The sequence below is a fragment of the Apium graveolens genome, chromosome 7 (assembly GCF_009905375.1).
Source record: "Apium graveolens cultivar Ventura chromosome 7, ASM990537v1, whole genome shotgun sequence".
Classification (NCBI taxonomy): Eukaryota; Viridiplantae; Streptophyta; class Magnoliopsida; order Apiales; family Apiaceae; genus Apium; species Apium graveolens.
The window spans coordinates 140,288,256-140,360,344 of record NC_133653.1 but is presented as its reverse complement, the minus strand read 5'-3'; the positions used below and the strand labels follow the sequence as shown (position 1 = coordinate 140,360,344).

The 72,089-nt window shown below is 36.0% G+C and overlaps 2 protein-coding genes and 2 non-coding genes across 4 annotated transcripts; 3 read left to right on the top strand and 1 right to left on the bottom strand.

Annotated features, from left to right (window-relative positions):
• The first annotated feature begins 1,573 nt into the window (after positions 1 to 1,573).
• LOC141672061 (large ribosomal subunit protein P3-like) lies at positions 1,574 to 3,251 on the top strand. Its single transcript, XM_074478554.1, has 2 exons — positions 1,574 to 1,833; positions 2,906 to 3,251. Exons 1-2 carry the CDS (start codon positions 1,633 to 1,635, stop codon positions 3,068 to 3,070), a joined length of 366 nt encoding a protein of 121 aa, XP_074334655.1. The 5' UTR covers positions 1,574 to 1,632; the 3' UTR covers positions 3,071 to 3,251.
• LOC141675965 (small nucleolar RNA Z159/U59) lies at positions 2,096 to 2,179 on the top strand. Its single transcript, XR_012556586.1, has one exon. It is a non-coding gene; the product is annotated as a small nucleolar RNA Z159/U59 (small nucleolar RNA).
• On the top strand, positions 2,222 to 2,298 carry LOC141675966 (small nucleolar RNA Z159/U59). Its single transcript, XR_012556587.1, has one exon. It is a non-coding gene; the product is annotated as a small nucleolar RNA Z159/U59 (small nucleolar RNA).
• Positions 3,252 to 44,407: 41,156 nt separating the features above from the next.
• On the bottom strand, positions 44,408 to 69,394 carry LOC141674067 (uncharacterized). Its single transcript, XM_074480794.1, has 6 exons — positions 68,126 to 69,394; positions 59,012 to 59,062; positions 57,716 to 58,625; positions 57,064 to 57,304; positions 56,310 to 56,745; positions 44,408 to 44,629 (listed from the first exon to the last, which is right to left on the bottom strand). Exons 1-6 carry the CDS (start codon positions 69,392 to 69,394, stop codon positions 44,408 to 44,410), a joined length of 3,129 nt encoding a protein of 1,042 aa, XP_074336895.1.
• Positions 69,395 to 72,089: the final 2,695 nt, after the last annotated feature.

Genomic DNA, 72,089 nt, shown 5'->3' with positions numbered 1-72,089 from the left:
AGGGCTTTCCACCGGGGCTTCAAACCTCGATTGAGTACGAACTAGATCCCGTAATTGGGCCATATCTTTCTGCATTTTTAAGAACTCCTCCTGTGAAATCGAGTCTTTCGACACCGACCCTTGCGGAATTCTTGACCTGTCATCTCAGGAGTTTCAACAGATCCACTTCTGGATCTCTTTCGCGAGGGGTTCCCACTGCTCTCACAAGCAATGCGCTCGAAACCACCAACAACCTTGTTTCCACGATCGTCTAAAAGCTCAATGGAAAGTGTCTGCGATGAAGGATTTTCATCAACCCTCGACATATCGACAGCTCCAGCCTTCGATTTCTTGACCAACATCATCATGGCTTTGTCCATCTCAACCAAAACCCCGCTCTCCAACAACTTCTTCAGCGATTTACCTGTAACTGAAACAAGAAATTATTTCTTAGGAAAACATGGTGTTATTAAGAATAAAGGTAGAAGTGAGAAAAGAAATAAGCAATACAATAATTCTCCTCCAAGTTATAGATAATAAATCCTAACGATGATGATCCTCTAAAAATTTACAGTCTTTCAAATCATTGTGCGTATAAACAGGCCTCGACCCCTGAAACCAATCAAGGTATGTAACATCGTACTTATCAAGGTTGTGCAGATACTCGAGGGTCGATTGTGTTACTTTACGACAAGGTCTAACAAACTCTAAATCTCTCCCGCCTATATACACCCATTTAGGATGATAACCCGAGTTAGAGGACTTAACACTAAATATCTTGGGACGCTTAGTTTGAGTATCAAAATAGACTTGCCCGTTGTAATACCTAATACAGTATATCGAAAAGAATAACTTTATAGAAGGGATCTGATCTCGCTCGTTGCATAAGGCTATAAAGCCGCTTACCTGAGCAACAGAGTTGGGCGACAACTGTGTTATACCACAACCTATAGCCTTGTACATTGCTATATGGAAGGGATGCATCGGAAGCCGAAGCCCATACTCAAACATAATCAATGGCACATCGTACACCCCAAACTCCGCACCCACATTCAATCGTCGGCGGCCGGAATCCGCAACCTATACCCATTTTTTAAGCCAACCCAAGAACCTAACATAGTCATATTAGCTTGTGATTAGAGAAATGGCTAATGTAATCAAGACTACAGTCACGGGGAAATTCAAGAAGCCCGGACCATTTTCGGGTCGATTGTCGTCCCCAGTTCCAATTTACCTATTATATTTAATTTTTTGTGGTCAAATTGAACATAATTAAATATCAATCTTTCATTATTTAAAAAACTGAAAAATAAGTATTAAAGTAGATTCTTCATACTTTCTAATAATATAATTTTTATAATTTTTCTAACTATATACTCAATATAATTTTCGGTCAAAATTAGATAAATTTAATTACAAAAAGTCAAATAGAAAAAATAAATTAGGCCGAGGGAGTAATAAAAATCAGATCAACCAAAATTGATGTTGGACCGGAGAGGAAAAGGGCCGAAGAAAATTGTAAGCCAACCCGGGCCGTGTAGAAAATAAACTAGGGTTCCCAAACCCTGCTCCCCTCGTATATAAACACAAATTACATACAAAACCCCCCATCACACATAACCTTCCAAAGTTACAAAGCCGCCTCAAAAAAAGATGGGAGTTTATACATTTGTGTGCAGAAGTTCCGGCGGAGAATGGACTGGAAAGCAACACAAAGAAGGAGATCTAGAAGCTTCTGCTGCTTCCACTTATGAGCTTCAGAGGAAACTCGTTCAGACCGTTTTGTCCACTGACTCTTCTGGCGGCGTTCAGTCCTCTTTCTCCTTTGTTTGCCCTAATTCCGCTGTTTTTCAGGTTCCATTTCGTCGTCTTTATTTGTTAATTTCTACAGTTATTATAATTCAGTCGTGTTTAATCGTCATATTGTTCAAACGAGTTATTACGTCTAATTTGTTTTTTTTGTTTGTGGTTTATTGTGCTTTTAATCATGTAGTCTTCGGGAAAATTGCGTAATATGTGGTCATATCATATCCTGTAGTGTGGCTGCTGTTGATTTATTTTATACGATTTTATTTGTGATCGTTTTTAGATGTTAATAGATTTGGGAATAGTGTTTGCTTCTGATGATGATTTCAAATACTTTCGTTCTTCCGAGAGATGTTCAATGAGGAAGAATATTGGAGACCTGAACTGAAGAGGCTTATTTATTACTAATACTTTGTTTTTGTTTGTGTTTGTTTAAGTCTCTAATGATGATTACCGTGTAAGCTTTCTGAATTAATTTTTGCTGAAAGTTATGGAGACCTGAACTGAAGAGACATGTTTTTTGAAAACAAATCACACATCCTCTTGTATCTCATTGTGCAACTTATAATCTAAGCAAGCCGCATTATGCCCAATGGTAGAAATTTAATCTCTGTATTTCTGTGAATAATTGATTTAAAGTAGAGTTGGTGACTTGGATTAAACTATCCAACTGCTTGTACAGACCATAATCCACAAAATATGCGGTTATGTGTTGGTGTCTATGGTTGAGTCTTATCTTTGAAACTTGTGTGTTTGTGCAAGTAGATAGTTGCTCACCTCAGATTTGCTTTAAGGCTCACTTGATAATGTATTCTTTTTGGATAAGTAGCTTTAGAGATATTCAAATCATTAAAATCTCCTAGAAATACAAGTACAAGAAGCATCACACGGAACAAATAGCCTTTGAGATTTCCTAAGCTTTGTGATGATAATAGGTAGATTGCCTTAAATGAATTAATAAATTTTTGCAAATCGGAATGGTAGTTATGTGATGCTAACAGTTTACTGCAAATTGTTTGTACATTATTGTACCATTGTTTACTTGCATTAGTCCTGAGTTGTGTGTATATGTAATGTATATTTTGATTGATTACCTAATTAGAATGACTGATACATACAGGTGATTGTTGGTGGTGCTGCTCTTGTCGGAGGCGGTGGGGTAGCTGCTGCAGCTTCTGGAGGAGCTGCACCTGCTGCTGAGGCAGCAGCTCCAGCAGAGGAGAAGAAGGCAGAGAAAGAGGAGAGCGAAGATGAAGACTTGGGATTTTCACTCTTTGATGATTAGTGTGTTTTTCAGCTGCAGAGAAATTTAGTTAATTTTTGTTTTATGGATGTTTTGAAAGGCTGGAACCTTGTATTTGTCTACGGATTTAATGAAATGATTTGCTGTTAAACAAGTTTGTTACATTTTGGCACTTTGTGGCGAATGATTCAACATTCTCAGTGCTTGAGTCTTTAAGTTTTAAGTGATTGTTTCAGTTTAAATCCTGCAATTTGTGTGTTAAGATATGAAATAGCCAAACAGGGAACCTAATAAGAAGGGAAGAAGTTGTGCTAGCTTCTGTAAGCTTGAATGAAATAATATTATGACTTCAGATGGGAGAAAGTATTTACTTCAGTTGGGAGATCCATAATATGAACATTCTCTGATTGAAAAAGTTATGCTTGAAATTAGTATATTAGGCTTGATGATAATTCTAGGACTTTTTATAAAATAATCAATGATCTCAATGATTTAGAATTATATCAAAGTTTCTTTCAGTATAGATTTGACATTTGTTTTTCAACACCATTCATGCTCAAGCTTTTTTTTTGTCGTCATTTGAAACATTTTCACCAAGACTTTATATTTTGTCCAAGGATCCATGGATGTAATATATATCTCACACTAAAAAAACAATTTCTAGAGACAAGATAAACTTTCTCGGAAGCTAAATTCTGAGAACACTAAAAGAATCAGTATAGATCACGTCTTTGTATCAATTATCTAAAACATCCAAAAAGCCGCCTCCCTCCTCTATCCCTTCTCCTAGGGTTTTGTCAATTTTCAAGTAAATAGAGGGGCTTCTACCGGTTTTCTCCAGTAGAAAGCCCCAATCCCTTCATTTTTTATTCTCGTTTATTTCTTTTCAATAAAACCCAATTTTTTTTTGGGTATTTGTGTGTCTCTCCTCTTGGAGTGTGTATCTGTCTCTCCTTTTGGAGTGTTTGTTATGTTTTTGCTTAGTCTTGGATTAATCAGGCTACTTTGAAAATGATTTATGTGATTTTGTGGGAGATCTGTTTTCCGTGCATTAAATTTGGGCTGGTGCCGATTATTACAAGAGCTTACTTTTCACAACTAAAATGTGTTCATCTTTTGAGATCTTTCACTCTCGGCTTGTCTATAGCTGGTTTTTGGCATGTAGATAGCTTGGGTGCTTCTGAACATTGGGCTACAGGTGGTGCGTATGTGAAGGTCATTTGTGATATTACTAGTTCCAGAATTGATGCATGTATGATCGATCAGGAAGCCATTTTAATCTTTTTTCATTCAAAGAATCGTGAGATTCATTATGTTAAACAGTCTGAAAACATAAGCGACTATTTGCTTAGCTCGTTTATTTGTTTAATCCTGACTGTATTTTTTCGATGGGAGTTTTGTTCCTATTGAAATTAAGTTGTAATTTTGGTTGATGCAATTTATAAAAAGCATTTTGTCAAAAAAAAGAATCAGTATAGGCTGTAAACATTTGATTAAATTCAATGAAGTATAATAAATAGCCTTTTTTCCAAAAACAAATTATGTTATATTTTAATATCAAACGTTTAATTATTATGATATATGTTAGACATTTATAACACATGCAAGTTGTAACAATGCTTTACTACTATGTTCAAGGAACACATGTAAGATTTTGTGGAAAAAAATGATATAACATTTTAATAATTTTGGATTTCATTTCATATTGAGGTAAATATAGTATCTTGTGATGCTCCTAATAGAAAAACCTCTAGAACTTGGCAAATTGGGTTTTAAAATTTGTTATGATACTCCTAATAAAAATCTCTAGAACTTGGCAAATTGGGTAAAAAAGACATTTAAAATTTGTTAGCAACTATTATAAAAAAAACACAATATCAAATATAAGGATAATTAAGGAATAAAAAGCTGAAAGAAGCTTAGGAAAAAAAGCTAAAAGAAAAAAGGGGACATTCATTCATGATTACAAAATTTATTAAAATTTTAAAAATCAAATGCATTCAAGCAAGCACATTATTTTTTCAAACTAAACGAATTATTGAAAATAAAAATCCCTTTAAACAACCTAAAAATGTTAGAAATGAAGATTGGATGAATATAAAGTCTGCAGAGTTTACAAAATCCAAGAGGTCATGAAACCTGACATAGTTTAGCTTCATTAGAGTATAAGTTTAAGCTTAGTTTTTAATGTGGTTTGTAGTTTGTAGAGAAGGGAGAATAATCAAGTAGTTTAAGTAATTTGCATTGCCCTAATATTTTGGAGAGTCCTGCTAAGTTGTTAGGCGTAAAGTTTTAATGATAATCTACTACAGACAGATGGAGTGTTTGTCTCTCTGAATGAATCAATCTGGAGAATGCAGGTAGCAGGGTGCCTTGAGTTTTCGTCTAGTTCCTTTTTTTCCAGATTCGATCCTCATCCTTACGACAAAACTTGCTTTCACGGTAACTTATCTTGTTATAGTTTGCTGCCTTCATTTTTTTTAAGCTGCTGTTTTTTTTTTATTATTCGGGAGAACAAGTAAGATTCTGGGAATTTTGTAGTTCGGCAGGAGCCAGATTTTAATGTCCGAAATTGTAATAGAAATTTTCTACAGAAATACTATGTTCAATCGTTGTCCATTGATTGCAAGAATTTCAAAGGCCAAAATGTACATTTTATGCATGCCCCCCTAGCCAGAAAAGTGATAGAATATATATTTATGTATATTTTAGATGATATTTGTTCCCATATTGATTATGTTTTACATTTAATTGAACCTTTATTAATTAGTTTGTAATATTTTATTGTAGGAAGCAAAGAATTTTAAGTTGGAAAGGATTGGGCTAAATTAGAAGAAAATTCGGATTTGTTGGACTGTTCGCGCAAGACTTATTGTTTAGGCCGTATCTTGAGATCCGTTCATCAGATTTGGGCGATTCAACAGCTCACGCGAAGATAACGAAATTATCTTTAATTAGAGAATGGTCTACACTTCAAAATAAACTCGGATCAACCCAATAACAACAAGGAAAAGTCAACTACGAATTTTGACTTTAAAATCCCATTGAATTTTGAAAACTCTTATTTATTCCTAGAAAGAATAAAAATACTTTTTATATTAGGTTTATATTATTATAGATAGAAGGTATGTATCGATAGCCACCAAGAGAAGAAGCTAAGAGGAGAAGGAGGAGAACTTTATGCTTGGAGATTTGATATCAATAGCATAGGGATAATTCTTGATTCTCTACACTTTGTATTTTATTTTAATCTTCTCATGTATCCTATCACTTTTACTATGATTATGGTTGGCCAGTTTATTATTGTTGGATGGCTGTTTTGAAGCCCTAAACGTTATGATAATTATACAGTTTTGATCTTCTGAGATGTGTTCTTGATTGTGCTTGTATATACGTCAATACTTATAGAGATGCATGAATTAACTATGGTATGTGGTCATTCAGTTATGTTTTGTGATTGTTATCTCTGTAAAGTCAATTAATCTTTCTATGTGGTCATGAGATTAGTTGTATAAGTGTGTAATTCGTTTTAACCTTTCTATGTGGTCATGGGATTATACGGATAGCAGAACTTGTTTCTATGTGGTCATGGCAGGTTCTCTATAGGTATCTTTCGGAGCATATCAGACGAATTTCAGAATTGTGTCATGAGTTTAGGGTGGATCTACATGCTTTCCAACATGTTTCTTTAATTGTTTACAAACAAATCTTCTTCTTGCTTACTAGTTAATTTAGTTGTTAGACAAAACAAAACCAAATTCATTCTTGATACCATTAGCGAAATAAAAGAGAAGTAAGCCCTTGATCCTCAGCGTAAATTGATACCCTATTTACTCTACATTACAAATGACACAAAAAGGGTTTAAGTTGAGTCACATCAATTTTTGGCGCCGCTGCCGGGGATTGAAATTTACTTTTCTTTTGTTTTGTTTTTTTTGTACATATTTTTTTTTCATTTTATTTTCCATCTTTTCTCCGCCTATTGCTTGTTGTATTTTAGGTATAGCTGGAATTTGACTAACTGACATGGCATCAATACAGACACTTCGTGATGATGTTGGCGTGTCTATTTCTAACTTTGGGCATTCTTGTATGGTTTATCCTAGGCCAGCGGAAGGGAGAAGCAGTACTTTTGAGCTCAAGCAAAATCTTCTAACGCGATTTCCAATATTCCGTGATCTTCCAACTGATGAGCCAAATCAACATCTCTCTAGGTTTGTGACTACTATTGAATGTATGGGACCAGATATGGCGGATCCTGAAATTTTGAAGATGAAGGCTTTTTCGTTTTCTCTTGATGGAGCAGCTTTGGACTGGTTTGAAGATTTGCCTATGGGATTCATTACTTCTTGAGAGATGCTAGCCAAAGAATTTTTGCAGAAGTTTTATCCAGCATCTAGAGTGATGAGCATGAGAAGACAAATAGCTGGATTACAACAATATGCAACTGAAACGTATGTTGAGTATTATGCTAGATACCAGAAGTTGCAAAAGAGGTGCCCTCAACATGGTTTCATAAAAGGGAGTTTGCTACACTTTTTCTACCAAGGTCTTCTTGAAGATGAGAAAAGACTGCTTAATTCTGCTGCCAGAGGTGCTTTTATGGATCTGACGCATGATGTCGCTGAACAGTTAATTGCTAAGACATCTGCTAACGAGCTACAATATGGAACTCATCCTCATTCAGAATCAATTCTGTAGGTTGAATTTAACGAAAAGTTGACAAAAATTGAGCGAAATCTAAAAAGGATGAGTGCATTATTCATAAGTGAAAGAACACCACGAGCTCAAGTGTGTGGTATTTGTGCAACTCATGGCCATTCTGATAATTCGTGTCCATACTTGATTGCACCTTGTTATGAGCATGCCAGTGCCATCAGGTACCGGTATCAAGGAGAAAATCCGTTCTTGGATTCTTACAATCCAAGATGGGGAGGTCATCCTAACTTGAGACATAGTGATCATAACCTAAATGGGTTTCAGCAACACGACACGTATTCATATTCTGGTTTCCAACCAAGTGATTCGGTTCCACATGAGTTAGCTAAAGGAAGTAATATTGAGAAGTTATTAGCAAGGTTAGCTGAAGGGCAGTTGGAGATGCAGAAGCAGTGTACCAAAGATTCTGAGGACATCAAGGAAATACAAAAGCAACTTGGAGATGTGGTTATGAAGATGAATCAAAAGCGTGAGTTTTCAACCTTGCAACTACGGAACCACAATATAAGGTTGAGTATGTTAATGTCATTACAACCAACAACCCATTAGGTAAAAAAAGTCTGAATTCACAAGCTAATGGCATACTTGATGTGCCCATGGAAGAATCTGATCTTCTGCATGATGATAATGAGGAAGTGGTTGCAACAAAAGTTGAAGATAAGTCTCTTACTCTTTCTTATCCAGTTGGTATTGATAGTCACTTCGATTATGTCCCCTTTTCATCTAGATTTATACAAATCAAAGTGGACGAGGTAAAGATTAAAGACCACATGGATGCAGAAATATATTTCTTGGAGAGAAAAAGAGACAATGTTGCCCAAAATGATCTTAAGGTTGTGAAAAAAGAGTTCGAAGATGTAATTTTTGAAGATCATGGTAAGGTTTTGTTAGGGAATGAGTTTGTTGGAATGGAGCAAAATTTTGTGCCATTTGAAATCATGTAAAGAAATCAGTTCATCCATATATTCTCGAATTTGATCTTGATGAAGATTTCGATTTTAAGAGTAGCTCAGAAGTTGTGAATGAGTTAGCATTGTATCCTTTCTTGCAAGATTCACAGAATTGGAGTGGCAACCTTCACCAATTCACTTGAAGTATCATGTACCATTTTGTGATTGGAGTGGTAATTTTTCACCAAGTTGACCAAGCTCAACTGAAATTATAATAATCTTGTGGATGGTTTTCAAGCTATGCAATTCTCATGATAACCTTCACATGTTAAAGATGGAGCTGATATCTTAGATGTACCCACCTTGAAAGTGGATAATATATTGTCTAGCCAAAGACAATAAATGAAGGCGATTCTTGGGAGGAAACCCTTTGATGTTGTATGTATTTTAATTATGTGAAAAATAAATTTAGATGGGAAGAAAGAATTCAGCATGTTCACGCAACCCTGTTGCATGCTCATGCCGCCATGTCTTCACAATCTGCCACAATATCTTCGTTTGGCATGCTCATGTTGCATGTTCATGCGTCCATCCACACTCCAATAAACGGCACCGTCTGTTTGTTTCTGACTATTTGGCATGTTCAAGAAGTAAACCAACATGCTCATGCAGGGGAATAAATTACAATGTGCATGGGACTTCACCTCTCGGTTGTTTTTACAGAGTTTGGAATGGTCATGCCACAATTATGGCATGTCCATGCATGTCACTTAGTCCAATTGGCATGATATGGCCATTGTATTGCATGCACATGTACCCGGGCTCCCCCTTCTCTTTCGTGCATACTGTTAAAATTTAGTTGTTTGGCACACTCATGCCATTGGTTTGCACGTTCATGCCATTGACAAGCATGGTCATGCAAGTACAGAGTGCCTCCCACTTTACTTAATCTACACGCGCCCGCTACACTTAATCTACACGCGTGGCTCTGTCAAAATAATAACGCACATGTTGGGTTTTGAACCCACGTCCCTGGTGTGTAAGAGTATCTATAGTACCTACTCAGCCAGATGAGCTAGCCTCAATTTCATGATAGATAATGGACTTCACTCAATATATACTAAAGTCGTGCCTTAAAATTCAACAAAGTAGAGGCAATATTTCTTCACAATCTTTCGGGAAACACTTCGCGCTAATGCAAGGGGAGTATTTCTAACTTTCTTTGTAACTTATTTTTCTTATTTTTTTTTGTTTTTGTTTACAATAATTTTGTTTTTCTTTTCATATATGTAAATTACATATTTTAGTTCATTGCGGACAATGACTTGTTCAAGTGTGGGGAGGTGTTCTCAATATTAATTAAAAATTAAAAAAAAATAGTGTTGTAAATTAGTTGGTGCATGACATGTTAGAATAAATAATAACATATTTCATAATTAATTCATATAAATTGCATGAAATCATATAGTTGTAATATATATTAGTTGCATAACATTGCCTAACATCGCATGATCTCGATTTAGTAGTAGTCCAAGTCACTGACCTATGATGATATTATGTGTAACTTGTTTTAACTAAGTCTTGCTATGATCACTTGATGTTACAATGCGTGGTGTCACTAGTGCAGAACTTATTTCCCTACACAATCTTTTTATGCTCTTGAACTGAGATTTAGATATTCTTGTTTCTTGAGGGGTAACTCCTTGTTGATAATTAGAATTTTGACTATTCATTTTTTAGATTAGTACGTAAATGCTAAAGTTTGAGGGAAACTGTGGGATACAAATGTCTTGAAAAAAGAAGAAGTAAAAATTGTAGTAATAAAGTACACAAAAAAGTGGTATAATTGACTAGGTTGAGCTCATTAATACTCGAGTAATTAAGTCTGAGGGGATTTTGTGCCTAGTAACCTAAAGCCTTTTATGGTTTGGGATTCCTGACCCAACACTCACTACATGGGTATTAATGCATAAATCTTTAGGGATCTCGACCATTGCACGGTTAAATAAACCACTTTATACATATGTGTGTATAATATGATTGGTGAAGTCTGAGAGTGGTCGTAACTCACTTACCCTGAGAAGCCACCCGACCTTAGACCTAGCTTGTAAAGTCTTATGAGGGACGTAACTCACTTACCCTGAGGAGCTTCCTGATATTAGACCGAACATATAAAAAACATATATGTATAGTTAATAGTATTGTAAAAATAAACGAAGACATAAAAATCCCTTGCTAAACTCTAATGATGGCTTGTTCTAAGTAACGAAGTGTTTAAGATCTATTCTAGTGATCAACTTGGGAGCTATTAATTCGTGTGACTTGTCATGTTGAAGCTTGTATGCCTTTGTTCTTGGTTCAGTAGAGAGCATTTTGTTAATCTCAGCACACACGCGCACTTTGCACTTGTGTTTACTATATAATGATATTTAGTATGAGCTTGTCTGGAGGTTAATGCTGACTTGGTGTGCACTATTATGTTCGAGATCCTTTGTAATCATATAGTTGCATTCATGTAGGTAGTTGTAGTCCTCCATTGCATGAGGACGACTGTATTGCATGGGCGGTAGATTTTGTGGGTATATCTTCTATAAACCCTCACGAGACACAACTCGTCCTACTAGGGCTGCCTAGGGGTTTAACGACTTGTTGCATGTGCTCAATGCAATCGTGTCATCTACGAAAGTAGAGTTAGTGAGTTAGATATTTTATTTCTTTTATTTGTCCGAGGACGTGCAAAATGCTAAGTGTGGGGATATTTGATAGAATATATATGTATGTATATTTTAGATGATATTTGTTCCCATATTGATTATGTTTTTCATTTAATTGGACCTTTATTAATTAGTTTGTAATATTTTATTGTAGGAAGCAAAGAATTTTAAGTTGGAAAGGATTGGACTAAATTAGAAGAAAATTCGGATTTGTTGGACTATTCGCGCAAGACTTATTGTTTGGGCCGTATCTTGAGATCCGTTCATCAGATTTGGGCGATTCAACAGCTCACGCGAAGATAACGAGATTATCTTTAATTAGAGAATGTCTACACTTCAAAATACACTCGGATCAGCCCAGTAACAACAAGGAAAAGTCAACTACGAATTTTGGCTTTAAAATCTCATTCAATTTTAAAAACTCTTGTTTATTCCTAGAAAGAATAAAAATACTTTTAATATTAGGTTTATATTATTAGAGGTAGAAGGTATGTATCGATAGCCACCAAGAGAAGAAGCTAAGAGGAGAAGGAGGAGAACTTTATGCTTGAAGATTTGATATCAACAACATAGGGATAATTCTTGATTCTCTACACTTTATATTTTATTTTAATCTTCTCATGTATCCTTTCACTTTTACTATGATTATGGTTAGCCAGTTTATTATTGTTGGATGGCTGTTTTGAAGCCCTAAACGTTATGATAATTATACAGTTTTGATCTTCTGAGATGTGTTCTTGATTGTGCTTGTATATACGTCAATGCTTATAGAGATGCATGAATTAACTATGGTATGTGGTCATTCAGTTATGTTTTGTGATTGCTATCTCTGTAAAGTCAATTAATCTTTCTATGTGGTCATGGGATTAGTTGTATAAGTGTGTAATTCGTTTTAACCTTTCTATGTGGTCATGGGGTTATACGGATAGCAGAACTTGTTTCTATGTGGTCATGACAGGTTCTCTATAGGTATCTTTCGGAGCATATCAGACGAATTTCAGAATTGTGTCATGAGTTTAGGGTGGATCTACATGCTTTCCAACATGTTTCTTTAATTGTTTACAAACAAATCTTCTTCTTGCTTACTAGTTAATTTAGTTGTTAAACAAAACAAAACCAAATTCATTCTTGATACCATTAGCGAAATAGAAGAGAAGTAAGCCCTTGATCCTCGGCGTAAATCGATACCCTATTTACTCTACATTACAAACGACACAAAAAGGGTTTAAGTGGAGTCACATCAAAAAGTGAAGAGATTTTCATCGTCACAAAGCTAGGAATGGTTAATCACGAATGATATATAGATTTGACCAACCACTGAATTAATAATGCCCTACAAGTTTTACATAAATTGAATCTACTTGAGCAAGGGGACTCGCGAGGAGCTTATGTGTTGATTCAGCAAAAATCTCAACTATAACTAAAAAGAAATCAAACTCTAATGAGCTAAGAAAAAATTTCGAACTCTTATTCTCCGAAAAAGTAATGATATCATGTGTGAGGAGTAGAGCCGGCAATTTCGTACATGACAATATAACATGACACGAAAATAACGGGTTTGGTTTGACATTTTTGGTACACGAACACGAAAGTACACGAACATGAAAGTACACAGATGAATTTAGTATCGGTTTTGGGTTTACACTTGGGTACACGACACGAAACGAAAGTACACGAAATAAATAAATATTTAAATAATTTATCAAAATTATATGAATACATACATCTTACAATAACATTTTACATATAATATTTATTGAATATAGATACAAAATAGATCACTTGAATCTTTATGACTTATTGACTTAAGACTCGACTAGTAAAAATTTAATATTTAAATAAATATTTTATTTATCTTTATTTTTATTATTAATTTTAAATTACACGAAACACGACATGAAATGTACACGAAATGAAGGTACACGAATACGAAAGGAAGCGAATCATTAACGATTCGGGTTTGGGTTAGACATTGATGACACGAAACACGAAAGTACACGGCACGAAAGTACACGAAACGAACGAATTGTCAGCTCTAGTGAGGAGAGGACTCGGAATAACAATGCATGTGTACACATTTATTACGTAAAAGATTACTCCATATCACCGATCAGATTTCCACCTTTTTATTTAATTATATTAAATAAATTGATAGTTACGAAAAAACTCTTATTATTTTTTAAAAACGTAACACTTAAATTACCATTTTAAGTCAAAGTAGAAAATTGGTTTCAGACATAGAAATGTGGTAAAAAGAATGGGACGGAGATATCGGGAAACAATGCATGATGAAGGGGGGGGGGGGGGCAGTAATAAAGCAGGGGGGGTGCAACTGCGAACTGCCAACATCCCAAAGCCAGGCCTCATCGACCACACACTGAGAAGAGCTTTAATTACGCGGGGGGGGGGGGGGACTCGTATCCAGCTAGTAGTAGTATGTGTACATACCTTCCATGTGTTGACATTACAAGATGGGGGGAGAGTGAAAGGGGAGAAAGACACCGCAACCCCCAACTGATTCCGTGTTAGCATTCATTTCGTGTCATTTCCAGTTTTTTTGACTTGTTCCTCTTATATGTATCTACTGCTTCCGTCCCGTGGGTACTCTAGCTTTACTATTTACACTATTTCCAGACTTGCATAAATTATAGTTGCATAATATTTTTAATTTTTTTTTAATTAAAGTTTAAATATTAAACTTTTATTCATAAAAAAAGTTATAAAAATATTATAGAATTATGCTTTAAAATAACATTAAAAAGGATGTCAAAAAGTTATGTATAAAATTCAACGACAGAGTATATTTTATATGTTACTTTCACCCATTCAACTGAATTAATTTTGTTCAAACGGGTAGTACAATCTTAAGAATGATTATGACATGAGTAGCTTTCAGCTGCACCCTGCAATGCAATCTACCAAAACTAGTCATTTTGCTTATCCCCTTTACCAATAAATTTTAGATAGTTTTTTTTACATATTTAGGTTAGTTGATTACAATAACAACAAAAACAACAACAACAACAATAATAATAATAATAATAATAATAGTAATAATAATAATAATAATAATAGTAATAATAATAATAATAATAATAATAATAATAATAATAATAATAATAATAGAGCTAATTGCATACCGGTATTCTATAAATTATGGGGCATCTCAGAACGGTAAGGGTATTTTCGAGAGATATATCGGAAAGTAGGAGATTAATACAAAGATTAATCGGAATAATTTAAATATTATTTTTAATTTTCATAATTATATAATGATTAATATGTAGAATATTTATTTGAAAAAAAGAGTAGAATAGGAACAATATTTACACATTTTACATTCGTTATGTACTAACTATCTAGTTTACAATATTATATATATTTTAATTCAAATTTCCAAACTAATTACAATATATCATTTTATATTTTTGGTGAGAAAATAAATATACTAGCTTACTCGGTACTTTTTTTCAATATTTTATATTACAAATTAGCATGATATTGTGTAAAATCATACAAATATTTAATAAAATGATAAAATACGCTTATATCACCGCCTAGATCCAAGCCGAACCATTTTATCACCACCTAAGAGATGGTCTAAACTGATTTTTAAAATAGTGTTGCATGCTGCATCTTTTAGCGATAATCCAAATACAAATTGAACCCGAAGTTTGGAAAAAAACAATTTGCACCCATCAATTTAAACTTTTGCATTCAATGTGCACTGCTCATCAGAACTTCATTGAACATATATGGTGGATATTAGCTTTATACTGATACTTCTGAAGAAGTGAATAACAATGAATCTTAGATTTATAGAAAATACGTATTTCAAATATGTAAAGTAAAAAGTTTTATGTCTCTCGTATCTCCTCTTTGTGATCTCTCAAGTTTCGAGACCCATGAAACTCTTGAAATCATGAAACTCTCGAAATCATGTAAACTACAAAATTCATATCTTTCGTCTCTCCTCTATGTGATCTATTAAGTTTAGAGATCCAAAAAACTACCGAAATCTTATAATTACACACATTTCAAATTATAAATTATGTTATTTCTTAGCTTGGCGATAACGCGCTAGATACATATCTTAGAAATAGGGATAGACCACGGTACACTGAGTTATGACTTAGAACTTTAATTTGGAATAATCTGGTAAAATCGATCAAAAATTTACCTCAAAACTTAACCGGATTCGAATAACCTTTTTACCCTTTAATCGATATTTTATTGGAAAACACGAAACATGAAAGTTGTAGATAACGAAAAGATCTTTGCGAAAAATCCAAAATCAACGAATTCCAACCTCCGATAAATTTTATACGAAATATATACGAAATTTACAAGATTGCTGATTTTTATGTGAAAAAGCCCTACGAATTTTAATACAATTGCGCGGAATACGAAGATGTTGTTTTTATAATATTACAAGACCCTATTTATTAACCTACATGTTATTTGTATTTAGGTCTGATTCAAATTTTAGACCCATTAGTCTAATAAAATTTAAATCGTAATTCTTATCAAATTTTATTACTTTTTATTCTATTCTTAGTATAATTCTACAAATTACATGATGTTGCATCATGTCACATAAGATTTGACAATTTTTTGATAATTTTTAATCTGATCAACCTTCCAAAATTAACGATCCTGCATCATCCGTCTCACTCATTTTATCTTCACTCATTTTATCGCCAATCAAATTTTACACTTCCATCATGCATTCTTATTAAATAAATTAATAACTACTAAACAAAATGTATTGCTTTTCACATAAGTTAATATAATTAGCACTTAAATTATTATGAGAAAAATGTTCCTAAAATTAATTTTATGAAACTTATCTAAAGTCACTAGAATTTTGTATCCGAAGTTAAATGATTGAATAGAAAATTGACTTAACTTTAAATAGTTATCTAAAGTTAACTGTAGTAACATTAAGCCCATTTATTATATTAACATGTGGATAATAATTTTACAACAAACAAAATATGAAATGTGGTAAAAAAAAACAGTACGGGTAGTAATTTTTTCTTATTATTTAGATCGACGACAATTATGAAGATCATACAAGATAACAAATTAACAACCATAGAACAATTCAAAAATGCATTTTTTTTAATTATTGTATCCAATCCGGAGCTTAAATTTTAAAAACGAATTACAGTTAAATTATTTTTAGTTTTCTTCAAAAAAATGTATATATTTAGCAGATTACGAATGGATGACCAGTAAAATTCGATAATAGTACATAATTGTTTAAAGTACCGATTTGAGATTAATACGAAATCAAGGATTAATCAGAGGGAATTAATCGTAATAAAAACCAGATGTATTTTAATATTTACATATTATTTAATATATTAATATAATTATATTACTTTTTATTAATAAATATATATTTATTATATTCATATTCAATAACTATTCATTTTTAAATAAATATAGCATTTTAATTTTAATAAATTATTATATATACTCTGAAAAAGAAAAACTTTTAAAGATTAATACGATTTCAAAAATCGAATTGAACAGATAACCTGTCTAGAATTAATCGATTGAATTGACGATTCTTAAAACACTGTCGTTGATAGGACTGAGCATTCGGCCGATTCGGTCGAAAACCGAACCGAACCAAAATAACCGAAACCAGAGTTTATAAAAATTTATGGACCGAACTGAACCAACTACATATTTCAAACCGAACCGAATTAACCGAAAATATATCAGTTATTTCGATTCGATTCACTCGTAAACCGAACTACTTTTATAAGCGGAACAAGCTGATTCTTCTTCATTTACCTTTTGTTCTGCATTCATGGAAAACAACTCCTTAATCAGTTGAATAGTTGTACAACCACCCAAACCATTCAGAATATACTATCTCCTCCATTAATAATGAATTGTAAAGCAAGAAAAGTTGACACTCATGTATGTATATACATACGAATATGTACACAACAAGAGATCTACAAAATACTTCAAATTTTAGGAAGAAATCCAAGGAGTATTGAAAAGAATATAAAATCAGTAATAAAGGAAACCCGGTTTGAATATACTTGTAAACACTACCCAATGACCACAACGTGAAAAACTAATATAGTAAGATGCTTATTGGCAATTATGTTTAAAAGAATATCATGTATAATATTGTAATATACATTAAGTTTTTATTCGGTTATTTCGGTTAACCGAATTTTTTTAAAATAAAACCGAACCGAACCGAAATATTATTCGGTTCAATCCAAAAAAACCGAATAGACCGAATTACCTAAAATTATTGACCGGACCAAACCGAACCGAGATAATAAAATTCGGTTCGGTTTTTCGGTTTCGGTTCGGTTTTGCTCACCCCTACCCGCTGACACTATACAATGTTTAAGTTGATATTAATTACTCCCTATGTTTTCTTTTATATGACATTTGACTTTTATGCACACATTTCTAAATACTTTGACCACATAGTTAAAATAATAATTTTTAAAATTTTCTTTTTTGAATAAAAATATATAACAAAAAAATTAATTCAAAAATGTGACGGACCCACAATACTAACTAGCAGAAATATGCATAATATAGATTAAACAGTAAAGTACTACAAAAGATAGATTATTAAGGCTACAACCCTTAACCACAATCCCCGAATCAACAGGAATGAGTTTGAACAATAGCTACAAAGACCACGTCTAAGAAGTTGATCACGACTAACTAAAGAATTCAGGCATAATTAAATAATAAAGATAAACAAACAAGTTTAGAATAAACTCCAACAGTCTCTCCCTTAGTCTAAACTTGTTTCTGATTGAAGGTGAATTTTTTTTTTGATTGTTCCCCGATAGAACCGTGGGTTCGGTCCTCCAAGGCCTGTTAGAGCTCTCGACCACCGGGTTTTATCAATTTGCAAATCCATCCTGAACTGGACAGTGAAGGCTCGCGAAGTAGACAGGTCTTTTTTGTTTTTGTTCTGATTCAGATCCACATCTCAGGGTCAGGCGCCGATGAGCACATTGAACTATCCATGTGGCTGAGAGCCCTCATTTCTTTTATTCGAAACGCCTCGTGATCTTCAACCAATTCTGCGCTTCAATATAATTACCAGGAGTAAGCGCTATAGCTTGTTTCCAATACTCAGCGGCCTGATCGAACCAAGCCTCCGCAATTTCAGAATCTCCCTGTCGAATGGCTTGTTCTCCCGGCTTGAGTCGGGTTAAAAGCACGGAATGTATTTGCACTGGCGAGCTCTAATATGATCCGATTTATAAACATCTTAATTATTATAGACCAAAACATCATAATCCAAATTACTACCAAATTTAAAACCCAAAGTTTACAACTCTTAGGGAACTACTAGTTCCCTACCTGCTCCAACATCTGACGGTAGGCATACCCCGAGTACCCAAAAGTCTTACGCGCGGTTTGCTTGAAACGAACCATCTTCGGGTTTCATTGAAGGGGTATCATTAATAAAAAATATTAATGAGCAAAACGATCAACAAGTGAATAATAATGCATAACAGTGTATCATAAACTCGATAAATAATAACAGAGGATAATTTAACAATATGAAATCTCAAATAGAAGATCAAGTTATAATGAGTGAATGGAATTGGAAATCACACAGCGCTATGAGCAATGAGGGGTGATCAGCCCACATCAAAGCTCCGAACCACATAACAAGTGATTCACAACATTTGAGGATCCTCGGCACACATTGGCCATATAAAAACCATCAGGCTCCCTACTACTGAGGTTTTAACAGTGACTAGCGCCTCAGTCTTATCAAAACATACCATCAAATTCCTTTTAATCATTTCGTTTTAATTTAAAAAGGGTTCTTGATCAAGGATAAGATAACAAGGGTATTGTCAAAGTTCAAATGAAGGAAACGATACTAGTGTTTAGGTTTCCAAAGGAAATGATTCTAGGTTTTGAGGGTATTAAGATTCACATGATTTATTAAGGAACTATTGTAGGGTATTCACATGGATATGAGGTAATATGTATGAGAAAATGAATCAATTCTAGTGTGAAAGAGATTAACTAGGTTCAAGACTTAATCATTGGGTGATGTAGAGACTAAGTAATCTTATTGAAACTATAATCATGTGTTCACAGGGCTTTTAACCACAAGCAACAAAATTATAGAGGTAAGTTGAGAGTTTACTTGCCTGGACTACGCTTATTGAGTACTTGAATGGAATCGTCTAAGGGCTCCTTCCCTGGCCTCCTACTTGAACCTATAATAAAATAGTATCCTCATTACAACTTTTGCTACTACCATTTTGCGTATACTATAAATATGCATATACACATATACACACTTATATATATGTATATATAATTAAAAACAATTAACTTCATGTAATATATGCTTCACATAATCCATATAACACATAACAATGAATGACATGGCAATAGTACACTTAGATCCTAATTACTCAGGAAATTATTCAATTATCAAATAATTATCAAGACTATTACTCCTAATCCTCCTTTAAAGACCTTAACACAACCTAGATTTAGTAAGGCACACTTGTGCCTCACCTCACAAGACTTAAAAATACAATGTACCCTACTTAGCTTACCCGAATGCATACCTTGGCACCAATTGTGTGCCTTGGCAAAATTATGAATTTCTACCTTGGGCCTTTGCTATATTCTGACTCCTATGACTTCTTATGACCTTAATCTAACTTTAGCAATTGGTTTGACACCAAGGCCTCACTTAAAAGACACACAAATGCAATGCACTCCTCTAATGTCCCCAAAGGCAACTCTAATGGCGACTCTCGGGTGCTTTGGTGGAAATAAGGTATCTCCACCTTGGGCCTTCACTCCAAACAAAATATCAAAGGTTATTAAGACTCTAAACTGACTCTCAAAGTTTTAATGACTCAAATGCCTCACTCTGGCCTCCCCAGGCCTCGAGTGGAAGTTGACACAAAACCGCCTTCCCTAATTTCCAAACTGCCTTGCTTTTACCAACTTAAAACTCATTTATCTAGTTCAATTATTGGTTTTAATGACTTTTAATCTTCTTAAGACTTCATTATATCTATTTAGACCAAGGACCATGAAGGCCTAACCTATATAATAATAATAATCAACCAAAAGTCAAGCTTTCTCAAATCTGCCCCATTCTGAGTTGCTCTCGGGTTTGTGTGTGTGCCTAACCAAATGCAAGTTTTTATACAATCTAAAGTTACTGGACTCAAGTATGAACCAATTACCAACTCTCTTGAACTCAGGCCTACCATGGCCTTGCTAAAACTCACCTAAAATGACCAAAAATTCTAGTACAAAAATCTGTGCAATTATAACCAATGCAACTCCTTTCACCTTAACTCCCTTCATTACACCAAAAACAAACAACAACCAACCAAGGAAAGTCCTAACATACACTAATACTTACTTACTAACAACATATATGGCTCATTCACAATCTTCTTCGCATGCAAATCAATTATAAGGACAAGCAAAGTAACACATCACAAGCCAAACCATGCATTTTAAAGCAAAAATTTGAAGTAATCATGCATGGTAACATCATGACACCTACTGAACTTAAGCTCATATCATCATATATAATCTAAAATAGCATTTTATCAAAGAAACATGGCATGCAACTCACAAAAATCAAGTGTCAAGAGGTTAAAAGAACAACTACACTAACAATATCTTGTCCTCGAGTTTTAAGCAAAAATTCGAACCATATATCCAAAACAATCACTTGATATCTACTGAATATAATTACTCATAATCATGAAATACTTCATCTAGCATTTTATAACCAAAAACCATAGCATGCATCTCATACAAGTCAAACACCGAAGCACAAAATTAACAAGTGTAGTCTCTACTTATAAAATCACTTATAAATCAACATGCAAACACTATATTCAACATGCAACTGCAAAAATCAATATGCGAGTACTAAACTTAAGGTATCTTGATGGAAAAATAACATGCAAGGGTCTAATCCTTAACAAAACAATATTTATAAGGAGTAAGACTTTAAAATCAACATGCATGGTCATTTTTCATAAAAACTTCCCAAAATCAACACTTTACATTCGGCTCCTAAGAAGTCATTGCCAAATATTGATAAATAATGAGTATGATGTTAGATATATTTGATAATGTCATGGCTAATGTAATTTATGTTTAGTTTTCAGATCTTACTTAAACAGGATAAATCAGTACTTACTGGAAGTCAGGACTTAAGGATATCAGTACTTATATTATCAGGAGATAATTATCAGAAGATGGATATCAGAACTTAAGTACTGAAGGACGTTCAGATAAGGAAGGCAGCTGGTTAAAGGGAAGAAGATCGAGACAAATATAAGAAGAGATATGCATGAAGAAGGATTCTATGAAGAATAGAATACTTGGAAGAAAATATATCTGATTGATATATATTAGGAAGCAGAATTATATTCCATATCAATTAGCGATTATCTTGTAACTGTGTAGTATATAAACACAGACATAGGGTTTACACTACAAGTGTTATCACAATCGAGAAGATTATTTATTTTAACCATAGCAGCTCTCGTGATATTTGTTCATCACTGAGAGAGAACAGTTCTATACTGTAACAGAGTTTATTGTTTCAATAAAGTTTGTTTTCTGTTACTTGAGTTATTAAAGTTCGATTTGATTGTACTATACACTGTATTCACCCCCTCTACAGTGTGTGTGACCTAACAAGTGGTATTAGAGCCTATCTTTTAACGCACAAACAGTTTAAGATCCAAACACAATCATGTCTGAAACAGAAACTCCAACTAAGCCCACCAAAACTGAAGAACCTCCAAAGACACAAATTCAAAGCCGATATGAGACTATTAAAGTTCCCATATTGAGACCATCTGAATATGCCATATGGAAGGTGAGGATGACCATGTTTCTGGAAGCTATAGATCCAGAATATCTTGATAGAATCAAGGAAGGGCCTCACAAACCAACCAAGCTCGCTGTTGCAGTTGCAGGTGAAGCAACAAAGTCTGTACCAAAGGAGAAGAGTGATTACACTGCTGAAGATATCGCATCAATTGCTAAGGATGCTAAAGTACGACACTTACTGCATAGTGCTATTGATAATATAATGTCAAACAGGGTAATAAACTGCAAGACTGCAAAGGAGATATGGAATGCTTTGGAAATAAGATGTCAGGGAACGGATACGATCAAGAAGAACAGGAAGACAATACTCACTCAAGAGTATGAACACTTTGACTCAAAGTCTAATGAGTCATTGATTGATTTATATAATAGATTTGTCAAACTCTTGAATGATTTGTCACTGGTTAATAAGGAGTATGATCTTGAAGATTCAAACCTTAAATTCCAGTTAGCTCTTCCTGAATGCTGGAATTTGAAGGCAACAACAATAAGAGACAACTATAATCTTGATGAAATAACTCTTGATGAAATTTATGGAATGCTCAAGACTCATGAACTTGAGATGGAACAAAGAAACAAGAGGAAAGGAGGAAAGTCAAGGACAGTTGCTCTTAAGGATGAAGAAGAATCCCCCAAGGTAGCTACCTCAAGGAAAGATAAGGGTAAAGCTCTCTTCACAAAGTCTGATACTGATTCATAAAGTTCTGAAAGTGATGATGACTCAGAATCTGAAAGCTTGCCTGAGACGGATGCTGATGAAGAGATGATGAAGCTGTGTGCTCTTATGGTGAAAGGGATCACAAAGATTGCATACAGGAAGTTCAGGAAGGGAAAGAAGTTTTCCAGGAAAGGCACAAGTTCTGATAAGAAGAATTTCAGAAAATCTGAGGGAAGAGGAGGAAAGTCTGACAGAGGAGATTATACAAATGTCAAATGCTACAACTGTGGTGAGAAAGGCCACATATCTCCTGATTGCAAGAAAGTGAAGAGTGACAAAGGCAAGGCTCTTGTCACAAAGAAGAAAAGCTGGACAGACACCTCAGATTCTGAAAGTGAGGAGAATTATGCCTTGATGGCAAATGCTGATAAGGCAAGTGCTGAAAGCAGTTCTGAAGCTGCTGAATTAAAGGTACCTCAAACTACTTATGCTTTTCATACTGATGATATTAATGAGTTGAGAAGATATCTTAAAACCATGTTCATTAGTTATAGAGATCAAACTTTAACATGTGAAAGATTAACTTCTGAAAATCTTGCTTGTAAAAAGAGGAATGATTATTTAGAAAAAGAGTTAGTCATGTTCCATCAAACTCAGAAAGATAGAGATGATGCTTTCTATGTTAGGGATGAAGTGCTTAAAATGAATGAATCTCTAAAAGCTGAGTTATAATAAGAAAGAGAGATTATCAGGACTTGGACTAACTCTGGCAGAACAACTCAAAATTTGTTAAGTAGTGAAAACTGGAAAGAGGGCTTAGGTTATGGAGAGGATAAGAATGATAAAGGAACTGTAGATGTTAAGCCTATAGCTGTTAAACAAAAATATAAGCTAAAGCCTGTTAAGTTTGTAGCTGTAAAGTCTGATAATGAGAAATCAGAAGTTAAAAAGGAATTAACTTCTGACAAACTAAAACAGGAAAAGACAACTGAAGTAAACGTAGGCTTAATGACTAAGAAGCAGCTTAAGCATAAGCTGAAAGATGTTAAGAATGTAAACAAGGTAAAATCACCTAGGAAAAATAGGAATGGAAAGGAAGGTGTGAATAAAAGCAATGATTATAAGCCTGTTCCTGAAGCTCTTAGGAAAACGTGTCATAACTATGGAAGTTCTAACCATCTGGCTTCTTTTTGCAGGAAGAATAAGAACATAAACTCCTTACCTTCAAAGTCAGGAGTTAAGAGTCAGTCTGTTAGATATAAGCCACAAAATCCTTGTTCTCATTGTGGTAGTTTATGGCATTCCATTTATACTTGTAAGAAATATCATAGTCTGTACTATGATTATTATCAAATAAAACCTTCTTTAAAGAAAGTTACCATTTTTCCTTCTAGTGTAAGTTCTGATTCAAAGTCTGATAGTGTAAATTCTGATAAGAAAATTGTTAACATAAACTCTGATGCTAAATCCGCTGCAAATGTTAACAGACTTAATAAGGCCAAAGGATCCAAGCATGTCTGGGTCCTTAAAACTAATCACTAGTGGTCTTTTTGATTGCAGGGCAACAGGAAAAACATCCTAGTTCTGGACAGTGGATGTTCAGGACATATGACTGGAGATAAAGCCCTGCTATCAGATTTGTGGAGAAGGCTGGCCCAAGTGTTTCTTATGGAGATGGCAACATTGGAAAAACATTGGGATATGGCAATATCAATCTTAGGAATGTCATCATTAAAGAAGTAGCTCTGGTCTCAGGACTCAAACACAATCTGCTGAGTGTTAGTCAAATCTGTGACAGAGGTTATCATGTGGATTTCTTTAAAGAACACTGTGAAGTTGTAAGTAAATCTACAGGCAAAGTTGTTCTGAAAGGATACATGCGTGGTAACATCTATAAAGCCAAGCTTTCAACAAGTACTGATGGTTCTGCAATCTGTCTGATGAGTAGAGCATCAATTGAAGAAAGCTGGAATTGGCACAAGAAACTCTCTCATTTAAATTTCAACAATATAAATGAGTTGGTCAAGAAAGATCTTGTGAGAGGACTGCCAAAGTCAGTATTTGCTCCTGATGGTCTTTGTGATTCTTGTCAGAAGGCCAAACAAAGGAAATCTTCATTCAAGAGCAAGACTGAGTCATCAATTCTTGGGCCTTATCATCTACTACATGTTGATCTATTTGGTCCAGTAAATGTCATGTCTATTGCAAAGAAGAAATATGCTATGGTCATAGTGGATGAGTTCACCAGATACACATGGGTGTATTTCTTGCACACAAAAAGTGAAACTACATCTATCTTGATTGATCATGTCAGGCAACTGGATAAATTGGTCAAAGATTCTGTGAAAATAATAAGGAATGATAATGGTACTGAGTTCAAGAATTTGATAATGGAAGAGTTCTGCAAAAACCGTGGAATCAAGTAGGAATTTTCTGCTCCTGGAACTCCACAGCAAGATGGAGTTGTTGAAAGGAAGAATAGAACTCTCATTGAAGCTGCACGTACAATGCTTGATAAAGCAAAGCTTCCAACCTATTTCTGGGCTGAAGCTGTGCAGACTGCTTGTTTTACTCAGAATGCAACAGTAATTAACAAGCATGGAAAGACACCATATGAGATGGTGAAGAAAAAGAAGCCAAATCTGAAGTATTTTCATGTATTTGGATGTAAGTGTTTTGTTCTTAAGACTCACCCTGAACAGCTATCCAAATTTGATCTAAAAGCTGATGAAGGAATCTTTGTTGGATATCCACTTTCCACAAAAGCCTTCAGAGTCTATAACTTGAGAACAAGAGTGGTCATGGAATCTATCAATGTCTATTTTGAAGATAAGAAGATTACTGGACTTGAAGATTTTATTGATCATGAACAGCTGAGATTTGAAAATGAAGACTTAAATTCTAATACTGAAAATCCTGACAATCTAAATCCTGATACTGCAAACTCTGATGGATCAAACTCTGCTGTTATTGAAACTGTGGTGACTACGCCAAAGGAAGATGCACCTATGCAAAGGGAGCATACTCAAGATCTTACCACATCTCAAGAAGCATCAGAATATACATCTGGCTCTTCAAGTTCTGATTCATTAAGTTCTGATAAGCCAAGTTCTGATAGTTCTGAAAATCTAAATTCTGAAGAATCCAACTCAGAGAACATAGTTTCAGGGGGAGCATCAGAAAATGTTAATGAAGACAGCATGGATCATGGGGGAGCATCCAGTTCTAGAGAAAACCTTTCATCTGGAAGGAAGTGGACTAAATCACATACACCTGATTTGATAATTGGAAATCCTGATGCAGGTGTCAGAACTAGAACAACTACTTCAAGTGAATGTCTTTACAATTCTTTTCTTTCTCAGACTGAGCCAAAGAAAGTGGAAGAAGCTCTTCAAGATGCTGATTGGGTGCAAGCAATGCAGGAAGGGTTAAATGAATTTGAAAGAAACAAAGTCTGGACCCTAGTGCCAAGACCAAGAACAGATCTGTTGTTGGTACAAAATGGGTATTCAGAAACAAAACTGATAGTGATGGCATAATTACAAGGAATAAGGCAAGGCTGATTGCAAAAGGATATTCTCAACATGAGGGAATCGATTATGATGAAACATTTGCACCAGTTGCTAGATTGGAAGCCATAAGGATATTTTTGGCTTATGCTGCTCACAAAAAGTTTACTGTCTTTCAAATGGATGTGAAAAGTGCTTTTCTCAATGGAGAATTGGAGGAAGAAGTATATGTTGAACAACCTCCAGGCTTTGTAGATTCCAAATATCCAGATTATGTCTACAAGCTTGATAAAATACTTTATGGACTTAAGTAAGCTCCAAGAGCATGGTATGAGACATTAGCTCAGTTTCTTCTGGAAAGTGGATTTAACAGAGGAACTATAGACAAAACACTGTTCTACCTCAACCATGGAAAGGACTTACTTCTGGTCCAGATTTATGCTGATGATATCATCTTTGGTTCTACAAATGACAGACTTTGCAAGAAGTTTGCCAAACAGATGAAGTCAAGGTATCAAATGAGTATGATGGGGGAACTTAGCTATTTTCTGGGCCTTCAAGTCAAGCAGAATGAAGAAGGCACTTTTATTTGTCAAACTAAATACACCAGAAATTTGCTGAAGAAATTTGGAATGCAAGATTGTTCAAGTGCATCCACTCCCATGGCCACTGCAACAAAACTGGACAAGGATACTGGTAAATCAGTAGATATTACTGATTATAGAGGTATGATTGGCTCACTACTCTATCTAACTGCTAGTAGACCTGATATCATGTATGCTACATGTCTTTGTGCAAGATTTCAAGTAGATCCAAGAGAACCTCAATTAACAGTTGTGAAAAGAATTTTCAAGTATCTTAAGGGAACAACTGATCTGGGATTATGGTATCCCAGAGAATCAGATTTTAAACTAATAGGTTACTCAGATGCAGATTTTGCAGGTTGCAAAATTGACAGGAAAAGCACAAGTGGAAGCTGCCAATTTCTTGGAGGCAGATTGGTTTCTTGGTTTAGCAAGAAACAAAAGTCAATTTCCACATCAACTGCAGAAGCAGAGTATATTGCTGTAGGAAGCTGTTATGCACAGATTCTTTGAATAAAGAATCAGTTACTGGATTATGGGTTAACATATTTCAAAATCCCTATTTACTGTGATAATCAAAGTGTTATTGCTATGACAGGTAATCCAGTTCAACACTCAATGACAAAGCACATCAGCATCAGGTACCACTTCATAAGGGAACATGTGGATGAAGGTACAGTGGAATTGCACTTTGTTCCAACAGATCAACAACTAGCAGATATCTTCACAAAACCACTGTGTGAAGCTACTTTTACAAGATTGGTAAATGAACTTGGAATGGTTTCAGGTTCTTTATCTAAATCTGCTTAGTTTTGTTCTGATGCATCAGACTTTATGATCAGTATTTACAGAAATTACTCTCTTTGTGTATTCTGTGATTAATTGAAAATTGCTTAAGTACTGACCGATGTCTGATGTGACTTTCTAAACTCTGATAGTGATATGTCTGTTTAAGTAACTATTCTATCCTATGAAGATACCTGTGTTAGATGCTGACCTAGTAGTCTTCAATAAACTAGAGATCCCATGTTAGAAGTAATTATTTATGTGGAAATCTACTGACACAAGCAAATTATGATATTGAGCTTAGTTGAGTTTACTTTGTTTATCTTATTACTAAGTCACAAACTAGAATAATTCTTCTCATCTGTTAAGTTCTGATGCTAGTAAATCTGTTGAATGTACTAAGTGCTAATAAATCTCACTTATCAAAAGAAAAAGAAAAAGAATCAAGGAATTAAAATCAGGCACTCCTTTGAGATCTAGAGTAAAAATGTGGAAGGGACGACCCAAGTGCATTGCTGGTATTAAGTAATATGCATTAGAAAAGCAAATACATATTTTCTTGGTGACTTTTCACACTCTATGATTACTGGAGAAATACTCTGATAATAGCATAAATTCTGATAAGCAGTCGTGACTCACTTACACTGAGAAGCCACTGTAAAATGGAATTTAAAAAGATGCACAAAATTAGCACAAAACAGTTGAGGTGGACTCAAGCATGAACTCATTCAATAGTAGGCTTCAGAATAATGACAGATTTTTAGTAAAGTTTTAGTTATGCCTTATTTCTAAGATGTACTGAAGTGAATCAGACTTTACTCCTTGTCTGATATTTAGCTTAATGCACACACTAAACACTCCATATGAATGATGAAAATTACTGTGGTGATCTATGTTATTTTAGATGAACAGTTTGTTGGATTTTTAAACGCAGCGGGGCATGGCAAAACACTTTTACACATACAAAATCCAAGTAAAAGCATATAAATCGTGAATAAAAATTCGAGGGATCGAATCTAACCTTTTAAAATAATTCGGAGACAACGATCAGAGATCCTTAGCAGTTGCTCCTCAAGTGTGAAGCACTCCACCGGTATCCACCAAGAAAATGACTTTTTGGAGGAGGAGGAGGTGGAGAGAATTTGGTTTTCTGAAACTTTTGGGTTTCTGGGGTTCGAATAAAATAGGGTCTATAATAGTGTATTTATAGGCAAAATTTTCAGCTGAAATTTTCCCATAAATATTATTATTATTATTATCCCATTTATTATTCTCATTAATAATTAAAACACCTTTTAATTATTAATCATTTTTCTAAACACTTTAGAAATAATTCTCTCTCTTGATTTAATTTCCAAAAATTAAATCCTTAATTAATAAAATTAAGAACTTTTCTTAATTAATTTATAATCAATTAAATCTCATTTAATCAATTATTAAATTTGCCAATTAATTATTTATTTCACAAATAAATAATTATTTAGCCATTATTAATTAATTCCTCCACCATTAAATCATTCTCTTTTTATGGTGTGACCCTGTAGGTTCAATATTAAGCCGGTAGTAGAAATAAATAATAATAGAACTATTTTATCATTATTTATATAAATTCTCTAATTTATTAAATATGATTAATTAATTAATCACATTTATTCTACATCGTGAGTGATGCTTCTCAACATATCGCGACTATCCGGATAATATGAATTCACTGCTTAGAATACTAAGAACCTGTCAGTGAATAGTTACCGTACAATAAACTCCTTCTACCCTACAATGTCCCGATTAAATACAAGGCATGGATCTCGTGTCAGGCCTATCTAATTCAATCACTTGTTTACCATTTATTATGCGTAGTTCTATGCAAATTAGAAACTCCTTTCTAATTTCATTTACTCTGGCCAGAGATTCCTGAACTAGCATAAGTGGATCAGCCTTGAACATTCGCTTCCTTCACTGGAAGGGGTAGATCCTTTATTGATCATACACTATCTTCGTGTACAAATTACTATACCCAGAAGAGCCCTAATAATTGTCCCTGGAGACTAAGAACTAAACCAAAGCATAGTTCAGTGTACACAAGATGACTATGATGACCTCAAGTCTAAGGATACTTGTACAACTATCACTAAGCGAACAACTGCTGACACGTGAGTAAACTCCATCAGTTGTTCAGCTAGGCGAGTCATGTTCAGTGAACTTATTCTATAATAAGCACCTACATACTAGCTATAGTGTCACCACACAAATGTCTATGAGAAAATACATCCTTCATAATGAAGCAAGCATAGTATGTACCGATCTTTGCGGATTATTAATTACCAATTAGTAATCCTATGACCAGGAACTATTTAAGTTTAGAGTTATCATCTTTTTAGGTCTCACTATTATGATCTCATCATAATTCATAAAAAGCTTTACTCTAAACTATGGTATATCTTATTTAAACACTTAAATAGATAAAGCCCGTAATAAAAACAAAACAAGTCTTTATTAATATCAATGAAATCAAAACAGATTACATAAAAGTTATTCCTAAATCCTAATACATGATTGGACTTAGGACATATTCCTTTCAATCTCCCACTTGTACTAAAGCCAATCACTCTGGTATCTAATACCAATCTCATCTTTATGACGATCAAAGTGACTTTCAAAAAGTAGCTTTGTGAGTGGGTCTGCTATGTTGTTATGTGTGTCAACTCTATTTCAATACAATACAAGAAATGTTACCGCGCTCCCACTAACCCTTTTGTAGACGCATGGTTCATCTACGTTTTTGATAAAATCAAACTCTTTGATTATCTCATCAAAACGAATGTTCCATCTTTCGAGAAGCTTGCTTTAAACCACATTAATCACAAGCAAAATCCGGACTGATTTTAACAGGGCTACATGTAAAACGTTTCATCAAAGTCAATCCATTGCCTTTGTTTGAATCATTTTCCCAAAAGCCTGGCCTTATAGGTCTCCACCTGGCCATCTGCTATAATCTATTTTTTGTATACCGTATACATAGATTCCATTCTGGATTTCATGGCACTATGCCATTTCTCGGAGTCAACACTACTCATAGCCTCATTATAGGTCACAGGTTCGTCATCAACAATGATCGACAACTCATTGTCATTCTTAATGACAAGGCCATATTCCCTCTCAGGTTGGCGAGACACTCTCCCTGATCTATGAATGGGCTGTTCCACAAAAGGTTGTTCAGTCAGAATAGGTGTTTCCACTTGATCCGTAGTAGTTTGTGCTTCTTGAACTTCATCAAGTTCAATTCTGCTCCCACTGTTTCCTTCAAGGATAAACTCCTTTTCCAAGAAGGTAGCATGTCTGGAGACAAACACCCGATGATCGGTGCAAAAGTAATACCCTAAAGTCTCTTTAGGATATCCCACAAAACTACATTTTACGGATCGATATTCCAGCTTATCTGGGTCAACTTACTTGACATAAGCTGGACATCCCCAAATCTTAACGTGTTTAAGACTCGGTTTCCTTTCTTTCCATATCTCATACGAAGTTTGAGGAACAGATTTTGGAAGGCACCTTATTCAGTAAATATGCTGAGGTTTCCAATGCATAACCCCATAGGAATACTGGAAGATTTGCATAGCTCATCATGGACCGAACTATGTCTAACAAAGTTCGATTTCTCCTTTCAGATACCAATCTGGAGGAGTCCAGTGGGAGACTATACCATTTACTTAGAGATAATCTAGAAACACTCCATTAAAGTATTCACCACCTCGATCTGATCGAAGAGTTATAATACTATGTTTGGTTGTTTCTCCACTTCATACTTATACTCTTTGAACTTTTCAAAGGCCTCAGACTTGTGTTTCATCAAACACATATCCGAATCCAGATCTATCATCTATGAAAGTAATGAAGTATGAAAATCCACCCATGGCTTGCGTAGACATTGGTCCACATACATCTGTGTGTACCATTTCTAGCAAATTTGCAGCCCTCTCTCCATGTCTACTAAATGGAGACTGCAGTGCCCCTATAAAGTGAGATTTTCATCATCCCTTTTCTTTTATTAGTTTGTTCAATCTGAAGTAAATTATGTCACATATATACAGGCCATTATTTAAAGCACCACGTCCATAAGGAATATTATCTCTTAAGAATAGAACATTCATTATTCTCAATAATAAATGAAAATCCATCCAAGTCTAACTTGGGAATAATATTCTTCACAATCGAGGGAACAAAATAACAATTATTTAAAACAATAGTCTTGCCCGTAGGCCTATGTAAATGAAATGATTCTACATCTTCAGCAGCAACTCTTGCTCCATTTCCATCAGTAGAATCACCTCCTCTTCCTCAAGAGTCCTACTTCTCCTTGGTCCCTGCAACAAATTGCAGATATGAGAACCACATGCGGTATCTAATACCCAAGTAGAAATGACATATTCACTTCTATCATGAACATACCTGAATCAGAAGCGGTAGTCTCACTACCCTTCTTCTTCAATTCTGCAAGGTAAACCTTGCAGTTCCTCTTCCAGTGCCCCACCTTGTTACAGTGAAAGCAAACAACTTTGCTCTCGGGGTCTTCAGCTTTTGGTGGAACCGGCGTTTTCTCACCTACTTTCTTCTTCTTGGAAGAATTCCTCTTCCTTTTCTTAGGATTGGAACCTTCACCAATTAGAAGAACAGAACTCTTCTTAGGGGGAAAATTTGATTCCGCAGTCTTCAACATGTTGTGGAGTTCAGGCAGGCTGACATCCAACTTATTCATGTGAAAGTTCACAACAAACTGCGAGAACGAACTCGGAAGCGATTGCAAGACCAAGTCTTGGCTCAGCTCCCCATCCATGGCAAAACCAAGTTGTCCAAGACGTTCAATCAAATTGATCATCTTAAGTACATGGTCATTCACAGATGATCCCTCAGACATCCTACATCCGAACAACTCCTTTGATATCTCATATCGAGTTGTCCTCCCCGCTACATCATACAACTCTTGTAGATGTATTAGGATAGTGTGAGCATCCATATGCTCATGTTGCTTCTGTAGCTCAATGTTCATGGAAGCTAGCATGATGCATTGAGCAACATTTGCATCATCTATCCACTTACGATACACAACATGTTCATCATTATGTGCAAAACTAGCAGGTTCAGTGGGCTTAGGTGAGTCAATCACGTATTCCAGCTTCTCAATCCTGAGAACAATTCTCAAGTTTCGAAGCCAGTCAGCATAATTAGGACCAGTCAATTTGTGAGCATCCAGTATGCTCCTAAGTGATAGTGCAGAAGACATAACGTACAAAGTAAATCTGTAAATGATAAACACATAACAACACTTAGAAAATATTCGATTTCATTTTAAAACACTATATGAATCGGGTCTTTATTCATAAGTGGCTCCCACTAGTTTTCCTAATTTATTCAACCCCCTACGTGAAAAATTAAGCATTCATAATGTTAGTGAGAATAGGGATCCTACATTCCATTACACGACCCCGGCTGTAGCACGAACCGCCATGTAATGTTCAATAGGCAGACAACTCTTGTCAATTACATCTCATGTTATTCCCTAATCAAACTTTAGCCTCTTGAATAATTGAGTCTCGGCTGTAGCACGATAAACTCAATATTCTAAGTCAAGTCTAACCCAACATTCCGTACAGTTGAATCAGTCCCCAAAGGCCCACGGCTGTAGCATGTACCGACCTTTAGATTCTTATTCAATGTACACATCTCTATGTAATAGACAAGTATTTCTTATTTCGAAATCAAAGCCCTCGGCTGTAGCACGAACCGACAATGATTCAAAAATAAGAACTACTTTTCTATCATGTTGGAAGGCTATGACCGACACAAGCCCGTTGTATCATTGGCCAATTATTACTTGATATTATTTAATTTTAGAGGGATTATATTACGTTACAATCATAATCATATTATAAAGAAATTCTTCCTTTTAAATTAAATATTTCAAATCAATAATCAATAATCAGACGATTCCCAGATCGGGTGGAGCATTGTCAAGAGGCGTCACTTAATAACCCTTTCTTACAGATAGAAATCTGTTGTTGACAGAATCATCCTTTCTCTCATATCGAAAATTCATATTCAATTACGTGTTTCACAAACACAAGAATCTCATGATTGTATTCATAATATTATTCTTAAGGTTATGAAACAATTTCACTATGCTAGGTTATCTAACAAACGCCTTATGTTCATTTAAGTTCACCTAAATCTATCATCGCATGATAAACTAAGTATATATCACATATATCAACATGAATAAACATTAAGGTAGGCATGTTACATCATCTAGCATATTAGTCTAAGAATTATACATCTCTATGTATCACATGAAGTATTTAAAAGCAATTTAAACAGTTAAAAATAGCTTAAAAACACTTCTGTTAGCTATAAACAGTTCGAAACAATTTCATAAAATATCATATAATATACCATTAGAAGTGTCTCGAAAAGACGAATCCAACGGCACCAAAATCACCCAATTCTGAGCTCTCACGCGCTCTCACGTGCCCCGAGAAGGTGTCCCACGCGCCGCCACGCGCACACGCGCTGTCAGGCGCGTGTCAGACCTCCCCCCACGCGCGCCCACGCGCCTCACGCGCCCCTAACCCCTATGCTGACGTCAGCATGACGTCATCTGCTGACGTCAACACATCGTCACCAGCGCGTGTCTTCCACGCGCCGCGCGTGGCACGCCAGCGCGTGAGCCCCACGCGCGCGTGGTCGACGTGCGGTCCTTTGCCTGTTTACGTCAGTCGCCGTTTTTCGATCGCCGGGCTGTCAGATCTCTCTTTCTGTGCCGCAGCACATCACATGTGCTATGTCTCCTTCTTTTAATCCGTGCAATCAACAGGGACACACAAATGCATGTGACAGATTTATACATACATACAATTCATATATATATATATAATTATTTAATTACGAATTTAATTGTAAGAACTTCAAAAATTCGTAATAAAAAATCTATACATCCTAAAATTATGAAAAAATACCCAGACGATCTACAACACTTGTAGAACCCAGATCAACATTCAAAATTATTCTGAGAAACGATTTCTCATCAGACAAAATTAATTCATGATATAACTTGTAAAAATCATAATTAATACATACAAGCACATAAAATTCTGAAATTTTTACCACAGATCTATATGCATACAACCTATGCTCTGATACCATTGTTGGATTTTTAAACGCAGCGGGGCATGGCAAAACACTTTTACACATACAAAATCCAAATAAAAGCATATAAATCGTGAATAAAAATTCGAGGGATCGAATCTAACCTTTTAAAATAATTCGGAGACAACGATCAGAGATCCTTAGCAGTTGCTCCTCAAGTGTGAAGCACTCCACCGGTATCCACCAAGAAAACGACTTTTAGGAGGAGGAGGAGGTGGAGAGAATTTGGTTTTCTGAAACTTTTGGGTTTCTGGGGTTCGAATAAAATAGGGTCTATAATAGTGTATTTATAGGCAAAATTTTCAGCTGAAATTTTCCCATAAATATTATTATTATTATCCCATTTATTATTCTCATTAATAATTAAAACACCTTTTAATTATTAATCCTTTTTCTAAACACTTTAGAAATAATTCTCTCTTTTGATTTAATTTCCAAAAATTAAATCCTTAATTAATAATATTAAGAACTTTTCTTAACTAATTTATAATCAATTAAATCTCATTTAATCAATTATTAAATTTGCCAATTAATTATTTATTTCACAAATAAATAATTATTTAGCCATTATTAATTAATTCCTCCACCATTAAATCATTCTCTTTTTATGGTGTGACCCTGTAGGTTCAATATTAAGCCGGTAGTAGAAATAAATAATAATAGAACTATTTTATCATTATTTATATAAATTCTCTAATTTATTAAATATGATTAATTAATTAATCACATTTATTCTACATCGTGAGTGATGCTTCTCAACATATCGCGACTATCCGGATAATATGAATTCACTGCTTAGAATACCAAGAACCTGTCAGTGAATAGTTACCGTACAATAAACTCCTTCTACCCTACAATGTCCCGATTAAATATAAGGCATGGATCTCGTGTCAGGCCTATCTAATTCAATCACTTGCTTACCATTTACTATGCGTAGTTCTATGCAAATTAGAAACTCCTTTCTAATTTCATTTACTCTGGCCAGAGATTCCTGAACTAGCATAAGTGGATCAGCCTTGAACATTCGCTTCCTTCACTGGAAGGGGTATATCCTTTATTGATCATACACTATCTTCGTGTACAAATTCCTATACCCAGAAGAGCCTTAATAATTATTCCTGGAGACTAAGAACTAAACCAAAGCATAGTTCAGTGTACACAAGATGACTATGATGACCTCAAGTCTAAGGATACTTGTACAACTATCACTAAGCGAACAACTGCTGACACGTGAGTGAACTCCATCAGTTGTTCAGCTAGGCGAGTCATGTTCAGTGAACTTATTCTATAATAAGCACCTACATACTAGCTATAGTGTCACCACACAAATGTCTATGAGAACAGACATCCTTCATAATGAAGCAAGCATAGTATGTACCGATCTTTGCGGATTATTAATTACCAATTAGTAATCCTATGACCAGGAACTATTTAAGTTTAGAGTTATCATCTTTTTAGGTCTCACTATTATGATCTCATCATAATCCATAAAAAGCTTTACTCTAAACTATGGTATATCTTATTTAAACACTTAAATAGATAAAGCCCGTAATAAAAACAAAACAAGTCTTTATTAATATCAATGAAATCAAAACAGATTACATAAAAGTTATTCCTAAATCCTAATACATGATTGGACTTAGGACATATTCCTTTCACAGTTTATGTGTCACATTACATAATCTCTGAGGACAAGTTATGTTGAACGTTCTGATGATTAAGTTCTGAAGAATCTATATCAGAATTTGTGTGAAGAATTATAAAGATAGGCATTCATTTTTCGAGTCAAGAAATCATGTTCTGATAACTGTTAAGTTCTGATATAAGTCTAAGTTCTGATATTAAATTCTGATCCTTTACTTGACTTATTTGTGGATAACATCTAAAAACAGTCTCATTTTAAATCAGAATATGTTGGGGCGGAATATTAACAGTCAATATAATTAGGGATAGTGGTACACGTACATGCACAGTAATTTTTACTTGTTTCTTGTGCGCATTAAACCTAGTTTTACCTTTCCAATGACTGTTTTTCGTCTTCCAAGTCTAGGGAGACGAGGTAGAATTAATTCTACCTGTCAGCATTAAATTTCCTTGTATCTCCTGGCATTCTTTTGCCTATATAAACAAACACTTCACAACAGCCTAAACATCAATTCTTTTCTCACAAACTCACCTTCATCTTCTTCATACCAACAAAACCATGATCAACTACAACATGTTTTTGAACTATGAAACATTCAACATGGAGCTGAGCTGTGAAGCATGGCAACAGGAATGGCACGTCATTGCCATTCCTGATGAGATTTAAGACTCGGTTCCCCAGGAGGTTCTCACCCACCTCCTGTTCTTTTACATGGACTACCATCGCCATCTGGAGCGATTGGAGGAAGAAAGGCTGGAAGCTCTCCGCCAGCAAGAGCGAATTATCAGACTCGCTATTCTTTTTGTAGAGAGTAGGAAGAAGAAATAATTTATTTTCTTCTTCCTGTTTTTCTTCATCGTCAGCCTTGCGCTGCTTCTTGAGCTAGGACAAAGGTTGTTGATGTTAGGTTTAGAAGCTTAGGACAATCTTGTAGAGTTCTGATGTAATTTAAATTTCATGAATGTATTCTCTTAATATATTAATGGAATTTCTACTTTTGCAAGTTTTTGTCTCTGAGATGTTTGTAATTTAAATGCACTGATAAATCCTGATATATCCATATTCTGATGACCATTTTAATGTTGATTAAGTTCTGATCTTACAATATCAGTACTTATTTACTTGATTTAATTTTGGTAATTCTCAAATTTGAATTTCTTCTCAGAATATTGGTTTTGCAGTGAAAAATAATTGAATAAGTGGGAACAGTTTCAATTTTGAATTAAAACTGATTTACCTCGATTAATGGAATTACTGGGTAAGTGGAACGATTTTTCCTTGAAAAATTGCAAGTGGGTAAGTAATGATTACTGTTTTCCCATGCCCATTAACTATTCATTATTACTGCATGTCTGACAGGTGTCCAACGGTTATATTTTTTTTCAAGTATAAGTAAGACAGAGAGAAGATTTTCCAATCTTTTATTTACTTTTACATTTTATCTCTCTTTCTTTGCTTTTACTCTCTTTCATCTCCTGACGTTGGTTTTTCATACAGACATTTTCTCAAACACCTAACAGGCAACTCTTAATTTTCAATTTTTCTCATGGCACCTAAGGATTTGATCATTGATGGAGCTAAGTTTGTTCCAAATAACTATGCTGCAATTCTCGATCATGTTGAAGCTCCGTCTGAGTTGGATTTTGTGCAAGATCTTCTTGCACACAGTGAAATTGGGTATGCATTGACCCATCCTTCAGTCTTTTCAAGCCAACAAGTTCTGACGTTTTGGCGGACTGGGCACTTTGATAATGGTGGTACACATGGTACTCCCAGTATTGTTTTTGAAGTGGATGATTCTACACATGTGGTAACTCCTGGTACAATTCGCAAGGCCCTACATTTACCAGAAGGATGTACTTTTTCAACCCCGGAGGAATCAGCTCTTCAAGAGTTAATGGCCAGTTTAGGGTATGAGCAGAGTTTGGCTAAGCTTGGGCAGTTGAAACGGGCTCATATCAGAAAGGAATGGAGCTTCTTCTTCGACTGCATCACTAAAGCTTTTGGGAATAAGTGTTCCAACTTTGATGCCATTCTTATAATGAGTCAGCACATCGGGTATGCTATCATTAACCAAACTCATTTGATTTTGCAAGTGCTGTGATAGGTTTCATAGGGGATAGGATGACAGAAGATAGAAATGTAGTTTATTTTGCTAGATTCTGTCAGCTTATATATAACTTTTGCTATACTAATCCCCCTCAACTAGCCAGTACCTTAATTCCACCATTCAAAATTGCAAAACGAGCCTTTAATGACCTGGTCAATGCTGACACTAAGAAAAAGGTGGTTAGACCTTTACAGATTCCTCAGTCTGTAAAACAGATCTTGGTAAATGCTGATCCTTAAACCTATAGATCTATTTATCCTGATGTTCAACCTACCACCACCTCCCAAATACCACAGCAACCATCAGAACATACCACTCATCCATCTATACCACAACCATCCCTCAGAACATATCTCAAATCATATCTCTCAACTTCACAGACAGCTCAACCTTCATCCTCAACACCTACTGTGAAGCCTTCATCTTCCAAGCCAAAGAAGACAAAGATTGTTCCTCAAACACCTCAGAAGAGAAGGAGAATTGTTTTGAGAGATGAGTCTGATAGTGAGGAACAGGTTTCTACTTCAGAACCTGTTGTCAAAGAAACTGAGAAAGTTCCTTCTCAGAAGGATTCTGGAATTGGGGGATCTAAGCTTCTCAAAAGGCTTAGAAAAATGACTTCTACTGAAACTCCCATGGAATCCCCACCTTCAAAAAGATACAAGAAATAGAGAGCTAAAAGGCCAGTTTCAGATGATGAGGAAGCAGCAGCTAAGGAAGGCGATCAGGAATCTCTGATCTCACAAGAACCAGAATCTGCTGAAGCCACTGCTTCTCCATTAACTCCACCTCAGGAAGCTGCTACTGAAATGGAAAACACACCATCTGTGTCTCCTGTTCAAAAGACTTTATCTTCTGTTGATCCAGGCACAAGTGCTGAAATTGATATTCAAAACCTGGTTGTGCCTGAAGTACTTTACTTAGAAGCCCCAACAACAATTAATCCATCAACAACACCTGTTACTGATGCTACTCAAACTCCAGAATTATCTACTACACCTTCTCTGCATCTAGATGATGATGATCAGAATATAGGTGAGCATCAAACTATGGCTGTTGATCAGAACTTGGAACCAGATCAGCACTTAGAGGATGATGCTGAAGCCTCAATTGCTTCTGATACCGTTGTTTTATCAGAAGATGCTGATTCTGTAAGTTCTGATGCTGCAAATGCTGATGATACTGGTGATGCTGCTCCAAATGTAGATGCTGATGAAGCAGGTCCTTCAGGACATGCACCTCAACAAACTGTTCCTAAATCTGAACTAGTTAAGAAGTTTGTTATAAGAGAAGCACCAGTTCCTTGGAGTGAAACTCTTACAGGACATGAGTGGACTAAGGAATGAAACTTAGTTACCTGTGTTCCATCTGCAAAGAATCTTGCTGAGCACTTGACAAAAGCTGATGAGATGTTAATTACTGATGATTTCAAAACACAGCTTCGAGTCACTGCATTGAGTACTAAACATCTGCAAGGTCTCCATTCAACTACTCATGCAGAAATACATAAAATTCAGGAAGAATTACTCAAGCAAGAATAAGTTCAGAAAATTGACAAGAAAAAATTCTTCCAACCTACCTTTGACAGAGTTGCTTATATTGAGAAGACTCAAGAGAAACAACAATCTCAGATTGATGATATTTTGAAAAATTAAGCTTCTCAGCAATCTCAACTTAATGAAATCCAAGCCTCAGTGGAATTGCTTGTCTCTCTTCTCTTACCTGCGGATGCCAAAAAGGGGGAGAAAGTAATTAAGTCCAAATGCAAAACTGATAAGACACTGAAGGGGAAGGATGATGAAAAAGATGACCAAGGAACCTCTGGAAGGGGTGGAGGTCATAGTCAAGGTAGATGTTTCTCATCAAGAAAAGCTGAAATCATAGGTCACAGGACAAGTTCTGATGCTGGAAAAGGAATTACTTCTTCTACTGGTAAAAGGATAAGTTCTGATGAACTTTTAGATCTTGATGAAGAAATGTCAAGACAGTTATTTCTTAAGGAAAATCCAGGAATGGACTTGGAGAGTCTAATGGAAGAAGAAGCCAGACTTAAATCAGAAAAAGTCAAATCTAAATCTGAAGCTTCTGGTAAAAAGAAACTTCCAACACTCAAAGGCATTGTGATAAAAGAAAGAACAAATCCTGAAGCAATCATGGCTAAATCACAACTGCAGATAGATCCAAGGTCCAAGGGCAAAGAGAAAGTTGGTGAACCTATCAAGGTTTATGTGCCTCTTGTGAATGAAGAAATTACTGATGAAGATGCTGATCTTGCTCTGACTTCAAGAAAAGTTTTTAAGACAACCTCTGACATGGCTCAAGTTGTTCAGAGTCAAGAAATAGTTAGTTCTGACAAATCAAAGACACTCCTACCGGGATTCACTAAATCCAAATAGACTCAACCTTTGAAGACTGCTGCAAATGGTTTTGAAGCAAGAGTGGTTACTGGAAAGGAAGCAAGAGATAAAACTGGATTGGGAAGTGTTGATGAAAGAAGAATATAGAACACTACCAATGATCCAACTTCCTTAAGTGAACCAGGTATTGGAGCAACTCCTGAGAGATTGAATCAACTAGAATCTGTACAAATGGTTTACCATACCTACTTGAAAGAACACATCTTGTTGTACTTCATGATAGATGGTAGGGTTTATCATATAAGGGAAAATGCCATTCCACTGAAGTATTTTGAAGAGCTGGAACATGTATTATTCTTACTTCAAGTGAATGACAAAATAACAGAAAGTGCTACAAACTTTTTGAAGAGTCAAATTCAGAAACAGAAAAGGCTTTATTCTGTTAAGTCTGACAGCACATATCTTCCAAAGTACAGAGATCACAAGGGTGATATTGTTGAGATGAAGCCCAACACTGCCAAGATTATAACTACCTTTCTAGGTTACAGGGTTGTGGAATTCAATCTTGAGTCTGATAAGGCATATTTGATCAGACTGGATCAGGACATAAGGAAAGCTAAAATTAATGATCTCAGGGCTGCAATCTTTCAAACTGGTGAAGATTCTGCAGAACTTAAAGATGCTAAAAGGAGGATGATTGATGAACTCAGATATGCTGAGAGATGTTTATTGAAGAACTATCTCAGAACAACTCCTGACATCAGAGAGATCAGAAGATGAAGCCAAGTCAAGATCTACAACTGCTTAAATTCTGATATGAATACAGACTGAAGTTGTTATCAGAAGTTAAAGATTGGTAAAGCTTTAAGGAGTGTAAGTTGTAGTTATCTAGTCAAATTCTCATGCATTTGTACTTAATGTTTTTGACATCATCAAATATCTGTTAAACTTGTATATTATGCTAATTTACAATTTGGGGGAGATTGTTAGATATATTTGATAATGTCATGGATAATGTGATTTACGTTTAGTTTTCAGATCTTACTTAAACAGGATAAATCAGTACTTACTGGAAGTCAGGACTTAAGGATATCGGTACTTATATTATCAGGAGATAATTATCAGAAGATGGATATCAGAACTTAAATACTGAAGGATGTTCAGATAAGGAAGGCAGCTGGTTAAAGGGAAGAAGATCGAGACAAACATAAGAAGAGATATGCATGAAGAAGGAATTCTATGAAGAATAGAATACTTGGAAGAAAAGATATCTGATTGATATATTTTAGGATGCATAATTATATTCCATATCAATTAGTGATTATCTTGTAACTGTATAGTATATAAACACAGACATAGGGTTTACACTATAAATGTTATCATAATCGAGAAGATTATTTATTGTAACCCTAGCAGCTCTCGTGATATTTGTTCATCACTGAGAGATAACAGTTCTATACTGTAAGAGAGTTTATTGTTTCAATAAAGTTTGTTTTCTGTTACTTGAGTTATTAAAGTTCGATTTGATTGTACTATACACTGTATTCACCCCCTCTACAGTGTGTGTGTGACCTAACATATGACTTGGTGTAATAGAAGTGTAACACCTCTCCAAGATCATATCTTGCTCATTTCTATAAGTCACTATGGTTGCAACCTTGAGTTCATAAGAATCAAGGCCTCAACCTCGGCTTTATTAACATGCACACACAAAACTCACCTTAAAATAATGCTACTCCACTAAATGATGAAGATATTGGCTTGACTAACTTGAGAAGTGAAAGAAGATGAAGCAAAAGTGAAGAAAATGGAAAGAATGGGGGTGGGGAGGGAGTTCGGCCGAGAGGGGGAAAGGAGAGGGGAGGAGAGGGAGTTTGAGTGGGTGAGTGTGATGAAAATGAGGCACTCACATGGTTTTTGTTTGATTAAAGAGGTAGTGGAATGAGGAATGTACATGAATGCCCTTTTTTCTAGTTGTAACAAAATTGCATGCAAGGTTAAAGAAGTAAATTTGCAAGTTAGTGGGGGTTGGAATGGACATTACTAGCCTTGGACTCTCTCTTATAAGCTAAATGCATGCAAGGGTATATTAGTAATCTATTAATTAATAAAAGTATGATTAAAAAGAATTTTTTTTATAAATAAAATACAACTTCATAAATCACAAAATAAATACCATAAATACTATGAAATTTTAGAAGTTTTATAAAAGTGTTTTCAAAAATTTTGAACAAGAATATATTTTTAAAGAATTTTTCTAAGGTCAATACTCTATGAAACAAACCATAATAAATATTCTAGGCCACATAAGAAAATGCAAATAATTTGATTCTAAGCTGAATAATAATCTATCGCTTAATCGCAACTGCAACAACTCAAATATTATTTACTCGTGTAAAGAAATTAGCTTGCGTTCATTTAATTATACGCTTATAAATAATCTTATGATATTCGCAATTCCATACAACGAAGAATGTATACGAACACATTGAGTTCACATTATTTCTGACATCTAACACACAAAAATTATATAGCACAAATAGAATATCATATTACATTCATATCAAATATTTACAGGTGTTACAACCTTCCCCCCTTTAAGGATTCTGTCCCCAGAATCTAAGCAAACAAATGAGGATACTTATCTAACATATCACTTTCTAATTCCCATGTTGACTCTTCAACCTTGGGATTCCTCCACAAAACTTTCACTAAAAGAACTACTCTATTCCTTAGCACTTTATCATTTCTATCTAAAATTCAACCGGATGCTCGACAAAAGACAAATCTGGCTCAATCTTTACTGGTTCATTCTCTATGATACATTTGGTGTCGGGGTTGAACTTCTTAAGCAATGATACGTGAAAAATGTTGTGAATGTGCTGCATTTGAGGTGGTAAGGCCAACTCGTACGCCACTTTTTCGATTTTACCCAAAATCTCAAAAGGTCCAAAAAATCTTGGACTCAACTTTCCTTTCTTTCCAAATCTAGCTATCCCTTTCTGGGGCGACACTTTTAACATAACGGTTTCTCCTATCTCATAATCTATGTCCTTTCTGCGTGGATCAGCATACTTTCGTTGTCTATCTTGAGCCGTGATCAATCGATTTCGAATCAAATCTACCGCTTCTTTCGTTTGTTGAATCAATTCGGGGCCAATTACCTTTCGCTCTCCAACTTCATCCTAATAAAGAGGTGATCTACACTTCCATCCATAAAGAGCTTCGTACGGGGGCATTCCAATACTGGCATGAAAGCTATTGTTATATGAAAACTCTACCAGGGGCAAATGTTAATCCCAATTTCCTTTGAAGTCCAAAGCACAAGATCTCAACATGTCTTCTAGGGTCTGAATTGTACGCTCACTTTGTCCATCTGTCTGTGGGTGATAAGCAGTGCTCATCTTGAGTCGAGTTCCCAAATATTCTTGAAATTGCTTCCAAAATATGGAGTTGAAACGAGGGTCTCTATCCGATACAATAGATACTGGAACTCCATGACGGGTAACAATTTCCTTTAAATACATATGAATCAGCTTATCCATTGAGAATCTCTCGTTGATCGGTAGAAAATGAGCCGACTTAGTCAATCGATTAACTATTACCCAAATAGCGTCGTGATTAGATTTTGTCCTTGGTAATCCAAGTATGAAGTCCATCGCAATGTGCTCCCACTTCCATTCAGGTATCTCTAAGGGTTGAATTAGTCCACTCGGTTTCTGATGTTCGGCTTTTACCCTTTGGAAAGTGTAACATCTACTAATCCATTGAGAAATCTGCTTTTTCATTTTCGGCCACCAAAAGTTCTGCTTTAAATGTTGGTACATTTTTGTGCTTTCGGGTGAATAGAAAATTCTGAGTTGTGACCATCCTTCAAAATTTCATTCTTCAATTCTTCCACATTCGGTATCCAAATCATTGATGAGAATCTTAGAATTCCTTGATTATCTTTTTGGGTGCAAATCTCTTCTCCAGTCAACTCATTCATCCTTTGATTCATCACTTCTTCTTGGCCTTTCTTAATCTTTCCCAATAATTCTGGTTGAAAAGTCATCTTACAAATCATTTCTGTAGGTGCACTTGGAGCTCGAATCTCAACTTCCATTTTCTCAAATTCCTTTGATAACTCTTGGGCCATATTCAACATATTTAATCTCTCCTTGCGACTTAAAGCATCCGCCACCACGTTCGCTTTCCCGGGATGATAATTGATTGAGCAATTGTAGTCCATAATCAACTACAACCATCTTCGTTGCCTCATGTTTAATTCCTTCTAAGTGAAAATGTACTTCAGGCTCTTTTGATCCGTATTTATCTCGCATTTCTCTCCATATAGATAATGTCTCCACAGCTTCAAAGCAAATACAATTGCAACCAGTTCCAAGTCATGAGTTGGGTACCTTTGCTCGTGAGGCTTAAGTTGTCTTGACGCGTAGGCTATCACCTTTCCGTGTTGCATTAAAACACAACCCAATCCTTTGTGTGATGAATCACTAAATATTACAAAGTCTCCTTGATCATCTGGCAGGGATAATACTGGAGCAGTGACTAACTTCTACTTCAACTCTTGAAAACTCTTTTCACATTTCTCTGTCCATTCAAACTTCTCATTCTTTCGGGTCAATTTTGTCAATGGTACTGCAATCTTTGAGAAATCCTTCACAAATCTTCGATAATATCCGGCCAATCCCATGAAACTTCTAACTTCAGTCGGGGTTGTTAGTCCCAAAGTATCGTAGAAGGGGGGGTTGAATACGATACCTATAATCTTTTTCGATTCGTTTCAAGTTCTTCGTTAAAAGTACGGAATCAAAAACAACACAAAACCAATTCGAGGAATATATTGTTTTATTAATATAAATCTTGAGGTTGCTACAATCTAATCAAAGTATTGATTAGCTACAATAAATTCAGCAACATAACATTCAGTTTACAAGAATAATAAATGTGAAGCTTTAATGGAGCTCTCATAAACTTTCTGTATTTGCTGAAGAAGATAACTAACTGAATGAATTACATTCAATTGTTGCTTTGTAGACTTTCAAAATTCAATGACAGGTGGCCAATTATTGTCCACACAATTCATTAATTTTGCTGCAAACAATTCTGTGAATAAATCATCTATGACGACAGCTCTGTGGCGACAAGCTTTCCCTTGTGCTTCCTCTGTGGCGACAGCTCTATAGCGACAAATTTGTGGCGACAGCTCTGTGGTGACAACTCTATGGCGACAGAGTTGCCTTAGATTATTTTCTCTGTGATTACAACTTCTATGGCGATAGGGTTACCTTAGAGCAGTTTCTCTGCGGCAGCTCTATGGCAACAGAGTTGCCTTAGATTATTTTCTCTGTGGTTACAACTTCTGTGGCGACAGGGTTACCTTAGAGCAGTTTCTATGTGGTTACAGCTTCTGTGGCGACAGGTAGAGAGAGCTGTCATGACTTAGAATATTTTGGCTCTGTGTCAAACCATTCTTCAATATATCAATCATTTTCCTTCTGTTTATTGAATCAAAATACTTCTTGAATGCTGATGTTTGGTGCACTAGTCTGGTTCATAAACAACTAGGACTGAGAGCATCCTGATTTAATTTGTCTTGTGATTCTGAGTTAATACATACTGATGTTTATCCATTGCTTCTTTCACTGAACCCTTGAACTTGTAACACTAGAAGTCAATACATGCAACTGATACTTAAAGCCTCTTGATGTCTTATTCTTCATGGCTGCTTGAACATAGTAATGAACTTCTTCCCATGATCTGTAGGAGGACCTAATGAATCAATCACATCATCTGGTTCTTTGTATTTATCATGTCTTCATCTGAAGGGTTCCTGTGCTTCACAGTTTAATAATGTTTATCCGTTTCTCTTTTCATGTTGAGTTATAAATCCTCGATTACATGTTACATTACATTATGCTTTACAATCTCCCCCTATTTGATTGTTAGAGTCCGACAAGCAAATCCTTAAGGATAACTCAACTGATAATAAGAAAAAGTACGAACTGTAAAACAGATAAAGATATTAAATACATTCTGGATTACATATTCATTTCCAGATTTCTTAAGATACAAATTACAAAGAAGTGTTCCTCTAGTCTGAACATATTTAATTTTTCTTCTTTGTCTTTGTCTTCTTCTGCTTCCTGCTTCCTGCTTCCTGCTTCCTTCTTCTTCTTGAGGCTGAACGGATTTTCTCTTAGAGACTTTCTTCTTAGGAGGATATTCCTTCAGCTCATTCAATCTAGCTTGAACACAATCATGAGCTTCTATTTCAAGTGCATTGACTGGAGGTGGATTGTTTAGCTCATGAAGCATTATCTCAAGATACTTGACTTTAGAACATTTAGGAACCAGATCAAATAATAGAGAGGACTTTCTGGACATTACGAAGACCGTTATCCTTTTTGGATGTCCTCTTACTCTTCTAGTGTCATTGATCGACTCTTCTTCCATTACTTCATCAAGAATCTTTATGATAGGGATCAGAGCAACCTTGTCATCTTTACAAGTAGATAGTTTGACATCCGTCAAGGCTTGCTGAATTGAGCTTGATTCACTTGTCTTGAAGTCTTTGATTCTGATTCTGCATTTGTTGATTCTAAAGACTAACTCTCCTTCACTGTCAGTGCTGATTATGGGTTCATTGTCTTTGAGAAGATTAATTTTTGCTTCTCCTTTAATGAACACCATCTCATGATATTCTCTTCTGATTGCCCTCATATCCTTCTCTGTGTCTCTGATCATCTTGTCATTGAGCCTATAAGCGTATAGAACTTTAGCAGCTTTGACATCTGCTTCAGATCTCTTGATACCTGGAGCTGTCAGCTTAGCTCTTTTGCTCCTTAGTTGACTTTCTAGAAAGGTAAGTTGTAGATACCGAATGCTTCTTATGTGTTGGTCAGACATGGTGATATTCCGCAATCTACCACCCGCAACAAGTTTGATCACGAATGGATACATAAATGCTTAAGGAGATACATCCATCATCATTCTCCAAAGTCTGTCTCTGAAGTATTCATTTTCATTCGATTTCAACCATGGGATCTTTGAGGCTAAGACAAACAGTTCAACAATGTTCAACTTCTTCAGTACACTAGTAGACACTTTCATCTCTAGACCATCTCTATGATTGATAGTGATCTTCCATCCATTCTTCAGAATGTTCACAGTAGTTCCAGTAATTACTTTGCTGAAATGATCATAGAACTCATGGATGTTTACATATGTCTCTCTGTAGTGCTCCACAGTTTTCAACAGATTAGAGTTTCCAGGGTCTGAAGAGTGATATGTTTCTGGTTTATCCATTTTCTTCTTTATTTCTTCCCATTTTGTAAGTCATATGTCATAGGCTATTTGTATATTCGAGGATTTAACTCAACTCAAATAAGAATGTAATAAGTAAATAGTGGATCTACCGTCAGAGAGATCTCGCAAAGTAATATCTGTCAAAGGATTCAGAAACAAGGTTCATCTACAGACTTGAGGAGTTAATTCACTGGAAGAAGTTCAAGAAGTTGATCATGCCTCAGTGATATAAATCAAGATCGTGGATTTAATCAAGTGACAGAGATCTCGCCAGGGTATCAATTAATTACAAGGATTTAATCTGAAGAAAATCAAAGTGTCAAAGTCAAGACATGAAGAAACGTCACGGAAGTTAGTCACTCATGAACCAGACAGTACATCGAGTGTCAACGTTGAAGTGGTGGAATTGATTCATAATTGACTGTGATTATCAGAAGATTTTCAGAAGAATGGTTGCTGCTTAAGATTAGTTTTAATTCTCTATTAATTAATTAAGTCATATAATTTAATTAAGAAAATAAATTATATCTGCAAAGATTAATTTATTGATTAATTGAATTAATTGATTAATTAATTCTGAATTAATATTAATGATTTTCAGAATTTTAATTGGATTAAAATCTGCATTAAATCAGCAAGACAATTGAAAATGAACTAGCATGACAATCAGGATTGTCATACCGATTGTCATGCTAGGCCATTTTCAATAGTCTCACCGAAAGTTACACTAGGAGGATGATTGTCTTGCTAGTTCATTCTGATTGTCATGCTAGTTCATTCAGATTGTCTTGCTAGTTCAATCCATTGTCCTACCGAAAGTCTTGCCAGCTATAGGATTGTCATGCCAGTTCAATTCTATTCGGCTGTTGATTAAAAAGAAGCAGAGCAGCAGCAACTCAATCATCCAGAAAAAATAGAAGCCAAGAACAAACAGAAAGAAAAAGCAGCCGCCTCTGAAACATTCAATTTTTTATCTGCTTAATTCAAGATCAATTTCTAGATTGCAAAGTTAAATCCAATCAACTAGAAATCATTCTCTTGTTCTTGTGTAACAATCTAGCGGATCAAAATCCCTAGAACTTAATCTCAAATCGCGTTTAGCATTTGATTCTAATTATTGCAAAAATAGAAAAAGTTCATGTCGAATTTATTCTAGATTTGTGATAATTGATTTGAGATTAATACCTTGTAATCGATACAGTTATTGTAACACCTTTCAAGTTTAATAATATTTTTATTTAACTTGAATTTTGTTTCACCTTTTTTTATTCCGCATTTATTCGATTATTTGGTACTGTTTGTATTCAACCCCCCTTCTACAAACACATTGGGACCTAACAATTGGTATCAGAGCCTTCTGATTAACGAACAAATCAAGATCCTAGACTTTTATGATTTTTCAACTCCTTGAATTTTTATTTATTCAAAATTCATAATGACTTCACATAAAGTTGGAACCGTTAAAATTCCACAATTTGATAAAGAGAATTATATCATGTGGAAGAAGAAGATGCTATTATTTTTACAAGTTGCAAATCCCAAATATTCAAACTTGTTAAAGAAGGGTATAAAAACTCCGATGGTTATTGAACCGGAGGTAATAATAGATGGTGTGGTGACTACTAAAGCTAGAACCTATCCAAAAGAGCCCGAAGATTTTACTCCTGCTGAGAAGGAAGAAGCCTCCTTGGATGCCAGCCTTCAATTAATATTAATTGATTCCCTTGATCCCTTGATGAACAGACATGTGATGAACTGTAAAAATTCTAAACACATGTGGGAAACTATTGAGGTAATTAATGAAGGCACAAAGGAAGTTAGGGAGAACAAGTTGGAAATCCTAACCTCTGAATATGAACATTTCAAATCAAATCCAGGAGAAGGAATTACTGAAGTGTTTGAGAGGTACAATGCGTTGATCAACAACCTGAACATCAATGGAAAGTATTATTCAATCAGGGAGGTCAACAAAAAGTTCCTTTTAACACTGCCAGCTCATCTTGAACATAGAATCACTGCCATTAGAGAAGCTAGAGATCTGAGTGAGATTTCTTTGGACAGGCTCTATGGAGTGTTAAAAACTTATGAGTTGGAGCAGATTCAACAGAAGGAAGTCTACGGGAAGGATAGAATGGTCAGCACATCTAATGCACTTGTAGCTGAAGGTCAACAACAACAACAATCTCAACAGTTAGAAAGAATGGTACAGTTTTCCAAGGGTGAGGAAAATGAGTTAGTAGCAGAATATGATCCTCCTACTACAAATCAATCAAGTGTTGATTTTTATTCCTTGGAAGAGCTGGAGCAATTGGAAGATGAATCAATGGCCCAAATTGTCAAGAGATTCTCCCATGTCAGATTCAGAAGGAATCCCAAGCTTAAGTACAAGTCCAACTACAACAAATTCCAGAATAGTGGATCTTCATCCTCTAACACCAGCAGTGGTGGGTACAAAACATGGATGGTTGATCGGAGCACCATTAGATGCTATAACTGCAATGAGTTGGGACACTTTGCCACAGAATGTAGGAAGCCAAAGCAAGTAAGAAAGAACTCTGAAAGGGCTTATCTGGCAAAGGGAAGAAGCTGGGATGATACTGATAGTGAAGATGAAGAAGAAGGAAATCTTGCTCTTATGGCTATTGATGGAAAAGCTTCATCGTCAAGAATAGAGGTAAAACTTTCTGATGCTGAAATGGTTTATCATCTAAGAGGTAACTTAGATTGTGCACGTCGTGATAATGAACTGTTAAGTTTACAGATCACAGACCTTGAGAAAGAGGTCAATGAATTAAGACTTGTGCACATTAATCAAGACAAATTAAAAGAACATGTATCTTTTCTAGAGAATAGAGTTGACTGTTATAGAAAACTCGAAACTATTCTCAAAGACAAGATCACCGGTCTTGAGACTAAGGTTAGAGCCTACTTCAATTCTTGTTCGAAGGCTAAAGAGTTCTACAGTAAGCAAGCTGTTAATCAAACATCTGGAATAGGTTATGATTACAATGTTTCTATTGGAGAATTAGGCATAAACTCTCCTCCTCATGTCTGTGCTAAAGGGAGGAAAGTACCATATGTGCTTAAGGGTGTTGATGAACCCCTCTATAAAGCATCAATTGCTGAACCATTTGATGCGACCTCTTCTGTTATTCAAGAAGAAATACGTGCTGAGGATCATGCTTATGAGAAGATTGTTTCCAAGTCAAGTGAGTCGAAAGTTCCAGTCAAAGTTGTGAAAGCAACTGAGAATAACTCAGACACACATGAGTTGGATAACAATAATGTCATGTCTACCATGCATAAATTACCTGCTGTTAATCACTCTCATAAAGCATGTGGTATTGCTTATTGTATGTCTTGTGCTTTTAATATGATGTATGCTTATTTTAATGGTAAGCATGTGTCTAATGATAAGACTACTCCTCGTCAGCATGTGAATAACAAGAAGCATGATAGGTCTAAGACTGCTAGTCCTTCTAAGGCTAGAAAGGAGACATTTGTGCCTAAGCTTAAACAGAAATTTGTTAAGGCTGTTTACAAGGTCAAATGTTCAGTCATTGAGAATGTTGAGATCGTTAAAATTAAAAATGTTGTTTTGCATGACAAAGGACAATTCTACAAGTATGCCGGGCCCAACCAAGTTTGGGTTCCGAAGAAGGTCTAATCCATTTGAAGTGCAGGGCAGTATACAGGTGTAACCGGTAGTGTGGATTCTTGACAGTGGATCATCAAGACATATGACCGGAGATAGAGCCCTGCTATCAAATGAGGATTGAGAAAGCTGGCCCCCTGATTACCTTTGGAGATAACAGCAAAGGTTTATCTGAGGGATATGGCTGTTTGCAAGCTGGGAATGTTATCATTGTAATTTTGTATATTGTGCTAGGTTATTATCAGGAAGCAGTATCTAACATATAGCACCAGTGACGAGACTTGAGAATATTACGACATATCAGGCACCTGCTGCACATTACACTTGGAATTGTACTCTAGTAAGATGTGTACAAGTGTACTCCTGATTGGTGAGTTAAAAGAGGAAGTCAGTGCACCACAGTTCATGGACTTTGCAGCTGCAGATCTATTGGACTATGCAATCTCTTCTTCACAATCTCACTTTAGGTTGGTATGAACTAGTATACTGCTCAAGCAATCGTCAAGGACATGGTATGGCACTCTAACTGCAGTTACAGTTTTATATGAATAAGTAGAGTCGTCATATTTATAACTATCTTATCACTAGGCACAATCATATTGTTTTATATGTGCAGTGGTATATTGTTTATGCAACATAACAATTAGTATCTAAAGTACTTGACAAGTATCGGTTAATGATATCTTGTTAACATTATGTTGCAGATATTTGTAAGCTTTTGACATGAATGAGAATTACTTAGACTTTACCCTAAGTGATCAATGTTTTATAAAAAAAAACTCATTCATATTGAAAAACAAAATCAAACTTCTTTCTACATTAGTGATTTCTTATGTCATGTAAAATCTTTTGAAATCACTATTGTAAATCATTTTCTCTCTATTACCATATATTATGTGTTACAGGTTCAGTCTCCAATGGCTTTCTTTCATTGACAGTCATGAGGTTGAAAACCCACAACATCTATCCCAGACTGTAAAGACAAACACAGAAACAGAACCAACCAACACTCTCTTACCACTAAATGTAGTATGAATGAGCGTGAGGGAGATAGTGCCTTAGTGCACCACATAAGGAAGGTTCTGTAGTCAACCCAGTAGCTCTGTCTCCTACATAGATGAGTAGTATTTAAACCGAGACAACTGCTAGCCCCCATACATCTTCTCAAAAAGATGTAATGGCTGAAAAGGCACAAAAACAGTTACTAGATTCATTCTCTCAACAGGGTGCGTCTATTGAATTTTGCCTGTCAGCCAAGGTATCCGATGTAGTGTCACCACTTCAAACATAAACAATTCTTGATGCACAAGAAGAGGTTACACACACAAAGGATGAGTTGACGGAAACATGAGTTTCGACCATTTTAAGGTCAGATTCGATTGTTCAAGGTTCGTTAGTGGACCAATTGCCTTTACAGGTGTTAGGAGAGGATACTGATCCAAAAGCCATATGTCAGTGGTCAGTATCTACCTCCCCAGGCTTAAATCCCCTGGATGCATCTGCGGATAGTGGATCTGACATAGGTGCAGATCGGCAACTTGTTGACAATGATTCAGATATTACCTGATAAGTCACAAGGAAATGCCTTCACAGACATTAGAAGGGAACTTTGATCTTTATGCTAAATTCTTTGGATCATTGTTTACCTTCCCAGAATTCAAATCTGCAACCCTAAAAGGGAAACTAGCAACTTGTAGATTATGACTCAGATTCATCTGACGAGTTTAACAGGGATGGGGATTTGTGAACTCCCATTGCACCACCTGTGACCTCCTTAAGGATGGCTAAGGTGATTTTCCTTGCAGGTACAGCTGGATTATGGAGCTATGAGAGAAGAGTGATACACTTGTGAGAATGAGTGTAAACACGAGTGGAGAGAAGAGTGAAACACATGTGAGGTACACTAAAACACAATCACACACTCACAGTGAGGAAGAAAGAGAAACTACTTGTTATTTCTTTTCCAACCAAGTGAAATATGAGAACTCCTTCAGACGACGGCATACATTCCTTCTTTAAGGGGGAGATAAAAGCTTAAGTAATAGTTTGGAGGATTCCTCAACTAAGGGGGAGAAATAGCAGGGAGGAAGAAAAAGATCCTAAAAATGTACACTACACCACACCATTGTTGTTTGTAACTACGGATCCTATTGTACGGGAGAGGTGGTAAACACAAGGTGATTTCCTAGTAAGGGAAGAAGCTGTTAGGGGAGTACCATTGGTTTTTATCTGCGGATCCTATTGTACGGGAAAGGTGGTAAAACGAAGGTGATCTTCTTTAATCAGTTGATTCTCATAGGGGGGGAAGCAAGAGATATGGGCTTCTCAACAGGAAATGTGGTTGTACAAATGAAGATGGAACTACTTGAAGATATGTTCAGTCTAGAGGAACATCTACTTGGAATCTGGAAAATGTTAAATCTCATCCAGAACTTTTCTGCTATTTACTTTGCATGTATGTTTATATCTTTTTCTTATTTGTTAGTTGAGTTATCCTCTAGGTATTTGTGTGTTATTGTCTAACAAACAAATAGGGGGAGATTGTAAGTCATATGTCATAGCCTATTTGTATATTCGAGGATTCAACTCAACTCAAATAAGAATGTAATAAGTAAATAGTGGATTCAACTCAACTCAAATAAGAATGTAATAAGTTCAAGAAGTTGATCATGCCTCAGTGATATAAATCAAGATCGTGGATTTAATCAAGTGACAGAGATCTCGTCAGGGTATCAATTAATTACAAGGATTTAATCTGAAGAAAATCAAAGTGTCAAAGTCAAGACATGAAGAAACGTCACGGAAGTTAGTCACTCATGAACCAGACAGTACATCGAGTGTCAACGTTGAAGTGGTGGAATTGATTCATAATTGACTGTGATTATCAGAAGATTTTCAGAAGAATGGTTGCTGCTTAAGATTAGTTTTAATTCTCTATTAATTAATTAAGTCATATAATTTAATTAAGAAAATAAATTATATCTGCAAAGATTAATTTATTGATTAATTGAATTAATTGATTAATTAATTCTGAATTAATATTAATGATTTTCAGAATTTTAATTGGATTAAAATCTGCATTAAATCAGCAAGACAATTGAAAATGAACTAGCATGACAATCAGGATTGTCATACCGATTGTCATGCTAGGCCATTTTCAATAGTCTCACCGAAAGTTACACTAGGAGGATGATTGTCTTGCTAGTTCATTCTGATTGTCATGCTAGTTCATTCAGATTGTCTTGCTAGTTCAATCCATTGTCCTACCGAAAGTCTTGCCAGCTATAGGATTGTCATGCCAGTTCAATTCTATTCGGCTGTTGATTAAAAAGAAGCAGAGCAGCAGCAACTCAATCATCCAAAAAAAATAGAAGCCAAGAACAAACAGAAAGAAAAAGCAGCCGCCTCTGAAACATTCAATTTTTTATCTGCTTAATTCAAGATCAATTTCTAGATTGCAAAGTTAAATCCAATCAACTAGAAATCATTCTCTTGTTCTTGTGTAACAATCTAGCGGATCAAAATCCCTAGAACTTAATCTCAAATCGCGTTTAGCATTTGATTCTAATTATTGCAAAAATAGAAAAAGTTCATGTCGAATTTATTCTAGATTTGTGATAATTGATTTGAGATTAATACCTTGTAATCGATACAGTTATTGTAACACCTTTCAAGTTTAATAATATTTTTATTTAACTTGAATTTTGTTTCACCTTTTTTTATTCCGCATTTATTCGATTATTTGGTACTGTTTGTATTCAACCCCCCCTTCTACAAATACATTGGGACCTAACACATTTACTTCCTTTCCTGTTAGCTCGAAGATATGCTTCTCTCTCCTCTCTGTTCCTTTTCCTTTGAATAGCTCTTTGAATTCTTGCTCTGGATCTTTCTATTTCTTCTTGAATTTCCAAATAAGAGCGATTGATTTTCTCTGTGATTCCGTAGGATAGACAGTCATCTGAGAAAGCATCTTCGTCTTCAAATTCTTCATCCTCTGTGATGATCATTCTTTCTTCCGTAACCATTTTTTCAAATCTTGGCTCACATCCTATCGGAACATCACTTTCATCTATTTCACCTTCTTCTAGTTCTTCTTCAGAAAATAAGGGTGTCGGAGCATATATCTGAGACAACAGATTTCTCTGAGTTGTAATAATTCTGCTCAGATGCCCTGTTTGCTCCCCCTGAGATGTTGCGCTTTCCTTAAAGAATCTTTCCTTTAGGAGCACCCTTTCATCAATTCTCTCCTCCAACTCTTCCTTCATCTCTACTTCAAATTCATCATACGTACCAGTGGTCTGAAAGGCATCTTGAATTAGATTAACAACAGTGTCCACTTTTTCGTGTTCTACTACCCTTTTCTCCCCCTCAGTTGGGTTATCCTTCAGAGCTGGTGTTGATTGAGAATGTAAGGTCGAGACAGGGATCTCAAGAGAAACATGCAGTTTCTTGCTGACTGAGGTCTTTGGCCCAGTACTGGCAAGAGGTACTTCAGATGAAACCGGGATCAACGCCTTCTTGCTAACTGAGATCTTTGGCTCAGTGTTGGCAGTTGCTTTTCCTTTTCCTGTATGAGAGAGAGATCGCTCAACGAATTCCCGTAAACTGGTGAATGCTTCTTGTTGATGTTCAAGTTGATCAGAAAGACTGGCGATCTGATGATCTCTGAGAGATAGTTATGTTTGAAAGTGTTGATCTTTAAGAGCCAGCTGTTCTTTGAGATAGCTATCTTTGAATGCTAGCTGCTCTTTGAGATAATCTTTAGTGACGTAGTTTGATAGATCTATAGGTATAGTTTGGATGGTAGGTGTCTCACAGGCTTCTCGTAATTTATCGCTCAGCACTATATCACTCGGTTTAGGGTCATGTGTTTCACTCGTTCTCAGAAGTTCACTCTTCTCAAAGCTCCGAGTTCCAAGTGTACCTGCAAAAGACATTGGAGCCATCCTTAAGGAGGTCAACAGTGGTGCAATGGGAGTTCGCAATTCCCTATCCTTGTCTGAGACAAGTTTCCTATCATCAGGAGTTGATTCGTCCAGAGTTTGAATCTCTGGGGGGAGCACTGGGGCCTTCATATCTGGCATCTGATCCCCAGCATCCCCTTGTATCTGTGAAGATACATTCCCCTTAGGCTCACCAGTTAAATCTGGTTCATCGCCAATGGGTTGCCGATCCGCACCTACGTTGGATCCACTATCCGCGGATGCATCTAGGTTTATTAGTCCTGGGGAGGTAAGTGATGTGCTAGATTTGGCAGCGATTACAACACTCTCTCCTAACACCTGTGAAGGCAGTTGATCCATTGAAGGACCTTGAACATGATATTCTAACCGTAAAATGGTTGAATTCCCTGTTACCATCAATACTTCCTCACTAAATAGTACTCTTCTAATTGACTCATTTAAAGCTTCAAGAGCTTGAATATTGGATAAGGTGTTTGACTCGTTACAGGATGTCGTAGCTGATGAGCGAATTTCAATAGACCTACCTTGTTGAGAAGATAGATCTAGTAACTGTGTAGTTGCCTTTTTAGCCAGAGAATCCTTTTGAGAGGATACCTGGAGGTTTGCAGTTGTCTCAGGATGTTCACTACTTTGCTTCATAGGAGACAGAGCTGCGGGTTCACTCAAAGTACCTTCCTTATTTGCTGCATCTAGTGTAGTTTCTCCCTCTATTTGCATAGGATCCTTATACTCCAGAGTTTGAGCTAGGAGAGATGACGGTGTTTGGTGTGGCTCTAGAGGGTGGTTATGAATTCGTGGCATGCCAAATTCACTCCCTAGCCTATCAACTTGTTCAATAAATATTTGTGTGTGCTGAGAATCAAGGTATAATTGATCTATGCTAATAAAATCAGAGCATGCTTCAAAAGTACGACTCATAGAAGAAGTACCCATACCTGAGAAGACTGGTCTATAGACAGAGGTATTAGAATGAGTAGACTCAGCAGCTTGATGTGGTGGACTAACAGCTTCAGGTTGAGGTTGAGGAGAATCTTCAAGTTCAGCTTGTTGTTCTTGTTCAACTTCAGCCTCTGCTTGGTCACCATGCTTAGAAATAGATTGATCTGCTTCTACATTCACATTTTCTTCAGGTTCATGATCAATGTTTTCCTGTGGTTTATTTTCAGCTTGAGGTTCATCTGCATCTATAGATGCATCTTCAGCTTCTTCTTCTTCTTCTTCTTCTTCTTCTTCTTCATATTGAGCAATGATAGTGGCAAAGGCATCTATCATGCGGTCTGTTAGGAAAGCAACCTCTGAGTTTGGATAGTTCCCTTTCTTATGTAGCTTTGTGACTACCAGTTGAGATAGGACAGGAGGATCTTGCATTAAGTCACTGTGAGTGGATGTCTTTTGGGCTTCTGACAATTTTCCATTTAGCACTATCTGAAGAAATCTTGCATATAGGATAAAGTTCTGATGATTTGATTGGTTCTCCAAAATGTACTCCATGAATAACCTCCCAAAGTTGATGTGAAGATTATTAGAGACATCAACCCCAACAACTTGATTGAAAATAGTGAGTCCATGAAATCCAGCTGTCTTGGGAGACAAGCAATGAGACGGTATTTTGAAGAATAGATTCCATTACTTCGGAAGATGACTTTTGTTGAAGTGCCTTGGTAAATCATCATTCGCTGTCATTGTGCTCCTTATTGCTCTGAAGAAGCTGAGTAGTTCCCAATCTTCTTGAGTGTCATCAAAGTTATCTCGAGGTAACTGAAGATGTTCATTGAAATCATCCTCTGTAATTCTGATGGTGTCATCATCAATATCAAAAGAAAAAGCTAATTTTTCATCTTCTGAAGAGTTTATAGATGTTGTGTGTATATTCCTGAGAAGCTCAACATTCAATTTCACGTTAGTCTTTAATACGAAGCGCACAACTGAGTGTTCGTTTAAAAAACGGATCCAAGTTTCAAATGTACCATTTTCACGGGATCACGTTCAATAATAGAAACAAAATTTGTTTTTGGAATCTGAATATTATTTGCCATTTAAATAAAATGAGAATAAAGTTTAGATTTAAAAAAAATTAAATTGAGCACTTCGAATTACTAAGAGAAATAAATAGACTCTAATTAAACATACTGCAGTTCTAAAGGATTAACCAAACAATGTCTTGAGGAAGAAATTTAATTGAGACTAAAACCCTTAAAGGAGTAACCAAACAAGGCCTTAAACAGTAAAAAAAAACAAGTATCTCGATCTGCAAAATTAACCGATGAAATCGAGTGATTTTGATATCAAACTACTCCTGATTAACTGGGCTTTATAAAACTGTAAAAATTATAAATTTCAACAGCACTTTGTTAGGGTTTTGATCAACAAAAAAAATTCCCTCTCCTGCGATGGTAATGCTGTGTGTATATAGAAGATAACCAACCCGATTGTGTATATATATTAACAGCAAAACAATCTAAAATAATAAAAGGAGCTGTATGGCGATCCCTTTCTGTGGCGACCACTCTCTATGGCGACCACTGTCTGTGACGACACATAGTACATGACTTAGAGAAATTCTAAGTCAGGTCTCTGTGGCGACATAGTCTGTGGCGACACAAAGTACAGGACTTAGAGAAATTCTAAGTCAGGTCTCTGTGGCGACACAGAGTACAGGACTTGGAAAATTTCTATGTCAGGTCTCTGTGGTGACACGGTCTGTGGCGACACAGAGTACAGGACTTAGAGAAATTCTAAGTCAGGTCTCTGTGGCGACACAGTCTGTGGCGACACAGAGTACAGGACCTAGAAAATTTCTAAGTCAGGTCTCTGTGGTGACACAGAGTACAGGACTTAGAAAATTTCTAAGTCAGGTCTCTGTGACGACACAGTCTGTGGCGACACAGAGTACAGGACTTAGAAAAATTTCTAAGTCACAATCCTTTACTATTGATTTATTTTAAACATCTTTTAAATATTGATTTATTAAAAAGAATGTTAAAATAATAAATCACAATTATTTTTCACTACTTCTACAAATATTATCATTAAATTGATAATACTATATTTTTATGAAAAATGATTATGCTACAATATTTTAATTTTAATTTCAATGAACCCCTTTAAATATTAATTATCTAAAGTCCACTGAGATCAAATTAAATAGATTTATCAATATGAATGTGATCAGCCATATATATATTTTGTATGTAAGCACAAAAATGATTGAATTACGAGAAATAATTAATGGCATGTAAATTCAGATGTCCTTAATATATAGAATTTAAAAAAGTGAATTTAACCAGACCAAATTGCAGTTATTGACTTCTAAAATTAATTAGAGATATTTAACATCCCAAGTTCACTAACCAACTTAGAGAAAGTGTTTTCATCAAGTGGTTTGGTGAAGATGTCTGCAATTTGATCTTCTATGGGTACAAAGTGTAACTCCACAGTGCCATTTGTGACATGCTCTCTGATAAAGTGATACCTGACATCAATGTGTTTTTTCCTTGAGTGCTGAACTGGATTGTTTGAGATTGCTATTGCACTTATATTGTCACAAAATATTAGAATCTTTGACACCAATAGACCATAATTCCAGAGTTGGTTCCTCATCCACAAGATTTGAGCACAACAGCTTCCAGCAGCTATGTATTCAGCTTCAGCAGTTGATGTGGATACTGAGTGCTGCTTCTTGCTAGGCCAAGATACCAATCTTCTTCCAAGAAACTGACAACTTCCTGATGTACTTTTCCGGTCAATCTTACAACCTGCAAAATCTGAATCTGTATAGCCAACTAGGTCAAAACATGTGCCTTTAGGGTACCAAATTCCAAGATTTGGAGTTCCCTTAAGGTACCTAAATATTCTTTTAACAACTATTAGATGAGATTTTGTTGGTTCAACTTGAAATCTAGCACATAAGCATGTTGTAAACATGATATCTGGTCTACTTGCTGTGAGATAAAGTAATGAGCCTATCATACCTCTGTAGCTTGTGATGTCAACTTTCTTACCAGTTTTGTCCTGATCAAGCTTGGAGGTTGTTGGCATGAGAGTCTTTGCTGGAGCTGAATTTTCCAGATTATACTTCTTAAGAAGTTCTCTGATGTACTTATATTGACAAATGAATATCCCATCTTTCATTTGACTCACTTGTAATCCAAGAAAGTAGTTCAACTCTCCCATCATACTCATCTCGTATTTACCCTGCATTAGCTTAGAGAATCTCTTGCAAAGATCATCATTAGTATAACCAAATATAATATCGTCAACATATACTTGAACTAATATTATATCAGATTTATGCACTTTATGAAACAGAGTTTTATCTATGACACCTCTAGTAAAACCATTTTCAAGTAAAAACTCAGAGAGAGTGTCATACCATGTCCTTGGAGCTTGCTTAAGACCGTAGAGAGCTTTGAATAGAAAGTATACAAAATCAGCCAGATTAGGATCTTCAAAACCAGGTGGTTGTTCCACATACACTTCTTCTTCTAGCTCTCCATTCAGGAATGCACTCTTCACGTCCATTTGATAAACTTTGAAATCTGAATGTGCTGCAAATGCCAGAGACATCCTGATTGCCTCAAGTCTAGCTACTGGTGCATATGTTTCATCATAATCAATACCCCTCTTCTTGAGAGTAACCTTTAGCTACCAGTCTGGCTTTGTTTCTCGTTACAATGCCATCTTCATCTAGCTTGTTCCTGAATACCCATTTAGTGCCTATCACTGACTTGTTCTTTGGTCGGGGTACCAGCTTCCATACTTTCTGCCTCTCAAACTGATTGAGTTCTTCTTACATTAAAATAACCCAATCTGGATCTTCCAATGCCTCATCCACTTTCTTAGGTTCCATTTCTGAAAGAAACCCTGAGAAGTGGCATACATTCTGAGTGGCATGTCTAGTTCTTACTCCTGTGTCAGGATCACCAATGATCAATTCAAAGGGATGGTCTCTGTTCCAAACCCTTTGACGAGGCAGATAAGATCTTGATGTTTCCCCTTGTTCAGCCTGATGTTGAGTGTGAACTGTAGATCCTCTTCCTGCCCCCCCTGAGTTGTTGTCACCATGACTGGATGATTCTGATCTGTTTGTAGTTGTTCTTGATGGAGTTCCTGAATGATTATCATGATCAGTATTTCCACCATTATCACCACCTGATCCTGAATCAGCTACAGGCACAGTTCTAGCAATCTCAGTATCTATTATATCCATTGGATCATCTGTTAGATTCTCGAATTCCAGAGATTCAGAATCCTCTTCTCTTTGCAGGCTTGCCAACTTGGTGTCATCGAATGTTACATTAAGGCTTTCAATCACCTTCTGATCAGAGATCACATAAACCCTGTAAGCTTTAGATTCCAGAGAGTAGCCAAGAAATATGCCTTCTTCTGCTTTAGCATGAAACTTTCCTAGATGTTCAATTTCTTCCTTTAGCACAAATCATTTAGCACCAAACACATGAAAGTATTTCAGTGTTGGTTTCTTGTCAGCCATAATCTCATAAGGAGTCTTGTCATGATCTTTGTTAATCAGGGTAGGATTTTGAGTGTAACATGCTGTGTTGACAGCTTCAGCCCAGAAGTAGGTGGGAAGTCTTGATTCACTTAGCATAGTCCTTGCTGCTTCAACCAAGGTACAATTCTTCCTTTCTACTACCCCGTTTTGCTGTGGAGTCCTTGGGGCTGAATACTGTCTCGAAATACCTTTCTCCGTACAAAATTCATTTAGAAATGCATTCTTGAATTCTGTCCCATTATCTGATCTGATCTTTCTAACAGGTAATTTCGCTTCGATCTCAATCTTCTTTATATGATCCACTATCAGCTGAGGTGCTTCATCCTTGGTTTGTAAAAACAACACACATGTGTACTTGGAGAAATCATCGACCATTACTAAAGCATATCTTTTCCTTGATAGTGACAATACGTTCACTGGACCAAATAAGTCCATATGAATCAACTGAAGAGGTTCAGTTCTACTTGTCATTTCCTTGCTTCTGTTTGATGCTTTCTTTGATTTCCCTTTTTCACATGCTTCACAGAGTCCTTCTTGACAGAATTCTATCTGTGGTAGTCCTTTCACTAGTTATCTCTTGATTAGAGATCATTGTTGTGAAGTTCAAGTGTGAGAGCTTCTTGTGCCATAACCAACTTAATTCAGATGAAGCTTTGCTGTAGAAACATCTTCTTACTCCATCACAGGTAGACTTCAAGTCAGCTACGTACAGATTACATTTCCTTACTCTCTGTAAAGCAAGCTTCTCATCTTTCCTGTGAGAGATGAAACATCTTTCTGTTCTGAAATTAACATTGTATCCCCTGTCACAAAACTGACTTATGCTCAGAAGATTGTGCTTTAATCCTTCTACAAGAGAGATATTCTCAATGATGACATTGCCAATTATCAAATTGCCATATCCCTTAGTAAATCCTTTGTTGTTATCTCCAAAGGTAACTATAGGGCCAGCTTTCTCAACCACACCTGTGAGCAGGGAATTTTCTCCTGTCATGTGCCTAGAACATCCACTGTCCAGTATCCACATGATCTTCTCTTTCCTTACCTTACCCTGCAAACACAGATTGATTAAGAAGACTTTGGTACCCAAGCTTTCTTGGGTCCTGAAGGTTTAGGAGTAGAAATATAATCAATAATTGAACCCTTAACAGGCTTAGCTTTTAGTTTGGCTAGCTCCTTCTCAGTGTTAGTCTCAACAGAGTTGTCAGACTTAGAAATAGGAGTCTCAGTCTTGTCTTGTGTGTGCTTATTACTCATGCTTTTTTTAGTGTTAATGCAAGTGCCAACAGTTGCATGAAAAGCTTTAAAATAATCAGACATGGTAACAAAAGCACATGGCATACATCCAACTATACCACAGGGTTCATGAAAACTAGGCATGTTAGGCATAACAGGCATACTGGAAGTTGCAATAGATTCTACTTTACCTTTAGTGCATGTATGTGTAAGATGTGCAGCAAAATTACAATTATTACAAAGCTTCCTAGATGCAGATGAAGACGATGCAAAATCAGATTTCTTATTAACACCTACCTTGCCATTCCTGTTCTTCTTAGTCTTAACCTTAGCACTTACACCAATCTTAGAGTTGACTATAGGTTCTGGTTTCTTAAGCGTTTCAGGTTCTTTTCTATCCACCTTAGTACCCAGGTCAGCTATGAATTTAGCTTTCGTAGCTGGAGCCTTAGGGGTCTTAGGGGATTCCTCTACCTTCTCTCTATCTTCAGCAATCAATTCCTCATTAATCAGTAAACTTACTTCATCCAAAGGTTCTGAAACAGACCCAGTGAATATCGGAGATACATCATCCTTAATAACATATGGAACCTTTTCTGAGATAAACATATTTATCTCTGATGTGCCACTATGTTTCTTATTGTTCAGCTTAGAATAGTCAAGTCCTATTGAAGTCTTAGATTTAAATCTTTGACTATCTATTATCTCCTTCTGAGTCAGAGCTGCATTCTTAAACGCCTATAACTTCTTTTCTAAGTCAGCAATTTGGGTTCTAAGAATGGGCTCTATGTCTGCATTGCACTTAACCTTATTCTCTAGATACTCATTTTTTTTTGCTTAAGGTCTTCTAATCCAACTACAAGCAATTCTAGTTCTTCATTCCTAGAGGTTAAACTCTCAGATTTAAGAACTAATTTATCATTTTCCATTTTATATGCAAGCATGCTTGTATGGACATTATACAATTCTAAATTAAGTTCATGCACAATAGATTTGTATTCAGATACAGACATTTCTATAGTGGTAAGTTCAAGAACCTGAGATGGTCATGGTGATTCCTCTGCAGAGTCTGCCATGAGAGCCAGATTTACATGCTCTTCCTCTTCATCCAAATCAGTATCATCCCAGCTTTTTCCTTCAGCAATGTAGGCTCTCCCTTTTTCCTTCACCACATAAGCATTCGGCTTCTGTTTCAGCTTCTCATTCTTCCTTTTCAGATCTTCATAAGTTTCCTTCCTTTCATAGGAATCATTTGGTTTAGCTGCCTTGGGCTTTCTGCAATCAGATACAAAGTGCCCCAACTCATTGCAGTTGTAGCATCTGGTTTTGCTCTTGTCAACCCGGCTTGACTTGTAGCCTCCTCTGGAGTTTGACCCTGACGAGTAGCTTCCTTTCTGAAATCTCCCTGATGAACCCCTTGGTTTGTAGTTGGGCTTTCTTCTGAATCTAACATGACTAAATTTTGCAGCCATGTATGCCATCGATTTGTCCTCCAACTGTTCAAGTTCCTCTTGAGTATAGAACTCACTTTTATCTTCTGGCTCACCTTGAGTAATTTCAGCTACAACAATTTCTTTAATTGTTGAGGAGGGTGCAAACTTGTTTTCTTGAGATTCTGGTTCACGAACTACAAGTGTAGTGGTTTTTGCAAGTGTCGTACTCTTACTGTCAACAGAACCAGGTCCATAGATAATGGCTCTTTGCTCTTGCTCCAGCTCATGTGTTCTTAACTTACCATAGATCACATCCAGGGACATAGTGATAAAATCTGATCTTTCCCTGATTGATGTGTTCTTTTGTTCCAGGTGAACTGGGAGCGTCATCATAAACTTTCTGTTAGACTCTCGTTTGGGGTAGACTTTCCCTTGCAGCTTTAATTCACTTAACAGTCTTGTATATCTCTCAAAGAGTGAAGACAGTGCTTCACCGGGTTGAAGTTTGAATGCCTCATACTGAGTCATCAGAATATCCATCCTGTTTTCTTTGACTTCTTATGTTCCTTCCATCAAAAGCTCAATGGTCTCCCACATATCTTTTGCACTGTTACTTCCTAGAAGCTGATGACTCATATCCTTATCGGTCGATTCCACAATTATGAGTTGAAGGCTTGTGTCCAGATTTATCAACTCCTTATCGGTTTTCGTATATTTAGACGGATCCCTGGGAGTAGATGTGGAAGGAATTCTTACACCAGTTGCAGTTGTGGATTCAGCAATTACTTCCATCGAAATATAAGGTCTATTCAGTAGTATCCCAATATAAAGTGGATTCAAAGCTTTCATAAACAGCATCATCTTTTTCTTCCATAGGTTGTAATTATCTCTGTCGAATGGAGGAACCTTTATGCTTCCAATTCTTTGGTTATTCATTTTCTTGGCGGAATTAAATTATTTAAAATTTAAAAAATTTCAAAAAAATGAGAATTTTTGAAAATTAAAAAATTCAAGAATTTTTTAAGAACTTGTTTCTTTCTCTGGATCTTGATTTGTGTGTCAATCAACAAGCTCTGATACCAATTGTTAGTCCCAAAGTATCGTAGAAGGGGGGGTTGAATACGATACCTACAATCTTTTTCGATTCGTTTCAAGTTCTTCGTTAAAAGTACGGAATCAAAAACAACACAAAACCAATTCGAGGAATATATTTATTAATATAAACCTTGAGGTTGCTACAATCTAATCAAAGTATTGATTAGCTACAATAAATTCAGCAGCATAACATTCTGTTTACAAGAATAATAAATGTGAAGCTTTAATGGAGCTCTCGTAAACTTTCTGTATTTACTGGAGAAGATAACTAACTAAATGAATTACATTCAATTGCTGCTTTGTAGACTTTCAAAATTCAATGACAGGTGGCCAATTATTGTCCACATAATTCATTAATTTTGCTGCAAAGAATTCTGTGAATAACTTATCTATGGCGATAGCTCTGTGGTGACAAGCTTTCCCCTGTGCTTTCTCTGTGGCGACAGCTCTATGACGACAACTCTGTGGAGACAGCTCTGTGGCGATAACTCTATGGCGACAAAGTTGCCTTAGAGTATTTTCTCCGTGGTTACAACTTCTATGGCGACAGGGTTACCTTAGAGCAGTTTCTCTGTGGTTATAGCTTCTGTGGTGACAGTTCTATGGCGACAGAGTTGCCTTAGATTATTTTCTCTGTGGTTACAACTTCTGTGGCGACGGGGTTACCTTAAAGCAGTTTCTCTGTGGTTACAGCTTCTGTGGCGACAGGTAGAGAGAGCTGTCATGACTTGGAATATTTTGGCTCTGTGTCAAACCATTCTTCAATGTATCAATCATTTTCCTTCTGTTTAATTGAATCAAAATACTTCTTGAATGCTGATGTTTGGTGCACTGGTCTGGTTCACAAACAACTAGTACTGAGAGTATCCTGATTTAATTTGTCTTGTGATTCTGAGTTGATACATACTGATGTTTATCCATTGCTTCTTTCACTGAACCCTTAAACTTGTAACACTAGAAGTCAATACATGCAACTGATACTTAAAGCCTCTTGATGTCTTATTCTTCATGGCTGCTTGAACATAGTAATGAACTTCTTCCCATGATCTGTAGGAGGACCTAATGAATCAATCACATCATTTGGTTCTTTGTGTTTATCATGTCTTCATCTGAAGGGTTCCTGTGCTTCACAGTTTAATAATGTTTATCTGTTTATGTTTTCATATTGAGTTATAAATCCTCGATTACATGTTACATTACATTTTGCTTTACAGGGGTCTTCGGCCTTTCCCAATTCATTACAGCTTCTATCTTCGCTGGATCAACTCGAATACCTTCACTTCCAAAAATATGCCCTAAAAATTAAACTTCTCGGAGCTAGAACTCACACTTCGAAAACTTTGCATATAACTTCTCCTTTCTGAAAGTCTCCAAAGCTATTCTCAGATGTTCAACCTCGGTCTTTGAGTATATTAGAATGTCGTCGATAAACACAATGACAAACTAATCCAAATACTCCTTGAATACTCGATTCATCAAATCCATAAAGGCGGCTGGCGCATTTGTTAATCTGTATGCCATAACTAGAAACTCGTAATGTCCGTTTTATTGGTTCTGAAAGCAGTCTTTGGTATATCTTCCGGCTTAATCTTCAACTGATGATATCCCGATCGTAAGTCAATCTTCGAGAAATAAGTCGCTCCCTTAAGTTGATCAAACAAGTCATCAATACGAGATAACGGGTACCTATTCTTGATGGTCATTTTGTTCCACTCTCTATAGTCGATGCACAATCTCATACTTTCGTCTTTCTTTTTCACAAACAGAACTGGAGCACCCCATGGAGATACACTCAGCCTTATAACTCCTTTATCTAATAACTCTTGAAGTTGCTTGGCCAATTCCTTTATTTTTGCTGGTGCCATACGATAAGGTGCCTTCGATACAGGTTCCACGCTGGGCGCTAAGTCGATAGAAAACTCAATTTGACGGTCAGGCGGTAATCCAGGAAGTTCATCCGGAAATACATCGGGAAATTCGCTAACTATCGGGATACTTTTTATATTCGGCGTCTCCTTAGTTCTATCAATTACATGGGCCAAATACCCTTCACACCCTTGTCTTAACAATCTTTTAGCTTGAATCATTGATAAAAATGCTCTAACTTGTTTCTGTCCTTTGAACTCTACTTTCTTTCCTTGAGGGGACTTAAGGACCACTATATTCTTCTTATAATCTATTTGAGCACCATGCTCTGCTAGCCAATCCATTCCTAATATAACATCAAATTCTCCTAGTCGAAAAGGTATAAGGGAAGTAGGGAAACTATAGCCTGAAATCTCTACTTTACACCGAGGACAAATACTTTTAACATATACTTGCTCTTGATTAGCCAAAATAATAGATAAGGGTTCTACTAACAGTTCAATTTCACGATTTAACTTGCCAATAAAAGATTCAGATATGAAAGATCTAGTAGCTCCGGAATTAAATAGCACTTTAGCATTGGCGTTGTTGACATAAAGCGTACCTGCCACAACTTCAGAACTCTGAACAGCATCCTTGATATTCATGTTGAATTTCCGGGCCTGAGCATGATAGGAGGGAGGAAACACTGGAGTTGCAGATTCTGAAGGTTGATTTGAAGGAAGTTGAAGAATCAAAATAGAAGATGTCATTGCTTGATTGTAAGGGGCGGCCGTCAATTGCATCAACTTGCTATTTCTGGGGGTCTTGCAATCCCTAGACAGGTGATCGGTCTTTCCACACTTGAAGCATATGACAGGAGGCTTCGGGTTTTGGCACTCATTTCCATAATGACCTTTCGAATTGCATTTGTAACAAATGATGTCAGCCTTATTGCAGTTACCCGTGTGTCTCTTGTTGCAGAATTTACACTCCAGATTTGTTGCTTGCTGGAATCTCTGACCACTGGGCCCTTGAATCCTATTCCTCTGTCTCGTATTATCACCTTTCTTAAAGCTTCGGGGTCCTCCTTGGTTCTGGAATCCAAACTTCTTGAAATTCTTTCCACTTTGGCTTCCTTGAGCCGATCCTTCTCCACTACTTCCAAACTTCCTTTTCTTACTCTCTTTCTCCTTCGAGTTTTGATCACTTTCTCCTTCTATCACCATCGTCTTCTGGACCACTTCAGCATATGTGGCCAATTCAAAAGCAGCCACTCTGCTTCATAGCCAAGGCTTCAATCCTTTCTGAAATCTCTTTGCTCTCTTCTCATCCGTGTCCACATAATCTCCGACAAACCTTGTCAATTCAGTGAATTTCTTATCGTACTCTCCCACAGTCATTCCTTCTTGCTTCAATTCAAAGAACTTCAATTCTATTTGAGTCTGCATATACCTCGTAAAATACTTGTCTAAGAAAATCTTCTTGAATCTATCCCAAGGGATAACTTCTCCTTCTTCTAAAGCACGAGCTGACTCCCACCAATATTTCGTTTCGCCTTTCAAAAAATAAGACGCATAATCGACCTTCATTTCTTCCCTAACAACAACTAGCGTGAAAGCTTTCTCCATCTCTTTAAGCCAAGATTGGGCTTCTACAGGGTCTTGAGTTCCACAGAACTCCGGTGGTTTCACAGTTTGGAATGATTTGAAAGTTGTAGGGGTTGGTGGTGGTGGAGGTGGTTGTTGAAGTTGTTGCTGAAGGAGTTGTTGTTGTTGAGCAAGGGTAACAAATTGTTGGTGAAGTATTTGCATAAGTTGAGCCAGGTTGGGTGGTGGATCTTCATGATCCCCGGTATTGGTGTTGCAGGCTCTACGAGGAGGCATGATTCCGAATATAGACAAGAAAGGTTTATTCACAGTTCAATATTGCATGGGCAAGTTTTAACAAAGGTAAATAGCAAGTAATAAGGTCTCATTCAAGGAATATTTTAGGGAAAGATTTGACATGATCAAGTTCTAAAGGAACTGACAGAATTTAAGCAACAATTTTTATCTAAGCAAGTATATAGCATGATAATGAGATGGCAATATCATAGAGATAATCGAAGTGCAAATTTAACATTAGTTCAAATGAAAAGTGTGAATAGAGTACGAACAGGAAATAAAATGCAAATAAAGTCTTCCCGAAACAATCCGGGTATAAAGTAAAAATTGGGGTCAAAGTACTAATCAACATCGATACTGAAAACAAGTGGACTATATGATAGTCTAAGAGGATGGTGGTAGGGGAACAGGGGCACGGAGACGGCTAATCACTCGGCGGAGCTCGTCAGTAATGGCAGTAAGAGTGATCTGACTCTCTCTCATGGTGGGGAATCATCAACGCCAATCGGTCCTCAGCCATCTGGATCATCTCCTCGAGCCTAGCTATTAGTCGGGGTCGGTCTGGATCGTCATTCGAGTTCTCGCGGTACAACTGGTCCACCCTATATCAAAGATTCGCGTTCTCGCCCTCCAGTCGATCAACCGTCAATACCATCTGCTCGTAAAGAGGGAATGGCACAGTAGAAAGGAATCCGGGAGTCGATGAGGATGATGCCTGTCAACAGTTATATATATATATATATATATATATATATATACGCTGTTATAAATAAAAGGGTCAAAAAACCTATAGATTCTAACGCCCCAAAACCCAAATGATCTAAGTTCATCCTATTCTCTAAATTCCTATCTTATATTCATTTATCCTATGTTGTTAGTGACTCAAACCTGTATCTCTGATACCAACCTGTGACGGACCCATAATACTAACTAGCAAAAATATGCATAATATAAATTAAACAGTAAAGTACTATAAAAGATAGATTATTAAGGCTTCAACCCTTTACCACAATCCCCGAATCCACAGGAATGAGTTTGAACAACATCTAACATCTTAATTATTACAGACCAAAACATCTTAAGCCAAATTACTACCAAATTTTAAACCCAAAGTTTACAACTTTTAGGGAACTACTAGTTCCCTACCTGCTCCAACATCTGAAGGTAGGCATACCCCGAGTCCCAAGAAGTCTTACGCGCGGTTTGCTTGAAACGAACCATCGTCGGGTTTCATTGAAGGGGTAACATCAATAACAATATTAATGAGCAAAACGCTCAGCAAGTGGATAATAGTGCATAACAATGTATCATAAACTCAATAAACAATAACAGAGGATAATTTAACAATATGAAATCTCAAATAGAAGATCAAGTTATAATGAGTGAATGGAATTGGAAATCACACAGCGCTATGAGAAATGAGGGGTGATCAGCCCACATCAAAGCTCTGAACCATATAACAAGTGATTCACAACCTTTGAGGATCCTCGACACATATTGGCCATATAAAAACCATCAGGCTCCCTGCTATTGAGGTTTTAACAGTGATTGGCGCCTCAGTCTTATCAAAAAATACAATCAAATTCCTTTTAATCAATTCATTTTAATTTAAAAAGGGTTCTTGATCAAGGACAAGATAACAAGGGTTGGTATTGTCAAAGTTTAAATGAAGGAAACGATACTATTGTTTGGGTTTCTAAAGGAAATGATTCTAGGTTTTGAGGGTATTAGGATTCACATGATTTATTAAAGAACTATTATAGGGTATTCACATGAATATGAGGTAATATGTATGAGAAAATGAATCAATTCTAGTGTGAAAGAGATTAACAAGGTTCAAGACTTAATTATTGGGTGATGTAGGGACTAAGTAATCTTATTGAAACTATAATAATGTGTTCACATGGATTTTAACCACGAGCAACAGAATTATAGAGGTAAGTTGAGAGTTCACTTGCCTGGACTACGGTTACTGAGTACTTGAATGGAATCGACTAAGGGCTCTTTTCCTGGCCTCCTACTTGAACCTATAATAAAA

Excerpts from the sequence above, each read along its gene's own strand:
- LOC141674067 (XM_074480794.1), bottom strand. The coding sequence starts at position 69,394 with ATGGTGATAGAAGGAGAAAGTGATCAAAACTCGAAGGAGAAAGAGAGT. Across the intron at positions 59,063-68,125 it reads AAGAGTTATTAGATAAAGGA|ATTCCAAAAACAAATTTTGT; the intron begins GTTATAAGGCTG and ends AATAATATTCAG. Across the intron at positions 57,305-57,715 it reads AGATGCAGCAAATAAGGAAG|GACTAATAAACCTAGATGCA; the intron begins GTACTTTGAGTG and ends TTACCTCCCCAG.
- LOC141672061 (XM_074478554.1), top strand. The coding sequence starts at position 1,633 with ATGGGAGTTTATACATTTGTGTGCAGAAGTTCCGGCGGAGAATGGACT. Across the intron at positions 1,834-2,905 it reads CTAATTCCGCTGTTTTTCAG|GTGATTGTTGGTGGTGCTGC; the intron begins GTTCCATTTCGT and ends TGATACATACAG.